Source organism: Budorcas taxicolor, chromosome 4 (genome assembly GCF_023091745.1).
Source record: "Budorcas taxicolor isolate Tak-1 chromosome 4, Takin1.1, whole genome shotgun sequence".
In the NCBI taxonomy this organism is placed as follows: Eukaryota; Metazoa; Chordata; class Mammalia; order Artiodactyla; family Bovidae; genus Budorcas; species Budorcas taxicolor.
The window spans coordinates 95949751-96021839 of NC_068913.1; the positions used below are offsets into that span (position 1 = coordinate 95949751).

The 72089-nt window shown below is 39.6% G+C and overlaps 1 protein-coding gene across 1 annotated transcript; it reads right to left on the bottom strand.

Annotated features, from left to right (window-relative positions):
* Positions 1 to 8457: 8457 nt before the first annotated feature.
* On the bottom strand, positions 8458 to 54235 carry CEP41 (centrosomal protein 41). Its single transcript, XM_052638996.1, has 11 exons — positions 54144 to 54235; positions 38862 to 38925; positions 24543 to 24590; positions 20267 to 20328; positions 18974 to 19043; positions 13645 to 13789; positions 11811 to 11962; positions 11358 to 11425; positions 10210 to 10324; positions 9542 to 9757; positions 8458 to 8606 (listed from the first exon to the last, which is right to left on the bottom strand). Exons 1-11 carry the CDS (start codon positions 54174 to 54176, stop codon positions 8458 to 8460), a joined length of 1122 nt encoding a protein of 373 aa, XP_052494956.1. The 5' UTR covers positions 54177 to 54235.
* Between the last annotated feature and the right edge of the window lie 17854 nt (positions 54236 to 72089).

A 72089-nucleotide genomic window follows, 5' to 3' on the forward strand; every position in this document is an offset into this window, starting at 1 on the left:
CTCCTTTGGCTTGGTGATTCTAGTGTCTGTGATATCACCCTAGTGGCTAGCACCACAAACATGTAGCATATATCTCAACATTTTTTTCAAAGCAAGAATCTATATTCATTTCTTCCAGATCTCTTAAGGTGTGACTGTTGAGTAGGTAGTCAGTCCGAAGAAGTTACTGGGAAGTTGGGGTAGGGAGATGGCTCGGTAGCTCCCCAAACAGGGGAGCTGGGGTAAGGATGGCAGCCTTTCCCTGTATGAGCCAGACAAAGTACCACAATGCTTCCAACTCCAGTGACTTAAAAATTTGTGTCTTTTTCACATACAGTAGCCTGAAGTTCAAATGCTTTTTTTAAGGGCCCATTAGGGAATTTTCATCTTGGAGTTTTTAAAATAATCTTTGATATCCTAACATTGAGGTATAGTTGATTTACAATATATATATGTTTCAGGTATGCAAAATAGGGATTAAAAATTTTTATATATTATACACCATTCATTTTTTATTTTAATATGTTTTTGCTACCAAACATGCTGAGAAATAAAAAGGATGAGGCTGACTACACATATAGTACACATAAACTTACACATATATAAGTTTATGAGGCAAGGTGAAAGTGTAAATCAGCCTTTACAGAAAGATGATCTAAAGATTTTATAACCTTTCCTTCAGGTTATCTTTTGGGAAGCATTTCCCTTCAATTTATGTAGATAAGCTGAAACCCACTGTGATGGCTCAACAACAACAAAAAAAATTGGACAAGAAAAAAAAAAACCTGATCTTACTGCTTAATACAGACTGATAAATGAATAAAAATATTAAGTTAGCAAGATAGTGTATCCTCTTATTAAAACTGGATTACTTAGGGATCAATGGTGGAATTGCTTAATCTAAAATAAACTGTATTCCCTGATAGCAGAGGCCACTTGGTTTGGTATTCAATCTGCAAAACCCTCAGAAGTACTTGACATACAGATACCCAATAAATATTTGTTGAACAAATGTTCTCCACATTTACTAGAAAACTTTTCATTTTTATAGTCTGTATTGTGTAGGCTTGCAAGTTATTTTGAATTTCCCTGAGCTGCAGTTTAGAAAGTAATGCTCTGAACAAGTAAAAGTATTAAGAAAGCTGAAAAGACAAGAAGCGCAGCACCAGAATGAAAATGCCACGAGGCCAGGAACTGTGCTGTTTTGCTCAACACTGGTTTCTAATGACTGGCCAAGTACACGACACGCATCATGCACTTAATGCTTCTCAAATGGAGACATGGAAATTAATTTAAAAAAATTTTAACTTTATACTTTGCAGATACATATTTTTATAAATCTATGGATTAAAAGTTTTTATTTTCTAAATTAAACAATGCTAAAAGAGAAATGATAAATTTAGAAACTAATACCACATATATGAAAAATTATTAATAACCCTGAGAAGAAAAGAGCCTTTATAAGTAAAAGGAGCTAAAAAAAAAAAAGACAACATTTCAAAAGAAAAATAGAAGATTCCTTCCCCAAAGAAGAAATACAAAAAGTTGATAAATGAAAGATACTGATTCTCTGGGCAAATTTTTTTGTACATTAAAGAAAAATATATTATTTTTTCCCCATCAGATAAAGAATAAAAACAGTGACAATTCAGTATTATCAAGAGTATGAAGAAATAAGACCTGTCATATACTGCTGGTGGGAGGATAGATTTATACCACCTACCCAGGGGGAACTTGGTGATATAAATAAAACATTTCAGCATATTGCTGCTTTGACTCAGTAAGTCCACTTGGAGGAATTCATTTTATAAAAATTATCTGAGAAGTTCAAATAAACACAGGTATACATTGCAATAATAAAAACTTAAATAAAATAGAAAAGAACCTAGATAGATACCAGTATTAATATGGATATTACATGTTTACAAAATGGAATATTGGGAAGCCGTTATAGTCTGTGATTGATATGGAAAAATGGTCACAATATACTGAGTGAAAGAAGCTGGTCACATGATGGAAATATTCTAAAACAGGATTGTGGTAATGCTTGCTCAACCCTGTAAATTTACTAAACTCCACTGAACTGTATCCTTCAAATGGGTGAATTTTATGGCATATGATTTGTATTTCCACAAAGTTTTTTAAAAATCAGGCTATAATATAGTATATGGAGTATGAATCTCATTTTTGTTTGGAAAAACATATACCCACTATGCCTGGAAGGAGATATTCTCCAATAATAATAATTGTGGTTACCCTGGTTGATAGTTTTTCCTCTTTACACTTTTCTGAGTTTCTTGCAATGAAAGAAGCTACTACAAACACACCAGATCACCTGTGGGTAACGTTATCTAATATCAACTTATTATCAAATTAAACTCTAAATGATCGTCTTAATTTGTGCCCAGATTCTTTTTCATAATTTGTCTAAACTCATTTCTTCTGCTGTCGCCCTGAACAAGGTAATTGTCTTACTTCTGGAAAAGTTTATATTCCAGATAGAGCTGGAAGTAAGTGCCCTACGAAGGGCAGGGTACCAACATCTCCTTGTTGGGGCCAGGGGTAGTGCAGATGACAAATCCCAGGAGCACTTGCTGCTCACATTCAGTTCCTGCAGCAATCTGGGGAATTGATTAGGCTAATGCCTATTCTCCAGGACTTTTCAAAAATCTTTATTTTAAAATGAACTCATTTATTCCATTCTTCGATCCTTATCTATGGTTCTCAGTGTGGCCTGTGAAGCCATTGGTGGTCCATAAGAATCCTTTGGGTGGTCTTTTGAATTAACACTAAGATATGTATGTCTAGCTTTGGCCTGAAGTTAAAATTGAAATGTCACTGAAAACAATCCAGATATGACCTCACCAGTTCCTCATCCAGTGCAGGGCTGTTCATCATCTCAGCGATTGTTTTGCAAGGACATGTGGGACTAGGTGGATTTGAAGATGCAGACGGATCCTTGCTCTAAGGACTCTAGGGTCAGAAACATCATTCTGTGAACACACTGAGACCCAGATGCTCCTTACAGGAAACTGATATGACCAACCAAAACATTCAAACTGGCCAGATGAAGGAAGAGCACTGAGAAAGAAGCACAGAACACCCGTCAAATCTGAAAAAACAAAACAAAACTGTCAAAGGGTAATGAATTCTCTCCAAAGCTTTCAGGATCCATTTGGCAACTCAAACTGTGAGCATCATCTACCAACCCCAGAGACAAAGTGGCCAAATGTTTACTGCCAAACTAAAAGAAGAAAGTTAAGTCTTCTGTTTAACCACAGTGGTGTGTTCAGCTACATTTTTAGAGGAGTGCAGTGGAATGAGAGCTCTGCTCACACACGGACAGAGGCGCAGAGGTTTGCTGCTTTTTCCTCCCATGAAGCCTAGGCCTGTGACCATGAGCCAATTCACACAATTTATGTTTCAGCCTACATCAGAAACATAGCCACAAAGGAAAGAGAAGATCGGACACAAATCATATCAATATAGTTTTATTGGAGAGTTCAACCATCAGGAAAACGGCCTACTTTCCCCCTACAATCTGTTGAGAAGCTTGTAACTCCCCTTCCCTAAGTGATACCTCATTAGGGACACGCTGAGAACCAAAACAAATCTCAGAAACCCTGGGGCACCTGTCTTCAAGATAGGTCACCAGACACAGACAACGGTGGAATGGGGAAATTCATGGTCCCAGAAGCAGATGCTTCTGTCCCTGAACTCCCATTGCCCTTCGTGTAGGTAGAGGAGGAAGGCTTTCAGTGGAATCTCGGGTAACGGGGAAGGAAGGGAGGCCGACAGCCAAGGGGATGTTACATTTTTGTTGGTGAACCGGAGGTATGGCCAGAGAGAGCGTGCTGGGCCCACCCAGAGGGGGAAGCCCAGAGCAGAGCGGTTTTCTCAACCTTCCAGCTCAGTGACTCAAGGGCAAGTTGCTTAATTTCCACTCGACCCTCAGTCTCTTCACCTAAAAATGGGGGCGCCTACCTTGTAGGGATGTTGGGATGGTCAAATGAGTCAAAACATAAAATGAAGACTCTAAGAATACTACCTAACACATAGTAGGCACCCCATAAATGTTTACAAGCATTAATACCTGGAAATCTTTAAGATTTGAAACAAAAGAGAAAGTAAAACCTGTTCTCAGATGGGGAGATAATGTATAACCCACAGCTGATGAATTCTGAAGGCTATGCTGAGCCTGAGGGGACCATGGAAACAGGCAGACTGTAGACAGCCAGGGTAACAATAAAGGTCCTCACAGCTTCCCGGGCACCTCCTGCAGAGGGTAATCTAAAATTCTCAGGGCTATGAATGCCTTGCCTACGAAAGTAGGACGTCCAAGGGAACAAGGGATAACAAACTTTCCAGGTCTCCAGAATGGCAGACCAGGGCTGAGTGGCTGAAACAGTGGGCTTTACATCTCAGACTTCAGTCTGGATGGATTTCTTTAGGTCATTTATTCACATACTCTTATTAAGGGTCACTGTCACGTAGTTGGTGATTTTTACCTTCTAGGAGCTTATAGTCAAAATAATTTTTAAAAATGTAGTCAATCAGTCCGTAGTGAAGTGACCTCTGTTGCCATACATTTCACCAGGTGCCTCAGGATGTTATGCATGTGAAGAGAATCTGAGTCTGCATTCGGAACAAAGAGGATCAGCATCAGAGAGTGAGACTGTAAGGGGATGGGGTGGCGGGGGAAGGAGGCAGTAGAGTTCTGTAAACACATAAAATCATGCACTGAATCCCGTTCTGTCAGGATCCAGTGCTGACAAATTGCCACCATTACACATTTCATGCTATAACTGACCTGCATGCCAGTTTAAGGACATGGCAATAGCAATTTCAATAATTACTGCAATTTTAGGAAAGTACTACTACCCAAATGTATTTTGAACACTTGGGAAGCACAATGTGTCCTATTTATTGTTTTTATAGGAAAAACATATTAATTTTAATCAAAAAAATAATTGAATAGAAGATAAGCATAGCATCATGTTCACATAAGCTGATGTAAAATACACATTTCTGATGTTTCTTGAAAAAAGAAAAAGGAGAGTATTATGGGAGTTACAACTTTGAAAGAACTGTGAAAAAATAAAAGCACATTATAGATCCTGGGAGCATTTTAGAACTGGAGGAAGAAAGGTTCTTAATGATTATCTTCAGGATAGAACAGGAAGGGAGTCATGGATTTAAATCCAGGTGGACAGAAATTAATTATCCCCCCTAAAAAAGTCAGAGAACATAAAAGACAGAATCTACAGCGAATATATAACATGACAGAAACCAAAACCAACACAAGAAAAATTGCCTACATATTTCTTTCTAGCCCAGGACTCTGATTTCACTTATATTCCACAAGGGAATTAGAGAAAAGAAGGTTTTGTTTTCTTCTGTGTTCTTGGTGAGTAGCCTAAAGTCTTATGAATTTTTGTATAATCTCAATAGCGCCACGGGAAAAATCCCTCAGCAACTAATGAACACTATTTGTTCTCTCTTAACTCTGACTCACACCCTCGTCCAATATGATTGTGCTAGTTCTGACTTTCTACTAAAGGCGAAAAATAAAACTACTTTTAGGCCATTTAAATCATTCTGTGTCTTTCAGTAGACTAACCCTGACATGACAGCCCGCGATGTTCTTTTTGTTCTCCAATGAGTAATGTTGCCTTTTCCTCCCTCTCCACTTCTTGCTTTCATGCTTCCCTCCTTCCTCCCCTCCTTTCTTTCTTAAATACACATCCGTTTAGAGTACTGAACGTATTAGTTAGACTTTGACCATCACTGTCGTTCAGAGAGAGGAGTAGTTGTACCTCGAGGAAGCATTTTCCATCCAGGGGGTCCTAAGTTTCCAGGCAAGAGCAGCTCGCCAGCCTCTGCAACACTGACGAGAGTCCCATGGTATTGTGTTTAAGGTGGCCATCAGTCCCTGCCGGGCATGGAGAGAAACCCAGACCTTCTGACTAGAGAGCTAAGGTCTCCTGCCCTAACTGGAATGACTTCCTGATTCATTTATACAAAGAAAATCTGCGTTCCTGGGAGATACAGCAAAAAGAAGTACACTTTCCAATCACCCCAGTCTCATGTGACACCCCGCAGATCATCTCAACAGAGAGGGACAGCGAAGTTGGCAGCCTTCAGCATATTAATAGCAACAACAAATTAGCAACTATGTATTTTAATCGTCAACATTCATAATTGCACAGAGTATCACAGATCACTTAAATAATACATGTCAGTTAATCTAATGAAGAAACTAGTAATGTAGAACATTCAGAGCAATACCGTGAGCATGTAAAAACTGTCTGCGAGTGACATTTCACACACAGAGTACAGAATGAGAACAGGTCTTTGAGGAGTAGTTATTTAAAACCCTTACCAACAGGCAAAGCACTATGGAGAAACACACATCAATATAGCCAACCTGCCAGATCCCTCCAGTAAATGCACAGCAATTCTAATAGATTTGGCTACGCTGGCTGTGCGCACATACACAGTCATTTCAAACACTCTGGTGTTGTGTGGTGATGGGAATGCAGAACAGGAGCAAAAGGGGCTACCACTTACTGGTAAAACTGAATCCAGTGGGGGAAATCTAGACTCCTGGCTAGTCAACTTGAAAATGGAATAAACAGAACTCTGTCACAGGGAAAAAAAAATTTTTTTCTTAAAAATGTATATGTGTCCAAAATGGCTGAAAATCTTGTCCACGCTAGGGGAAAGTTGAATGTGGAAAAATCTGCATTTAAAAAAATCTATGCTGTAAAGAAAATAAAAAGCCAGAGCATTTTGGCATTAGCAAAAGGCTGCACTTAGTTCTCAGGCAATAAATTTATGGGGAAACATGACAGGCTCCTCATTAAAGCTTTGTGTACGTTGGCTGAATTTTATACAAGATTCTTGAATCTTATGGAAAATTGGGCACGGCTTGACATCTGAACAATGTTCCTGGTTTGTTTGATTTCTAAAGCATCGGAAAATGTTGCACTTTGGAAATCAAGTAGAGAAGAATAAACACATTAAAATAGAACTGGGCTGAATCTGAAAGTTATTTTTCCATATGTCTCTATAAGATATTTATTACCTTTATTTTCCTACAAATACAGCTTTCCATGCTGGAAATACTGTGATACCTTTTTTTTGGTGGTGAGAAAAATAGTCCTGTTAAGACAAATCTTACCCAGCAGCAATAACCACCTAAGGATAGGCAATTTTCAGCTGGCTTTTCAGAGGCTGGTTGCCATGACAAAGAGCACAATTTATTCCTCAGTCCCTTATCACAACTACAGATCACAAACCATAAAAATTAACAAGCCTCTTTTTCCTTTTCCTGATGATTTCAGAGTTCCTCATCCTTACCTGAGGTCTTTTGTTCCCCCAATTAAATGGAATGAATGTCAGTCATCTAGCAATTCAATTAATGCCGATTCAAAATTCTGGCCAAACAAGAATCTATAATCACAACCTCCTAATCACAGCTCAGTCATGAGAATGAAAAGTAAGCAGGAAATTGCACTAATTACTCAATTAGACTAATACTGTATTTTTAAGCAAGGATTTAAGGGGTTGCCAGCTCTGACAAAGGGCTGTGGAGGCGTCCTCACCTTGTGTGCTGGTAGTGACCCAACCAAAGCCAGTGTTTTCAAGGGGCCATGATTTCTACCCATCTAATATGGATATGCCTGAGCTGGATAATGGAAATTTACAACTAATACGCCAACCAAAAATGAGGGGCGACTCCAGGGGGCTTCAATGAATGGCTTTCAACCCAGCCCTGTACTGTGGATAGGGCTTTCCCATGAGGGTGGCTGAGCACACAGCATCACCTGTGCTGGCCCCAGAACATCTTGTGAGGGGGAGCTTTGCACACACATGAGAGCGGCTACTAAATCTTAACTGAGTCATGCTTATAGGTATCGGCTTCCAAACTCAAGACAGAACCTGTATCGGGTGGGTGCTGGGCAAAAAGCTCCTCAGCCAAGCGGGTCCACACCTGATGGGGACCCTGGTGGCGGCTATGAATCATCCGCACCCCCAGGGGCAGCTTCTCAGGCTGCAAAGCCTACCTAGAGAACCTTCGTGAAACCAAGAACACTGAGTGAAAAAGAACTGGCTGGGAAGGACACACAGATGTGCCTGAAGTAGTTACAAAACAATGCAGGATACAGACCAAAACAAACTCGACCTTATTTTTTAAAAAATGAAAGCCTAAAAAAATTAAGACTGTTTTTTGCTACTCAGTTTCAGAGACTTAAATATCCTGTAAACAACAGGGAGGACACTAGAGCCTGTCATGCCTCTGGTTTTTGTAAAAATTCTTCCCAAGTTGGATGTGGGAAAGGAGCTGGAGACAGGAAAAGGGCCTGACACACATGCTGAGGTCTTTGCAGCAGTTTCTGAAATGACCAACTTGGGGGCTGCTCGGGGCTCCAAAAGGAGAGAAAACATTTATTTGACTAAGGCAGACAAAGTCTTTTACTTCCAGGGTTTGCCTTGCAGGTGGCCACTGCCCAGTGAGCGGGGATTCTGGTGGCTGGCAGGGCCCCCGGCAGGCAGGTTCTGACCGCTGCGGGTGCCTGGAACCTTGGCATCTCTTCCAGAAGTGTTAGGTTGGCTCAGCCGGCCTGGAGGAAGCAAGAAAGCAGGGAGCAGAGCTGCAAAAATGATTGCAGAGACAATCTGCCAAGTATACTTTTAAACTAATGAAGTCTTACGCTACAAACCACTTTCAAGCTAATGAAGTTCTATTCAGCATCTACTTTAGGTTAAAACCTACTCTTGAGCCTTGAGATCAATTAGAAGGTGGGGAAGAGGGTAGGGATGAAAGGAAACCCAGATTGTTCTTCTTTCCTTTCTCTCCATCATCCCAACCAACCTCGCCTTTCGTCAGTAGAGAAGGGAACAGGAACGACTACAGGAGAAAGAGAAAGCACTGGGCCAAACGAAAGGCTGGAAGTGTAAGAAGCAGCAGCAGAAGGAAGCAAAGTTTTCCAAGAAGGAATCGAGGGCTTCCCTGGTGGCTCAGTGGTAAAGAATCCACTGGCCAATGTGGAGACCTGGGTTCAATCCCTGGGTTGGAAAGACCTTCTTGGAGAAGGGAATGGCAACCCACTCCAGTATTCTTGCTTGGAAAATCCCATGGACAGAGGAGCCTGTCAGGCTACAGTCCCTGGGAAGGCAAAAGAGTCAGACACGACTTAGCGACTAAACAACAATGGTAATAATGAGGGGAAAGATGGAATGCTTTGTATTCCAAGAAGGAATCTGAATGCTTTAGGTTTGCCTCTCAACTCCGCCTAAGATACCCACTTTATTTGACTGAAAACTTCTCTTTCAGTTGTCTGTGTGCAATGCCTAATTCTTGCCATCACCTGGGAACACCTCCACTCACTCATTTTCCCTCTCCTCACAGAGCACCTGCATATTTCCCTCCCCCCCTGCAAATATTTTAAGAATCTGAATATAAGAGATCAAGCTTCTCATATAATGAGGTTGATGTTCAAAGCTGTAAATCTCAAGTTCTACAGAAACATTATTTCCAAAGGTCAAAATATCTTACTAGGATTGTCTGCAGGACCCTGGTCCTCTTCCAGGTAATATTCTATCTTCTTTAGGTCTTCCGGGGTAAATCTCCATTTATTCTCAGCTGGTAGGGGCGGCACTTTGGGACTGGATCGTTTCCGGGCAGAACCAGGAGGAAGGGCCTGCTGGCAAGATGCTGGCAGGGAACCTGTAATCAGTCCTTCTGGGAATTTCTGAGCTAAGACTTTTAGACCTAGGTATGGAAGATCATCAGAAAAAGCACTGTTAGCATGGTGAGGCCAAGGCAAACCTGGAAAGGAGCCCACGTGTCTCCTCAACACAAGGACGGGAAATCTTTCTTAATTGCTTCACCATTAAGTAAATTACACCAGAAAATGTCCGTTGTTATGTGGGATTCTGAGAATTCCACCATAAATTGCTTTGCTCAAGTCTTCAGCACTAAGGCTTTCTTACAGAACCATAAAGCAACATCATTCTTTCAGGAATTAGAAACATGTGCTGATTGAGCTAAGGGAAGTTTCACATATCCTGACTCCCTTCCGCCAGCATGTTTTTTTCTCTTTCCAAAATACTGAATTCTGAGCTCTGCAGGGGAGGGGAGGGGGGAAGCTCTAGGAGTGAAGCTGAAGGAGTGTGAGTCCAAGTATCTGCCTTTTAAGTCCTAAGCAGAACATAGCCCCTCACCTCCGGAAAGCATGAAGAGGTTCTCAAATCCCCTCTCACACATGGTGGTGGCCGCCTGGCTGGCCAGCCTCTCGTCGTCGTCATACAGGATGATGATCTTGCCATGGGCATTTTTCTAACAGTCACATGAGTTAAGGTTTGACCACACTGAGCTAATGCTCCTAGACTATACAGAAATGCCGAAGGAAGGAAAGCAGTCAAGGTTTGCCTATCTTGAGTTCAGGGAGCACGGGATGACCCCTCTTCAGGGCATCCTGGATTTTTTTTCCTGTGCTGAAAACCAGCACAAGCTGGTATCCTTTCCTTGTGTGTGTGTATATATATATATATCTCTCCAAGACGGCACTAGTTACATACTGTATACTCTTTGGCCCTTTCAGCTGTACAGTCCTGGAGAGCAATTATTATAACCTCCATTTATAGATGAGGAAACATAAAAACTTTTGTGCCCAATGTGTCCACTGCAGCCTTAGTTAGAACAGTAAAAAAGCGGGAATCACCTAAAAGTCCAGTCCTCCAGAGAGGAATGATTTAGTAAACTATAGTAAATCTAAAGATGAGATATTTTACTGCATCAAAAACAGAGTTTATAAAGAGCTTGTGTTAGTGTGGGGAAATTCACTATAATAGGAAGTGGGGGAAGCAACTAAACACTAAATTATATATGTAAGTATGACTTTCACTTTGTTAAAGACTACATAGAAGACCGCCTGGAATAAAATACACAAAAGATACCGTAAGAGTTTGTTATTCAGTTGTGTGGTTATCGGGGACTTCAATTTTCTTTTTTATATATTTCAGTATTTAAATTTTCTATTTGTACAATTTTTATGAGCAAAGTAAATGAAAATTTTAAGAAGAAAAAAATTAAAATAGAAGGAAAAAATTCACTCCTTATATTTTACTTGGGGAAAATGGAAGAAAAAAAAAAAGCTTTCTGGGGGAAAAAATGTCTTAGGACTAAGTGTCAATAGATCCTAATGTTAATCTAACGTTTCTTGTCCAACTGCAGGACGGACTAGAAAGCAGCCTCAGCAGTAGCTAAGGATCCAAATTCTAAAATATGCTAAGTTAGCTAATTAATATCAGTCAATTTGATTCTTACAATCCTTATACCACCCAACTCCTTAAAGTGCAACAAAGGATACATACTCAAGAATATCATTTGAGTAAGGGTTCATTGTTCTAGACAGAGTTGCAATTGGGTAACTGTAAGCTGCAAAGAGAAGAAAAAGCTTAGGAAGTTTGTAGTTCTCAGTACAACTTGGCCCCAATCCCTAGCTGGTTTAACATCTAAGAGTTAAACATATTTTCAAACTCACTAGTGATAAACCTAAATACTTCTGTGAAAGAGAAGAGAACAGGACACAGTGAACGACAGGAAGCACTGCTTCACTGTTTCTGACATTTAGCCCTGGGCCCCTGATCCCTCTGAGAATTTCCCCAGCCTCTCTTAGAACATGCAGTGGAGCCAACTCACAGGTTCCCAGAACCCATCTGGCTAGCACTGTGCTGACCACGGGGTGTGGGTCGAGCCTGCCTGGGCTCAGGACCGGGCTCTGTTCTTGGGAGTGAGACACTGAACAGCCTTTCTCTCTTACCTCCAACAATGTGGCACTGCTGGTAAGAGTCTCTATCTCGTACATCTAGCAGCAGGAAAGGGCAGTCGGGATAAGGTTTGTCTTTGGTATTGGGCTCTGTTTTCTTCACAAGCCCTTTGTCTAGATCCAGTTCCCCAACACCACTGATGACGCTGCAAGTGCAAAAGTAGGTCGGCAGACACTAGTCAGGGGTGGGTGGCTTAAAGGTCAAATGCGTTTCTTCAGAATGGCGACAAGAGTGCTCAATGTCTTTTCAAAAAACACTTCAAAGAAAAAGGAAAATGGATATGGTGTCTCAGTTCTGTCTCTGAATGCAAGGTACTATGGATGGATCCTTATTCTATCACCCTGGACACCAAGGAAGGGATCCACTGTCCATACTCACCTTCAGAGAGTTCATGTTAGGTCATTAGCATGGCAGAGGGGGTAGAAACTGTAGGGCACATGCTGCCTCCAGCAACAAGGGCAGCATTCAGAGAAAGAAAGAGGTGAACAGTTAATCCAATGGAATCTTGATGAGTGTAAGAAAGCAGAGCAAAAGGAAAGAATAAGGTTGACAGGACAGGAAAACTGAAGACGTTTCTATGTATATTATATATAACATAAAGTAACAATGGTGTTTTAATATATTTCATAGACTGTGACTTATCCAGTATGTCTTATACTCAATGTCTTTAATAGTTATCTGTAGTCACTTAAATTTTTGTAGCTTACGACGTTGAGGTTGAAGAGGCTTTTAGATTCTGTGGCATATGATAAGATGGTGGGAAAACTGCGATTAAAATGAGAAGGTCTGTTTCTGACCCGTTTCTGAAGTCACAGAATTACCAAAACTGCTTGCCAGGTTAATATGGGCAAAATGTGGCATAAACATGAGTCGGAGAAAACATGTGTTATGAGCAAAATGGCAAGCAGTGAAATATCTGCATTGGGATAAGAAGATGATCACTTTTCTGGTAATATGAAGGCACACATGCCAAACCACAGGTTGGTTAGTCTGTAGCAATAGTTCCTCTCCCATCACAGCAAGTCAAATTCTGCCTTTAAATCCAAAGAAAAGCTACAACTATATGCCATATGGTGCATATTTTATTGAACCAAAGAAGAAAAAAACTATGTCATATGAAACTACATCCTCATGGAAGCCTTGTTCGTCTATCTTGTTTTGAATGCGATTTTAGAGTTCCTGGAACAGAAGTAGTTATGAAAATAATAGTAGTGCAATTGACAATAGCAATACTGTCTCCAGTAGAACTAGCCTGTCTGGTTGAACTGTTTTACCAGTAGAAGGGATGGATATGTGCAGAAAATTAGTACCATCTTATAACCAACAGTGAATATAGGTGAGGAAGTACTGCATCGTGAAACTGCCACGTGCATTTGAGAGTTGACATCAAGGCTGCTTTCACTCTCCTTTGCACCTATTTAATATCAGAGCACTATGTGTGGCACTCTATTTTTCTTCTGATTCTAGACAGGGTAATTATAAGCTGCAGCAGACAGAAAAGGAGAGGGGGGGAAATCATACTCTCTGAGTCAAAAGACAGTGGTTGTAAAACTGAGTCCTAATAGCAAACTTGCATATATGAAAGCTCAGAAGAAAGGGGTTGAGGAGTGAAAATTAATGCTCTCCTATCAATATATGCTTGCATTAACTAAGAATGCTGTGAAAAGATTCAGGAGGTGGCATTTATATATAGAGAAAATCAAATGGCTGGGATGAAAATGTGGGATTTCACGACACCAACCTGTTTCTAAGGTAATTAAGTCACTGACATGGTACATAGATTAATGAAGGTAAAATGCAGTGAAAACATGAATCTGATAAGAGCACCTCTGAAGAGTCGAGCGGCTAAAGTCCCCGGCTCCCTCGCTGTTGATGAACTGTACGGGGCTTGGCGACTGCTCCCCAGGGCTCCCATTTCCGTTGGTCTTGGCAGTGATTTCAGCATCAGGCTCTGAAGTTGCAGAATCATTGTCTAAAATTTGCAAATGAAAAAATAAATAAATTTAACCTCAGAATTTGTATTTACTTGTTAGGTAGTTCCACTGAAAGTAGGTGGAGAAAAGGAACTCATATGATCATTATTAAATTGTTCTCTAAGTTCTAACATACAGATTCTCAAACTGTAGTCTGTGGACCCAGGAGTCCCAAAGACCCTTTTTCAGGGGATCTGAAAGGTGAAAACTATTTTCATAATACTACGATGTTCAGTTCAGTTCAGTTCAGTAGCTCAGTCGTGTCTGACTCTTTGCGACCCCATGAATCTATTTGTCTTTTTTATCATGCTGATATTTGCACTGAGGGTAAACATGGCAGTAACATTTTTTTAAAAGTCCCTGATAAAGTAGTAATCATAATTTTTATTAAATGTCCTCCTTAAATAACACACCTTTAAAATATTCTGTGTGATGAAATGGGGGAATCCACACACAACAAATTTGCTACATACCAACATCCCATTGGTGTTTCAAGGGAAAGTATGCGTGGGATTTGTGCTGCTTTTGCCTTGAACTCCACTTTTATGTGGAAGAAAAACTGACACGAAAACTATAGCTATTTAGGCTTGTGCATTTGGCATATATTTTCTAAAAGATGATCTACATGAATTTCTCATTTCAAGGAAAACAACCAATGGTATTTGTTGCAATGATTAAATTTTAAACAAAAATAGAATTTTGGAAACTATTTGCCACCAAGAGCTTGACTTCTTTACCATCTTAATGACTTTTCTGATAAGATGGGTGTTGAGGTCAATAAATGTGACTTTTTGATATTGTGTAGTGAAATTTGCCAACATTTGGAAGATAACTCTTAACTCAGTGAAAGTAGTGAAAATGAAAGTTGCTCAGTCGTGTCCAACTCTTTGCGACCTCATGGACTATACAGTCCATGGAATTCTCCAGGCTAGAATACTAGAGTGGGTAGCCTTTCCCTTACCAGGGGATCTTCCCAACCCAGGGATTGAACCCAGGTCTCCTGCATTGCAGGTGGATTTTTTACCAGCTGAGCCACAAGGGAAGCCCAAGAATACTGGAGTGGGTAGCCTATCCCTTCTCCAGGGGATCTTCCTGACCCAAGAATCGAACAGGGGTCTCCTGCATTGCAGGCGAATTCTTTACCAACTGAGATATCAGGGAAGCCCTCATCACTATTTTCCAAATGACCAATGAATGATGTTATAAAATTATGTATGAGTAAAAAATACATTCAGAGTTCAAAACAGACTGATGGGTTCAATGTAACAGAGTATGAAAAGTTCATTGATATGGTTTCAGATTCCACACTACAACCAACCTTTAAGAAGGTACCAGCTATCAAGTTTTGATGTAGTGTCAAAAAAAAAAAATCCATATTATATGAAAGGGCTATTAAAATGTTCTTCCTTTTTTCAATTACAGATCTGGGTGAGGCCAGAGTTTCTTCAGGTTACTTCAGCCCAAAGAGCATATTGCAACACACTGAATGCAGAAGGTATGAGATATTAGCTGTCTTCTGTTAAATCAGACATTAACAAGACTTACAAGGAGTGTGAAACAATGTTATGCTTCATATTATTTTGTTTTGGTGACACAGCTATTTTGCATAAAAATATATTATTTAGGTTTGCAATGGGTTTAGTATTATTATTTTTAAGGTAAATAGCAAATAAATATTCTTAAAATTCTATTTAAAGTTTTAATATCTCAAGTATTAATAGATATAATTCACAAAAACCAAAACTCTTTGAGGTCGTCAAAAATTAAGTGTAGAGGAAGACTAGTACCAAAAGGTGTGAGAATTTGCTGTTCTAACCAGTATGATGAGAGAATAAATAGAAATAAGAAGTGTAGTTATTAAAGAGAATATCAAATTTTGAGTATGATATACCTAGAAGCTTTAAGAGAATCCTATGAAAATAAGGAAAATATTCATAAATATGTTAGATTTTAAAATTAATCTAGATTGTAAGGTTAATTAAAAAATAAGCTATTTATAAAATAAATAAATACTGACAATCAAAATATTTTTTCTATATACCAATAAGAAAATAACATGAAGAACATCTCATTTATGATAACAGCTAGTTACAAAATATACTCTCCTAGAAAATTAACCTATTAAAGAATGTAAAGGCCCTATGAAAACTGATAAGTGCTTTACAGGTCTTATAAAAATTTTACTTAGGGACATTAAAGAAGACCTGGATGAAGAGAGAGTGACATATTGTGCATATTCCTGACTTAGTGATTAAAGTGAAATGATGTTAATCCTTTCCTATTTAATTTTCAGCCTTAAAACAAATCCCAATGGACTTTAAAAAAAAAAAAAGCTTAAAAGGATTTTAAAGATGAGAAGAAAAAAGATATATGTATACGTAATTTGGAGAACCTGCCTTTTCAAGTAAGTCACATATATTGAAAAGGTAAAGGATCAAAACAGTGCAGTAGAACAATGGAAAATTACAAAGAACACAGAAACAATCCTAGAAGATATATATATAAATAAATCTAATGTATATTAAAGGCACAAAAACCAGTAGGTAAAGGGAGAACTATTAAATAAATAGTGCTGGGACAATCTGTCAACTATTTTAAAAAAAGCAAACTTAGATAACCTCTTCTTATTTTGGATTTTATGACTCTAAAGCACTAAAATGAAAATACAACAGGCTAATAGATTTAATCATGAAAAAATGCAAACCTCAAATATGTCAAAAGTCAACACAAAATTAAAAATCACAAATTAGGGGAAAAAATCCATGACATACGTAAGTGAGAAAAGGTTAATATACTTAGTTCATTAATATTTTAAAACTAGTTCTTTAGTAGAAAAAAGAGTGTATGCACAAAATAAAAATGCAATCAAGATAAAACTGTTAACATGGAAAGGAAGCCTTCTTTGCACTCCAGAACTGCAGGCCATCAGGCCCCTTCCCCCAAGCGAACTACCTTTAAATATTTGTCTCCTTCCAAAAATGAAACAACTACATATTTTATATATACTTATTTCCCCCCTTCTTACATATCCAGAAAGATGTTATTCATACTGCTCTACACTATGGTTTGTTGTTTACTTTTTTCTTTTAACTTAATAACATCAAGTAAAGGTTTTTCTCATTTATTTTCAAGGCTATATTGGTTTCCAATGAATAAAGAGCTCATAATCATTTAAAGATTTTACAAATCAGTAAGTAAAAGATGAACATTCTATTAGAAAAAGCAAGAAAAGACATGCCCTCAAAAGAAGGAATATCTATGACTAACAAACACAGATATGTATGCCAAGGCTCAATCTCGTTTTCAGATAAATTAAAAATAAAACTGCTATATACCATTTTTCATCTATCAAACTGGGAAACATTCACAAAAGTGAGAACTGTTCAGCACTGGCTGGTATGGGGAGAAATGGGTCTTCTTATTTGTTTGGTGGGAATATATTATCTTTCTGGAGATAATGTGGAATCAGCACTGAGCATCTTACAATGGTTCCACCCTTTGACCATCTGCAGCAGTTTATCTTCAGGAAATAAGTCAGAACCATACAAAAATTTATGTATTTACATTACAACATTCTCTCATAAAAATGAAAAATCAGAAAAACATTAATGGCCAACAATAGGAGAATAATTAAATAAATCATGGCATATCTAAAGGCTGGACATTATATGACAACACAGCCTTTACAAATTGAGCTTTTGAAATCTACTTAATGACTTAGCAAAGTTTTCATGATAAAATGTTCAATGAAAACAGCATAATACAAAACTATATAGAAGAGTACGGATTTGGGTGGGGAAAACAGACCAAAATGTTAATAGGGTCTACAGTTATTTTAATTTTCTTTTTTATATATTTTTAAACAGGCTTCTGATTTTCTAGAAATATATGTTAAAGCAGGGAAAAAGAAATATTATAAAAGGAGTTTTTTTTTTATCCCTTCAAAAACAGCCAATGTGTATACAGATACAATCTGTTCTACAGGCATTCCTGAGTGAGTTATTATTCTGTATAGAGCACTTAAAACCACTAATATTACTCACACATTATGGTGTCCTACTTTACAAGAGCCTATTTTGCTCTGCAAATTTATCTCAGAAGAGAAAATTGCATGTGCCCATATGTCCTGGTGTTGCAATCTCGACAATGAATTAAAGGACAAAATCCAGGTACTTTATAATAACCAGGTTAAAACTGGGAGTACTCGAATGAGGAGACTCAATTATCTCTATTACAAAGAGCCCTTATTTCTCTGCAGTGTGAGAGGCATCCGTCAAAAGATAAATTCCTGTCTTTTTTAGATTCTCTTTATCCTCCCTAACAAAAACAAGCCCAGGGAAATGACAGTTGAGTTGTACAAACCCGGTGTTCAGACTTCCTGAGAAACTTGTCTTGAAATCAGAAGTCAAATTCCTGGCCTCCATCAACCTTAACAAAACACATCCCCCTTCAACAAGCAGCCGCACATTGACAGCTGAGGACTTCAGGATGAATAAAGACCTTTGCTCTGTGGATTCTTTTCATGATAGTACACCTAAGAGGCTTTCTTTTCAACTTGGTATTTAAGAAGGGAGATCTGGTGCCTATCTTGCTAGCTTTATCTCATAACCCTCACTCAGACCCCAGCCAGACTGGGCCATGTGTGACTCCCCGAACACGCTTGGACTTCTCCGTGCCTTCGCTCAGGCTGCTCCTCAGCCTGAGACAGTCTCACCCTTAACTTGCATCTGTTGAGATTCCACGCCCTGAAGGCCATGGTGTGCACGTGCACACATGTATTGGGGAGGAAAATAACAACAGAAAGACAGGTTACTCATACGACAGAAATTCATATGACTCCATGTAAGAAGAGCTGTGTCTTTTTCATCTTTGTACTCTCATAGCACCTAACTCTGTGGCCTGTACCTATACAGAGAGCAGTAAAAATATTTGTTTAAAAAATTAATTAGTATATTAAACACATTTAAAACATTTAAGGCTAAAAATGTTACAACCAGTAAACCAGACAGCTTTTTTTTTTTTTTTAAAGAAATAAGAATTAGCAAAGCACCAGATAGCATTTCTCAGAGAGTCACAATCTAATTACAGACAGATACATCAAAGTCCCTGTGAACACAATAGCACAGGATCCCACAGTCAAATGGTCAATTTGTCATTTTCCCCAAATCCTCAATTCTCATTACCTTCTAGCCTTTGAATCTCCTCAGCTGTCACTTCCAGTGTTTGATCAGATAGGGACGCAACTTGGATGGCCTGATAGGAAACAGAATGAAATGTGTAGATGTGTGTATGTTTGTCTTTAAACAGAGGCAATTCTGTTTTTAACAGAAGACGAGGAAATATCAGACATCAAAGATCTCCTGTTTTAAGAAACTGTCAGTGTCCCAGGTTGAAGACTAAATCTCAGGTCTTCTTACTTTGACGGCAGTAATTACATTTTCATTATTCCAGAAGAAAAAATTTGTTTAAAACATTACATGATAAACTTAAAAGACCAAAAGGATAATTTTGGACAAGAAACATAAATAAGAGTTTACAACTGCCTTCATGTATATTCTAGTTTCAATATAACATGCTATTTCTTAAAAAATGGATAACAGCATTGTATTAGCAATTATTCAATGAAGAAATAAATGTAATTATGGCTATATTGATTATAATGTTGTACACCCAATTCATAGTTTCTAAAGTACTTTTCTGTTGTAGGAAGTGATAAAGTAGGAGATTGTGATTAATATGCACACACTACTATATATAAAATAGATAATTAACAAGGACCTACTGTATAGCACAGGGAACTCAATATTCTATAATAACTTATATGAGAAAAGAATCTGAAAAAGAATATATATACATATAATAACTGATTCACTGTGCTGTACACCTGAAACTAACAGAACATTATAAATCAACTATACTCCAATAAACATTTAAAAAATAGTACATAGAATTCAAATTAAAAAATAAATAAATCACTTTTCACAACTTAGCTCATTAGACTAACATCCACCTTGAGTTGCACATCACTGGAACCCTTGTTTGGGGGCCACAGAGACATTTTGTCCATAATTTTCAAATGAAAGAAGAAAGTGACTTTACTAAAGTAACAAAATAGCCCATGGCAGAAAGACTTGTAAAAAGAGTACAGTCATAGATGGGATATTACCTGCTTTCCACAGAGAAATATGTCCAAGCAATAAAGAACCCAGAATTCTAGGTTCTTATTATTAAGATAAATTGACAAGGAAAAGTAAAACTTAAACTACAAATTTGATGATTAAAAAGTAGAATTTATATTTTACTGTATAAAATTCTTTTCAAAGAAAAAAGTTTCATACCAATTAGCCCTCTCATAGGTGAAATATAAAGAAGCAGAAGAAAACCCTCAGCAAACATTACTCAGAGGTGAATTTAGAAATATAGAAAGTAGCACAAATTAGATAGTCTTTATTCCAATGGAAGATCATTAAACTTACCAGCTGGGCAAAAGTTGTTACTTTCAGTCTCTTGAAAAGCTCATCTTTTTTGTATCTATAATCTGCAAAGCAGAACAGGACAAATATTTTTCCAGGTTTATTTTGCTTTCTTGGAGGTATTAATTCTTTCTAGTCATCAAGAAACTTCATCAAGAAATGTACCAAAAAATGGTATATTTTTCCAGTTATTTGCATGTATTTCCTTGCATTACCTCATTTGATCCTCATGATAGCTTCAGAATTAAATGTGGCAGGTGTTGTATCATTTTTGTCTGGCCAGGAGACGCCTCCAGCTGAAACTCTAAGCTACCTTTTTGGGTCCAGCGATTTGACCTCTTCCCTTTATTTTTATTGGTCTACAGTTATCCTTACTATGCTGTCTCTACTTTGACCCCATTGTATTGCCTACATTTTTGTAAGTCCTTCTCAGAACAAGCAGGGGATAAATATCTTAATTTTACAAATGAGGACAGAGACCCAGAGAAGCTGAAGTGCCCTAGGTCAAGAGCTGGTAAGACATTTATACCCTACTATTTTATCTCTGTCCTAGAAAGAGAATAATTATTCCTGAGGAATAATTATGCTAGAAACGGAGGATGACCTTTTTTTCCTGGAGTACAATACTGGGCACAAACTTATGATTGGTCCTGATAATCTCTTATATCAATTTTCCTTCAACTTTACTTCAGTAAAAATCAACTTATTGCAGTTTTGCAATAGGAAAAAGTTATGGAGATCTACTGTACAACAAAGTAAATATACTTAGCAGTCGTGAACTGTACACTGAAAAATTTATAATGAAAGATTTATAATGGTAAATCTTGTATTGTGGGTTTTTTTAAAAGCAAAATTAGAAAAAAAAGCAAAATCAACTGAAAACATCAATATTTACTCAGTGCTATCTTTACAATTCTGAGACATAACTCAAACTTTTTCATTTGTTTGTGTTAATAATTCTTCACATATTAAACAGTTTTAAGAAATACAGCCAATCTCACTTTATTATTTGTCCCATAGAGGCATGTTAAAAGCTGGCCTCCCTAAACTTTTCTGAAGACTTGCCAATTCTGAAGAGTTTCCAGCATTGAACTCCTGCCCACCCCTACTCTTCACTCTTCTTCTAGTTTATATATTGACATCCTTGACTCCTTAAATACTTACCTCATTATTTCAGAATTACTGAAGGTTAGCTGGATAATTACTTTAGTCTCATAAACAAAGAATCCTAGCAAGGAAAGCATTAAAGGTACTTAATATTATTTACTTGGTTATACTAATCATTCCCATGAATTTTTCAAAAAACCAGCACAGACCAGAGAGCTACTTTGGAGGATAATGTGAGCATGATTTACCAAACACCTTGAAGCTCAGAGTTGGGAAATGATACTATCTTAAAAACATGCCTTCTCTAAGTACCTCAAGACTCTTTCTGATGAGGAACTAAAGCTTCTCTGTTCTAAAATGTCCTAAAGATAGCAATTTGGCTAAAAATTGATCTTTCTTCCAGGAAATTCTTAAAACAGTTTCTTCTAGATACAAGATAACAAACCTAGATGCAAAGTAGCTTCTAAAACACATCAGGATGCAGACCCGAATAAGCTGAGCAGAAGCTTTAGAAAGTGCAACTCAACTACAGTATTTCACTCAGTTGCCACCAACTTGCCCACCCAAAGTCATTTATGTAAATCAAAATGGCAATAAGTCAGCCAAAGAAAATAGTCAATAGCTTTCAAAGTAGTTTGCACTGTGGCATTTATCCATTGCTATTCTTTTGGTATAGTTAACATAGTTGGAAATACTACTCTAGTTCTTCACATTCTATGTACAAAATACACACATTAAAATCCTCTTTAAATAGAAATCACCTTAAATAAGAAAACAGGCACTGCTGTTTTCTAATGATCGGCATTTCCAGCATCCTCTCATAAGCACTAGAAATTGCACTGCACACTTGAACCTGAACTCTACATACCTGGTTCTGGTTTAGAAGGACAGCCATCATGAGGACTTTCTGACATTATTACTCAGATAAAAGATTAAGCTAGACGTTTTACAGCAAGTCTTAAATTTTATAAAAAGGATAACTTGGAAAGCTCTGTCAGTCTGTCCTTGCAAGGGCGAACAGAGCTTTAAGAATGGAGCTTCTGCTACTGTAGCTTCTCCCGGACTCGATAATGGAGACAAACAATCCTAGTTTCAGAAATGTCATCAAGTTTTGCTTCTCCGGTAAGTCTGGAGTCTAAGTGTGTCTCTCTCGAGTTACTGGAAGGACAGAGACCTAACTATCTAGGACGCTTCACACCGGGTCCAACCAGTGTCATCTAACCACCAGAAGCCAAGAATGGGCTTTGTGAATGGTCAATAGACACAGGGTGTCTATTTTCCCCAGGCAGAGTTGAAAGAATATTCAGATCACAAAGGAATTCTGCGTTTTCAGGGTTCTGTTAAATCGCGTTATTAGCAAAGGGAAGTGGGCTCACAGTGGAAGACAAATCAAAGGAAGTAACAGGACAAGGTTTGTGATTTCACAGAAAGACATGGCATCTAAGGTAATCTGAGGAAAGAGATGGGTTTAGGGTGTCACAGAACAAGGCAACATTCTCCTCCTGACCCAAAAGAACACCTACAACAGAAGATGGGAAAAGAAAAGGGAATATTTTCCAAGATGTAGATCCCAAACCAGAACCTGAAGTAATTCTAGCTGGAGTATCAGCACAAAGTGTGTGAAACAAGGTGAGTGGAACCTCCTGTCTTACTAAAAGGAAGCCCACAACCTCTGAAGAGGGAAGGTGAAGTACGCATTTTCAAGGACTCTAACCCACAGGTATTTCTTTTGGGAGATAAGTTCCATTTAAAGTTTATATATCCCAGAAACCACATTGTGCTTTTATGAGGAATATTTTAAACAGGGTGTCAGCAAGCTGGGTGGAATGGGACAGTTTTTATATGGGACAAATTTTGGTGTGGATGGGTGAGTTTACACTCGGCTACCTATGCTTAGGAGGTGAAAAAGGCTACAAATCAGAACAGAAGCAGGCCAGTTGAATTTTGCTCACAGTGAATGAATTAAGGATGACAACAATAAAGTTTAGGTGAGTAAACAAGATTTTTTTCATAGTTTAAAAATTTAATATACACATATGTATGTATGTAAAGTGGAATATTTTACAGATACATAACATTTTAAATATATTGCATAAATGTATAAAGTATAAAATATATAAGAAAAAAAGGATACTGTGACATTACACATTAAAAAAACAAATGTCTATAGCATCAGTCGTTATAGCCGAATGTAGCGAAAAAGAGATTCAGCACGGAGCTGCTCCTGAGTCCACGTCTATTGTCTGGGGTTTCTCAATACTGCAGCAATTCAAAAGGAACAGGTACATTATCATTTAAATTAAAATGATATGTAAAAACAAAAGTTCTGGTGAATTCTGGATTTGTAATATTTTCTTCCCAGAAGGTATATTCTACCAGAGCCAGGTCTTGAACTGCTACCAGTCAGAGCACCTCTCTGCCGCCATTAGCTCAATACTGCCCTAGCACTGGGTTCTCCTACTGAAGCTATGAGCAAATCCATCTTAGAAAACAGATGTCCCTGCTTCTCTGATTCTGGCCATGATGTGTACATTTTACATCTGTTTTGGACACAGATTGAAAAATTATGATTTTGTGCAAGCGCAGTGCACTCAGTGACTAGAAGCATATCTTTGCCGAAGATTAGTTTTTTAAAAGGATGTGCATGAAATATGATTTTTAATTAAAAGAAAGCTGACTGCAATGAATTTATAATGCATAACACCACTTTAAGAATAAGCTCTTTCTCACACCTCTAAGTCTTTCATGAATACTGTCGAATTTATACTAAAAAGAATGCTATGAAATAAGATATTATTACTCCTATCTCAGGTACAGAGAAAATAAGAAAATAGGAAAGATTAAGTACCTTGAATACAGATCATAAAGACTGCAGTACAATGAAACTAGAAGCTGGGGTTCTCACTGCTTAACTAGAGATTATTTCATAGTCCAACGTTATTATCTCCCATGGGATTTAAGGCGGGCAGAACTCAGACCCAAAGACCACAACCTCAGCAGCTGACCCGATGGTACAGTGTTTCCCACATCCTTCAAGGCATCTGCCATGCTCACCTGACTCCCATAGCTTTGTATGCAAGTCACCTGTAGAGTATGGTTAGGATTGTTAATAACCAACTTACAGAGCCACTATAGGGTTCCATTACCCCACACCATAAATAGTGTTACTCACTTTTTTTGATCTCTTCTAGCTTCTCAATGTACTTAGTCATACTGTTACCTAAAAAGAGAAGGATTTTAAATATGCTTTTAATGGAAGAAAATGACGTCTGAGCCTTCCCATCCTGTTTTTACAGAACTGCAGTAGACAAATGGATCAGACATAGTAAATAGTCTTTAGGATTATACGGCATTATTAAAAGATAAGGAATCCAGGGAAATGTTTTGGTCAAGTGTGTTAAGCTGAGGTGCACACCCAATAAACATTAAGAAGTCCCCACAGGCACTACAAATGATCACTTTATGTAATTTCTTTTCTTTCCGAGTTACAGCCTTTCATCCTCCATTTATTTGCCCCATAAGCTTTTTTCGTGGGGAAGGTGTGCAGAGGAAGAGAAAGAAACAACCACCTCTGAATGTCTAAAATGAGCTGCTGTGCCCAGCCAAGTAACCCTTTCCTCTTCGCTGAATCTTTGTGGTTTCCTTCTCTTCCCTGAACTTGGTCTTCCACTATTCACGCTGATACTGCAGTCTGAACTAGACCACACAGTCTGTACACCAGTATTCACCATGGATTTGATTTGCTGAGAAATCACAGCAGATCCTCAGCACTGTGGGGAGTCCTCCACCCTCATGTTTTATGGCCTGGTTCTATAACACTAGGTTCTAGCCAAGGTGGTTTGGAGAGTTTTCATGCATTAAAACTGGGCCAGGATCCTTATGGTTTCCGAATGAACTAAAGTCTGGTTCTCAAGCCAGGGGCTATTATTTTTTTACCGAGCATGCTTCAATTTGATTCAATTCAGCACAGCAAGCTCTATCTGGCACCTCACATGTATAGCAAAAAAAAAAAAAGGAAAACATTAAAAATAATTTTTCATTTCTAAAACTGTGCTCCTAACTTTTAAGCCTTGAGAGCAACTAGTCAGTTTCAGTCACAAACTTTGGGTAAAAGAAATGCTTCCGATTAATGGTATAAGCACTGTTCTGAACTTTTCTTCATGTGTAGGTGACAAGCAGAGAAAGAAAATTATTTCTCTGAAACCCAAAGCACATTTTCAAAAAACAACTTACATCACTTGTTATTACTAAATCTATACCATCATGGAATAAAATTTCACTGAGTTAGAATATTCTTTTTTCATCTGACAACACACAGTCCCCAGATCAGAACCGAAGAGCAGGACTGATTCAGTGTAGTCCTGAACCCAGACTGTATCCTTCCAAAAGCTCAGAGAGACGTGACAGTAGTAGGGCTGCTCAGAAGGCCTGAGGCTTCTCAAGACAGACACTGAGAACACCTCAGAAGAAATCCAGAAAGGACCAAAGACCGAGGCTGGAATCAAATATAATCTTTTCTAGGTTCTTCAGGCTGGAATGAACCTGAGATGTTGACCGGATCTCCACAGTGGAAACCGTGAATCCTTCCCAGACTCACAGCCTCTCCTGTGCAAGTCTGCACTTGGGCAGGAACCCAACTGGTCAGTACTTAGGTTAGAAGACAGGGCAAATGGCATGCTCTTCACTGTCCCACAGTCTTATTCTTAAACGACTTTATAGGAGCACGTTCCTGGGCCCATTACAGTGCCAGGCTGTTGACGTGGCAGTTAGTTTCTTTTCGCTGGAGAAGCTTCAGGTCTCCTTCCAGAATTGTCGAAAAATTGAGGTACAAAAGGTCCACTGACTTGTCCGGAGAGAGCAAGTTAGTAACTAAGTCAAGATTAGTATTCCCAACCTCCTGGTTTCTAACATGGCTCATAGAGACACACTGATTCTCTAGCTGTGCTGTTTTAAAAACATGATTTCACTGTGAGGTAAATATGTAGGAAGTGTTACTTTCTTCATAGTAGCAGGTGGGAACCATTTCATGCTCTCAAATTCCCTGAGGCATGCTATGCATGGGAAACAATAGCCAACCTTATCATATAGTCTTTATTATTAAAACACTGCATTTCCAGTCTATAGCAGTTTCTACTAACAATGTGTCTAAAATCCATTTCTCAGTCAGTTAACAACATTTTCAGAATATTTACACAGCACTTCATCTTTGTACCAGCAGAGCCTCACAATGACCCTGTGAGGTATGTTTTCATTCCTACTGATTATTTTTTCCACTAAAGGAGAAGACAGAGAAGCAAAGTCTTTTGCAGAGGTGTACAAATACTTGGCAAAATTAGGAATAAATCTAAGAGTGCTATTGATAAGAAGCTTTTTTCATTATGGCTATTCATTCTCTCCTGTAGGGGGGAAATAAAAGAAAATGGAAGATTTCTGCATTGCTTCAATTGGAGAAATGACTAATCAATACAAAAGAAATCCCTAAAAATGATTTTAGAAAGTATGAAAAGTAGTATTTTTACCCCACTTCATGTACTGCTTGTATCTTAACTAAGCAGCTCACCTTACTGGATCTGATTTCATCTGAAAACAGCTTTTTGACTACCTTTTAAACAGAATACAAATGAATCAATTCTATAATTGACTTATTTATAAACACATTTTTATTTTATACAAAAGTAAGGAGGCCAAAGACTATCAACAGAATAATTTTTTTAATTGAAATTACACATTACTGCCAGATAAATTTTCCTAGACAAGACTTTGATTAAAAAAGAAAGTTAGTGGCTCCCCACTGCTTACTGACTGAAGTTTAAACTCCTTGCTCTACTACTGAAGGCGCCAACATCTTACCTACCTCTTCAATCTTGCCTTAATTACTAAACTTGACAAACTCTCTGTGGGTCTTTGGCTCTCTAACATGTCACCTTGCCCACATAATCATAATAGCTCACCCAGCTGGAAGTGACCTTTCCCTCCTCTGAACTTCTACAGCACTCAGCTTACCACTCACAAGGCATTTATCATTGTACTGCCTTATTTGTGTGTAAGTCTTATCTATCTTATTATACTGAAAGCCCCAAATAACTATTTACACACACACACAGACAGACGCACACACGCACAGAATATCTTCATCCTTTCCACTGTCTAGGGTTGGAGGCACTCAAAAATACTCGCTAAATGAGAAATACTATGAAGATCTACTAGCTGAAGAATCCTTATAATGGATCATATTATAATGTAAATAATAATACCCCAATTTGCTTTGAGTTTTTGGATGCCTGATTTTCTCTAAGCTATACACAACTTTATTTATATACAGTACATATATGTTACACACTACTTAAATGACCTATATTGTTTCAGGACTCAGGTAATAGAAATGTATACGGTGATATTTAGCCTCTACTTAGTTAATAATTTAAGTTGCAAAAAAAAGATATATAAAAAGGTTTTACAAGTGGAATCAAGAGAAAGAGACAACTCAACTATATTGATATTGCTAAGCAAAGATACAGCATAATCAACGAACTGAGGGGTTCATTCATTAGAGTTTTTCCTTTGTTTTCCTATAATGTAATAACCTTATTTGTACTGAGCCAGTAAGAAAAGCAAGTGATTTTGAGCAGCAGTAATCTAAAGTGGTTAAGATTTATAAGGCAGGAACTCAGTTGCTAAGAGACAATTCCACTGCTTTATTTTTCTTCAATATTTCCCTCCTCTATGGAGAAGTTCTTTTGGCTCGGAAGGAGCAGAAAGCGTGAAAAGAGGCACAGAGGTCCTTTGTTAATCTCAATAAGTTACACGAGCGCATAGTGCTTTCTGGTTTGTAAAAGGCTTTCACATACATTTCTTCCTTTGGCATAAGAAACAGAATTAAATACCAAGTAGAGATGAAGAGTACCTAGTCTGTAATGAGTTTCAGTGCTTAGGATCAAGGCTATTAGCAGATATTCAGGAAAAGTAAAGACTAAGAAGAAAAAAAGAAAATGACTAGTTTGTATGGAGATAAGAAAAGTAAGATGAATTTTTAAAAAATTAAAAATAGCTAGAAAAGACTGAGTGGAGATAGTCTATGGACTTTTAGAGAGCTAAAGAAATTTGAAATTAGATTGAATATAGATTGAAATGAGAGAATAATGCCAGAAATGAAAGCGTTTAGGAGGCTAACAAAGGAAGAGCCCTGTGGTTTGGAAATTGTCCCTTAATCAGCCTGCAGGGCTACAGAGCAGGAAGCCAGAGAGGGTGCTTGAGAATACACAAGGACCCTGCGGTGGTGACCGAACAAAGTGCCGGCAGGGATTTCATCGCAAGCATAATCCATTCCGGGCACAGTCTGGCAGTGCTGGGGAGCTGGGAAGATACACTCAGGCACCTATGGAACAAAAGAAATATTTGAAGTTCAAAATAATTCTGATATTTCTAGCCATGGCTATACAATGGTGTTTGAATTTATAAGAGAAGTAGTGTCAGAAGGACAGAAATAAAATATTATCTTTACCCAGGAAGAAGATATCTGGCTTTGAAGAACTCAGTAGAAGGCAATTTGGGTGAAGATTGGAGATGCCACAAAATTCTTGATTTCTCGGGATTAACTCTGAGTTGCTCACTGTTTGGTAAGAAAAGATTAAAGACCCACCTATTTAGCCTAGAAATAAGAAATGCTCATTTGTTCCTGTGCCTATTTCTACTGCTCTGACTGCAGAGCTTAAAATCATACCTCAGACAGGAATTCCTTACTCTTACTTGACCTTTAAAGTCAGTCTGGTGTTTTCACAGCCAGGATTCCTCACACTTTTCACCTTATGGCAGACACACATAAGTGATAACATTTGGACACAACACCGAGGTTTGGGCTGTCTCAGGCCCTGACGGCTAGCCAGAGGGCTAAAGAGATCCGTATCCTGGCTCATAACCCACAGGCTGCTGTACTGAATATACAGAGAGGTAAGTCACACACACACAAAAATGAATAGAATAAATGAAAATCTTTCCCTTAAACTGACTTTAACATAATTTTTAAAATCTGAAACAAAAAATCGAACACTAGAATTACATTTCTTCCATACTGACTTTAAAATACACTGGGTTTCCGGCAATGAAGCATACTTTGGTCCTTCCAAAGGTATTATAAAACTAGACTTCTGCTTCCAGGAAGATGAGGTAGGATGTACTTTTCTCTACTCCTCCAGCTAAGTACAAGAAAATCCCCAGATGACCCACAAAATAGGAGGAAATATCTGAAATTATCCTTCAGATAAGGGTCTACTATCCAGGGTATATAACAGAATTCTTGTAACTCAACAATAAAAAGAAAAACAACCCAACTAAAAAAAGAAAACAGGCCAAGGATATGAATAGCCATCTCTCCACAGGAGATGTATAATTGCCAATAAGCACATTAAAAGGTGCTCAACATCATTACTCATTAGGAAAATGCAAATCAAAACCACAATGAAAATACCACTTCACACCCACAAAGATGACTATAATCAAAACGATGGACAACAACAAGTATTGTTGAGGATGTGGAGAAAAAAGAGCCCTCCTACACTGCTGATGGGAATGCAAAGTGCAGCTGCTTTGGAACACAGTTTGGCAGTTCCTCAAAAAATTAACATCTGACCACAGACTTAACATCTGACCAAGAATTCAACTTCTAGATATATAACCAAGAGAACTGAAAACAAGTTCACACAAAAACATGTATGCTAATGTTTTAGCAGCATTATGGTCAAAAAACATAAATAAACCAAATATCTATCAAATGATGAGAAGATACACCAACTGTGGTGCTGTGCTTAGTCGCTCAGTTGTGTCCAACTCTTTGTGATCCCATGGACTGTAGCGCACCAGGCTCCTCTGTCCATGGGGATTCCCCAGGCAAAAATACTAGAGTGGGCTGCCATGCCCTCCTCCAGGGAATCTTCCCAACTCAGGGGTCAAACCCAGGTCTCCCGCACAGCAGGTGGATTCTTTACCATCTGAGACATCAGGAATAGCTATATAAAAGAATATTGTTTAGCATTAAAATAAAGTATTGACACATGCTAGAACAATGATGAACCTTGAAAACATTATGCTAAGTGAAAGAAGTCTCACACAAAGGTCACATGTTGTATGATTGCATTTTTACGAAATATTCAGAAGAGGCAAAGTCATAGATACAAAACACAGATTAGTGATTCCCAGGAACTGGTAAAAATAAGGCATAGGAAATTACTGCTTTGGGTATGGGGTTTCTTTATGGGATGACAGAAATATCCAGGGGACACTAGTGGTAAAGAATCCACCTGCAAATGCAGGAGATGCAACAGATATGGGTTTGATCCCTGAGTTGGGAAGATTCTCCTGGAGAAGGAAACAGAAACCCACTCCAGTATTCCTGCCTGGAAAATCTCATGAACAGAGGAGCCTGGCAGGCTACAGTTGCAGGCTCCATGGGGCTGTGAAGAGTCGGACACGACTGAGCGTGCATGCACACACACACACAGAAATATTCTACAGTTAGATAGTATTGATGGTTTGACAACCTTGTGAATGTTCTAAAAATGTCTGAATTGTACATTTGTAAAGGTTGAATTTTATGGTATGTAAATTATGTCTGAATTTAAGAAAACATACCCAGTTAGAAAAAAAGACTGAATAGAAAAAGAAAATCCTGGATGGGGTAAATTAAGAGTTTGGGATTAGAAGCTACATATTACTATATATAAAATAGATAAACAAGGTCCTACTGTATAGCACAGGCAACTATATTCAATAGCTTATAATAACCTATAATGGAAAAGAATCTGAAAAAGAAAATATGTTTTATGTATACATACATATATGTATAAAACTGAGTCATTGCTATACACTAGAAACTAACATGACATTATAAATCAACTATACTTAAAATTAAAAAAAATACTGGACATTATATATAAAACAGACATAAAAAGACTGATATGTGGAGCAAGGAAGGCAGATTGGCTAGGGACTTTGGGACCTGAGCAATGACATAATGGTTGAGCTACCTGGGTGTGTGTGTGTTTAGTTTTTGTCTCATTACCCTCAACTTGGAGCTGAAGAAGCCAGAAATCCAAAAACACCAACAGATGAAAAAATTCCTAAAAGGACAGCAAGACAGAAAACTATCAGATAATAACTGCCTTATTCCAGTTGCATTCCACAAAAAAAGCTGTGTCTTACCCTTACCTGCCCACAAAGGCCAGATGGGGAATCTTGATTTTCATCTTTGTTGGGCTGTGATGAGATGCTATCAGAGTACCAAAATGGAGGAGAAAGAGGCTGAAAATGCACTCAAAGATATAACTGCTGAAACCTTTTCAAATTTGTTTTCAGTCCCTGGTGGCTCAGACGGTAAAGAATCTGCCTGCAATTTGGGAGACCCAGGTTTGATGCCTGGGTTGGGAAGATCTGGAGAAGGGAATGGCAATCTACTGCAGTATTCTTGCCTGGAGAATTCCATGGACAGAGGCTACAGTCCATGGGGTTGCAGAGTCAGACACGACTGAGAGACTAACACTTTCAACACCATCAAATTTGGCAAGTAACATAAACTTCAGATTTATAATAAAAGGAAATACTGTTTGGCGTTTACTCCAAAGAAATTCACAGCAAGATGTTATCATAGTCAAACTTCTGAAAACTAAAGAAAGAAATCTCAAAAGCAGCAACAGAAAAATGACACCTGACCTATATGGGAAAAACAGTTTGAATAACAGGAGATTTCTCATCAAAAATCAGGTGTCCAGAAGAAAGTGGCACAATATTTTTCAAGTGCTGGAAGAAAAGAACTGTCAACTGGAATAGAAGAGAAGATACCCTTTAGGAAAATAAAGAAGAGAAGATACCCTTTAGGAAAGAAGAGAAGATAGCCTTTAGGAAAATATAGAAGAGTAGATACCCTTTAGGAAAGAAAAGAAATTAAGACATTCTCATTAAGGAAAACTAAGAGACTTTGTTATCAGTAGACCTATCCTAGAGAATGGTTAAAGGAAGCTCTCTACTTAGAAAGGAAAAGATAAAAGAAGATATCTCACAATATCATGAAAAAAAGAATTCACTAAGCAAAACTATGCCTCTTTTCAAGTACCCATGGAACATATACCCTTGGTATATGTTTCAATACATTAAAAAAAATAATATATACAGAGTACATTCTCTAACCACAGTGGTATTAAACTAGAAGTCATTAACAGAAAGATAACAGGAAAATCTCCAAATACTTGTAACTAAATAACATACTTCTAAATAATCCATGGATCAAAGAAGTCTTAAGAGAGGTAAAAAGATACACTGAAGTGAATGAAAATGAAAATTCAACACATAAAAATTTTTGAGACACAGCTATTAATCAGTGCTGAGAGAAATTTGTATTACTAACTATATGCATGAAAAAGAGAAAAAATCTTTAATCAATAATCTGAATGCTTACCTCAAGAATCTAGAAACAAGAGCAAAATAAACCCAAAGCAAGCAGAAGAAAAGAAATCATAAAGAGAAAAAACAATAAAATTTAAAACAGAAAACACAGAGAAAATTGATGAAACCAAAAGCTGGTTCTTTGAAAAGATCAATAAAATGGATAAATCTGTAGTGAAGAAAAAAAAGACACAAATTACCAATGTCAGTAATAAAAGAGAGGCTTCACTTCAGACATTACAGATATCAGAAGGATAACAAGGAAACGCTACAAACAACTCTATGCACATAAATTTGAAACCTTGGATGAAATGTACTAATTCCTCAAAAAACACAAACCCACAACTCATCTACTATGAAACAAACAATTTGAATATCCCCTTACCTATTAAAACATTAAATTCAAAATTTAAAAACTCTCAAAAAAGTCTCCAGGCGTAACAGTTTTATTGGAGAAGTCTACCAAATATTTAAGAAAGAATTGACACTAATAATACACAATCTCTTCCAGAAGAACAGAACAGGAGGGAATACTTCCCAACTCATTTTATGAGACCAGTATTACAACAATACTAAAAACAGACAAAGACAATCCAAAAAACAAGCCAAAACTACAAACCAATGTCCCTCATGAATACAGACACAAAAATCTTTAATGAAATAATAAATAGAATTCAGTAATATATAATAAGATTTATTATACCATGATTAAGTGAGGTTTACTCAATGAATGCAAAACTAGTACAATATTTAAAAATCAGTAAAAGTAATCCACTATATTATCAAGATAAAGCAAAAATACATATGATTATATCAATTGAGGTAGTAAAAAAGTATTCAATAAAATTCAATTGTCATTCGGGATTAAAACTCTTAGAAAAATAGGAACAGGAGGAAACTCCCTCAACCTGATACAGCTAACATTATCCTTAATGATGAAAGACAATGATTTCCCTCTAAGTCTGGGGTAAAGATAAGGATGTTTGCTCCGATCACTCATTTAACATAGTTCTGCCAATTCTGACGTGTGTGTGTGTGTGTGTGTGTGTGTGTGTGTGTGTGTGTGTGTGTGGCTAAGTCGCTTCAGTCGTGTCCGACCCTGTGCGACCCCATAGACAGCAGCTCACCAGGCTCCCCCATCCCTGGGATTCTCTAAGCAAGAACACTGGAGTGGGTTGCCATTTCAGTGCAATAAGGTAATAAAAGGAAATAAACACATGTAGACTGGAAAGGAAGAAATAAAACTTTCTTTTTTTAGATGACATGATTGTCTATATAGAAAAGCCCAAGGAATCTACCAAAAACTCCTCCCTTACCTAATAAGTACTTTTAGCAACATCTCTGGATACAAGTTAAATACACAAAATTAAGCTGTATTTCTATATGATAGCAATGAAAACGTGGACATGGAAATTTAAAAATATAATACTATTTAAAATTGCTCAGAAAAAGAGAAATACTTATCTGTCAATCCAACAAAACATGTATAGGATTTATATGCAGAAAACTGTACAATGCTGATGAAAGAAACAAAGAGTCAAGTCTATGGAGAGAAAGAGCATATTAATGGAATGTAAGACTCAACATAGGAACATGTCAATTTTCCCCAAATTGATAAGACAGGTTGAATGAAATTCCTATCAAATGTATATCAATATTTTTAAAGTGTAAATAAGATTATTCTACAGTTTACATGGAAAAAGGCAAAGGAATTAGAGTAGTAAAGTAATTTCGTAAAGAAAAGTAAAGTGGGGATAATCCATCTAACCAATATCCAATTTACTATATACAGCTATGGTAATGAAGACTGTTATCGGCAAAGGGATAGACACACAAATCAATGGGACATGGAAACAACCTAGATGTCCATCAGCAGATGAATGGATAAGACAGCTGTGGTACATACACACAATGGAGTATTACTCAGCCATTAGAAAGAATACATTTGAATCAGTTCTAGTGAGGTGGATGAAACTGGAGCCTATTATACAGAGTGAAGTAAGCCAGAAAGAAAAACACCAATACAGTATACAACGCATATATATGGAATTTAGAAAGATGTAACAATAACCCTGTATGCAAGACAGCAAAAGAGACACAGATGTATTAAGTCTTTTGGACTCTGTGGGAGAGGGCAAGGGCGGGATGATATGGGAGAATGGCATTGAACCATGTGAATTATCATATGTGAAACGAATCGCCAGTCCAGGTTCGATGCGTGATACAGGTGCTTGGGGCTGGTGCACTGGGATGACCCAGAGGGATGGGATGGATGGGGAAGGAGGTGGGAGCGGGGTTCAGGATGGGGAACACACGTACACCATGGCGGATTCAAGTCATTGTATAGCAAAACCAATATAATATTGTAAAGTAAAATAAATAACTTAATTTTTTAAAAAAATCAATGGAACAGAATACAGAAACAAGAAATAGATCCACATAAATATGCCCACTGGTTTTTGACAAAGGTGAACATACAATCCAATGGAGGAAATGCAACCTTTTAAACAAATGGTGTAGAGTAATTGGACATCTGCAAGCAAAAGTTAATCTCAATCTAAGTTGCACATCTTATACAGAAATTACCTCAAAATGTATCAGGGACTTACATATAAACCTAAAATACATAACTTTTAGAAAAAATTATGATAGAAAATCCTTGGGCTCTAGGTTAGGCAAAGCATTCTTAGGCCTGACAACAAAAGTAGGATCCATAAAAGGAAATACTGATATCCTGGACTTTACCCAGATTAAAAACTTTTGCTGTTTGAAAGACCCTGTAGGAGGATAAAAACAACAGGCTACAGACTGGCAGAAACTATTCGCAAACCATGTATCCAACAAAGGACTAGTAGCTAGGATATATAAAGAACACTCAAAACTCAACAACTAAAAAGCAAGCAATCCAATCAGAACACAGGCAAAAAAGACAAACATTTCAGTGAAGATGAAATACAGATATGTAGACGGCAAATAAGCACACAAAGAGATATTCAACATAAGTCATTAGAGAAATGCAAAACACAAGGGCAATGATATGCTGCTACACATCTATCAGAATGGCTAAAATTAAAAATGGCAACACCACCAAATGCTAAGGATATGGAGAAACTGGATCACACTGCTCATGGGAGTGTAAAATGGCCCAGTCACTCTGGAAAACAGTTTGGCAGTTTCTTAAAACGCTACAAATGCAACTGCCAAACAACCTAGTAACTGCACTTCTGGGCACTAATCCCAGAGAAATGAAGGCTTATTTTCACACAAAAATCTGTATTCAAATGTTTATAGCACATTTACTTGTAACAATCAAAAAGGGGAAACAATTCAAATGTCCTTCACTAGGAAAATGATTAAACTCACGACTCTGCAATCCCATGGATAGTAGCCCACCAGGCTCCTCTGTCCATGGAACTTCCCAGGCAAGAATACTGGAGAGGGTTGCCATTTCCTCCTCCAGGAGATTGAACCCGAGTCTCCTGCATCGCCTGCACTGGCAGGCGGATTCTGTAGCACTCTGCCACCTGTGAAGCCCATGGTGCATCCATACTATGGACTATTCCTAAGAAGTGAAGTCGCTTAGTTGTGCCCAACTCTTTGCAACCCCACGGACTGTAACCTGCCAGGCTCCTCCATCCATGGGATTTTCCAGGCAAGAATACTGGAGTGGGTTGCCATTTCCTTCTCCAGGGAATCTTCCCAACCCAGGGATAGAACCTGGGTCTCCTGCACTGCAGAGAAGCTCTTTAGCATCTGAGCCACCACTCAGGAATAAAAAGGGATGAACTACTAATACATGCAATAACCTGGTTAAATCTCCAGAGAACTTCCTGAGGAAAAAAATCCAGTCAAAGTTATATACTGTATGATTCCATCTATATAGAAGTTGTGAAATGACAAAATTATAGAAGTGAAGAACAGATCGGTGGGAGCCAGGGGTTAAGCAGCAGGTGAGGGTGGAAAGTGGATATGAAGCATCCTTGTGGTCATGGAAGAAAAGTTCTGTATCCAGACTCTATCTATCAATGTCAATATCATGGTTGGGGTAGTGCAGTATCGTTTTGCAAGATGTTACTATAGGAAACTAGGTAAAGTATATGGAATCTCTGTTTTATTTCTTACCATTCCATGTGACTCTACAATGACCTCAAAAGCCCAGACGGTGAAGAATCTACCTGCAATGCAAGAGACCTGGGTTCGACCCCTGGGTTGGGAAGATCCCCTGGAGAAGGGAAGGGCAACCCACTCTAGTATTCTTGCTGGAGAATTCCAGGCAAGAATGGACAGAGGAGCCTGGTGGGCTACTGTCCATGGGGTCACAAAGAGTTGGATACAACTTAGTGACTAACACTATGTACAGACACTAAGAAGTTTAATTAACAAAAACACCAGATTAAAAAATCTCAGAATATAAAAGGATACAGGCAATTACTTTGTATTGTAAAAAGAAGATACAAATATCTCAATTTCCAAAAAACTGAATTATTTTCAGATATCATAACTGAGTCAAACTTTGGTTATGAGTTGAGGAACTGAAGAGAAAGAAATGGGTTTTCATTCAGAAAACACAATTCAATTTCCTGGAGGAAAAAAAAAAAGATGTTATAAATAAATCTATATAGCTGAAAAACATCTCAGCTCTTACAAATTTTAATTTTAAGAAGGCTCCAAAAGAAAGCATTAAGCAGTCTTTAAAACATTATCTGTACTTCTCAGAGAAAATATGGTATTTTTAATAAAAAGTACTTGCCTCTCAGAATAACTTTTTCCAGAAGGGTGGGTCACAGTTGCAATTATGGGGAGAAAGGTAGAGATGCAGGAGCTGAGGGCATTGGTGGTAGAAGAAATGAGGCTGGAGGAAATGACTGGGACAGCGTGGCCAAAGACACAGTACACAGGAACTCAGGCCAGGTTTCCAAAGTTGACTTCTATTATCCTGCACACAAATCCTAGTTCTGTCTCCTTTATTGAACTCTAAGTAAATCACGTAATCTCTGGACTAAGATTTCCTCTTCCTCAAAGACAGAGATAACATTTTTTACCTCCTCCCATAAAACAGGATATTTGCAAGGACAGATATCTGAACAGCACAAAAATGTTTGAAAGAATGGTCCCAAGAAAGTATCTGCAAAGCAGGCTCATTTAAAACATTTAAGTCCATTTTATATGGGGAAAAATGCATAACAGAAGACAATAATTTTGAAGAAGACTAGGAGAAAGAGAAAGAAAATGAATGAGATTTAAACAGTCAACATCTCAGTTTATTTTCTTAGTTGTCTTGAGTGGTAGAAAATTCAGTATTGCTAAAGGCATGTGGCACTCCAATCTACTAGCAAAACCATCTTAATAGGATGGATTTTCCACAGCAGACTTTAACAGGTTGAAAAAAACTAAACAAACAATCAAAATCTCACAAGACTGCAAATCCACCAGGGGCTTGGGGAGTGGTTTTCATCCTGACACTGAAAAATGTCAACAGCATGGAAATAAGCAGTAATACACTCTTAAATTTCATTTTACCTGAATTGCAGCACTAATTTAATTTTGTCTGGTATTTTAGTTACTCATTCAAGTCTGTCTGCCTCCACTTGAATCTAAGCTCTTTGATTGCAATAATCAACAGTTCACACTCATCTTTACATGTCCCATAGCCCAGAACCTTGCATGTAGCTACACTCTGCAAATAGGGAGTTGAACAAACATTCACAAAGTATAATCGATTACTACCAGTTTTAAGCAATATACTTAAATTGCTTAATATACTTAAAGGTCTTCCAAGATAGAGATGACGTCCTGATATTTTTATTAGCCTCAGTCCTGTAACTTATTAAACAATTTTTTAAAATCAGTTTTGCAATTTATAGTGAGCTCAATAATGTGAATGGAGTTTTTAAAGATAATCTGAAAAATAGCTTGCATAAGTCCTGAACTCAGAAAGACATTAGACAAGACAGTGAGAAACTTTTAGCTATGATTTGTATCAGGCATGACATACTGCTTTTTGTCAGTAATCAGCTATTAAGATTTTTTTTAAAGTTGTAATTTGCTAATCTTTACTCACCAGTGTCTAGTCTTGACTTGACATGCTGATACCTTGGGTTTTGTGGTATCCTTCTGGTCAGATACTAAAAAATAAGAAAATTCACAAATAATTGGGTTAATGTTGGGAAAGGGACAATATACTTTAACAATTAGAACAAATTCTAAAATTTAATTGAATTTAAAGATGGAAGGAGCTCTAGAGGTCCAACAGGGCTCCTCACTACAGCTTCTCCACAGGTGAAGATGGTTATCATGTTCTGTCAAAACATTTCCATATTTTGTCAAAATAATCTCATAGCACTATGCAATTAGCAAAAAAGCTCTTGAAAATGATTTCCGACATTGAGCCAAAATTGATCTAATTTCCACCCAGTCCACTGATACAACCTAGAATGAACCATTCCACCCTGCCTCAAGCAAGCCATTAAAATAACTAAAGGCAGCTCTTTTCTCCTTTTTAATTTTCTCCTTTACATGATGATTTGAAGGCTGTCTTCTCTGGATGCCCTCTAGATTTTATCTATGCAATCCCTAAAAAACGGCACGCAGACCTGAGCACACTGCCCAGATGTTGCCAGGTCAGGACCTGGTTTGGCAGGTCTTTCCTGCAACTCCCCTTGAGTTGAAGCTTCACAGATGTCACCGTAATGGCATCTGCTCTCACGGCAGCTGGGGTGTATCACGGGCTCAGGGAAAGTTTATGGTCAGTAAAAACCTGTCAGGTCTCCCCTGTCCTGTGCTTTGGTAGTAAATCTGAATCCAAGTACAAGGCATTTACCCATATTAAATTTCAGTGGCATTTTCAAAAGCCATTAAGAGAGGGAAGGCTAATGAATAAAGACATTACAAAATACAACTTTCTTGCTCGGGCTTTTTTTCTGGCCTACAAGTATGAAAAGCAGATGTTCAGTGACAGGTAGCAGTGGAATCTGAGATTAGAACTGGGTAATATCTCTCCAGCCTCATTTTCTGTTCTCTCCCACATGTTCTTGGGTTGAAGTTGCCCAAATGTTCTCCAAATGAACCAGGTTCACTCAGGTTTCCAGTCTTAGCAAATTGTCAACTGTCCATGTGTAAAACTTCACTTCCTCTATAAAGGTGTCCAGGGTGAAATTAGCTACTTTCTCTCTGGCTCCTAGAGGATTGAACCCTGCACTATTGTTTATACCTTGACCTTCTTTTCTAGTCTAGGATTTCCTTGAGAGTAGGAATGATAACTTCCTCAAATTTGTTTTCACCCAGGACCTCGCACATGGAGGACACATTTACTGATATTCAACCAGTAAATAAATATCTAGAATGAGGATTTTGTGGTTTGCTGTTCGTCACTCAGTTGTGTCTGATTCTTTCTGACCCCATGGACTGCAGCACGCCAGGCTTCCCTATCCTTCACCATCTCCTGGAGCTTGCTCAAACTCATGTCCATCGAGTTGGTGATGCCATCCAACCATCTCATCCTCTTATCATTCCCCTCTCCCCCTACCTTCAATCTTCCCCAGCATCAGGGTCTTTTCTAATGAGTCGGCTCTTTGAATCAGGTGGCCAAAGTATTGGTGCTTCAGCTCCAGCATCAGTCCTTTCAATGAATATTCAGGACTGATTTCCTTTAGGTTTGACTGGTTGAACTCCTTGCAGTCTAAGAGACTCTCAAGAGTCTTCTACAACACCACAGTTCAAAAATATCAATTCTTTAGTGCTTGGCCTTCTTTATGGTCCAAATTTCATATCCACACATAACTACTGGAAAAACCATAGCTTTGACTGGATGAACCTTTGTTGGCAAAGTAATGTCTCTGCTTTTAATACACTGTCTAGGTTGGTCATAGCTTTTCTTCCAAGGAGGAAGTATCTTTTAATTTCATGGCTGCAATCACCATCTGCACTGATTTTGAAGCCCAAGAAAATGAAGTCTGCCACTGTTTCCATTGTTTCCCCATCTGTTTGCCATGAAGGGATGAGACTGGATGCCATGGTCTTCATTTTTTGAATGCTGACTTTTAAGCCAGCTTTTTCATTCTCCTCTTTTACTTTCATCAAGAGGCTCTTTAGTTCCTCTTCACCTTCTGCCATATGGGTGGTGTCATCTCCATATGTGAGGTTGTTGATATTTCTCCCAGCAATCTTGATTCCAGCTTGTGCTTCATCCAGCCTGATGTTTCTCATAATGTACTCTGCATATAAATTAAATGAGCAGGGTGACAATATATAGCCTTGATGTACTCTTTTCCCAATTTGGAACCAGTGTGTTGTTCCATATCCAGTTCTAACTGTTGCTTCTTGACCTGCATACAGGTTTCACAGGAGGCAGGTCAGGTGGTCTGGTATTCCCATCTCTTTCAGAATTTTCCAGTTTGTTGTGATCCACATAGTCAGTGGCTTTAGCATAGTCAATGAAGCAGAAGTAGATGTTTTTCTGGTATTCTCTTGCTTTTTCAGTGATCCAATGGATGTTGGCAATTTGATCTCTGGTTCCTCTGCCTTTTCTAAATCCAGCTTGAACATCTGGAAGTTCACAGTTCATGTACTATTAAAGCCTAGCTTGGAGAATTTTGAGCATTGCTTTGCTAGCATGTGAGATGAGTGCAACTATGCGATAGTTTGAACATTCTTTGGCATTGCCCTTCTTTGAGATTGGAATGAAAACTGACCTTTTCCAGTCTTGTGGCTGGCCACTGCTGACTTTTCCAAATTTGCTGGCATATTGAATGAAGCACTTTCACAGCATCATCTTTTAGCTCAGTTGGAATTCCATCACCTCCACTAGCTTTGTTTGTAGTGATGCCTCCTAAGGCACACTTGACTTTGCACTCCAAGATGACTGCCTCTAGGTGAGTGATCACACTGTTGTGGTTATCTGGATCATTAAGCTCTTTTTTGTATAGTTCTTCTGTGTATTCATGCCACCTTTTCTTAATATCTTCTGCTTCTGTTATGTCCATACAGTTTTTGTCTTTTATTGTGAGGATTATATTACAGCAACTATTTAGTTTCTTAGAAGAGAACATTAGATTTTAAAACCTGTATCATTTGCCCTTGAAAACACAGTTAAATTACAGCATGCCCTGTTGAGAGGCCTGAAAAACAAATCTACATATTAAAATACTTTTTCAAATGACTCACAAAGCATAAAAAAAATAGGGTATATATATACGTCTTACAGAATATCTATTAGTCAGAGTTTTTGATTTTGGAAACCAGAAAGAAGTTTTTAAAATTGGGATACCTACAGAAAATTATCGACATTTAATTTTGACAAGGACATAAACAAAAAGTAAAACCTCACGATTTCCATCTGCTATTTTAATATTAAAAAGAAAGAAGAAATCCTAGAATAAAAAGATCAGCTCTATAGTGTTATTAAAACACTCATGGATATTTCTGTGTTTTTCATTTCACCCCAGGCAAATAAAACCTTTGTCATGGACACTTGGCATGGGTACTCAGAGGTGGAACCCCTGAGCTTCTTTATCCTGAGACAGGTTGGTAAGCTCCATCTGATCAGTAACCCCACTGTCGGTAAGAAAAAGTGACTCTAAGATGAAGACAGAGAAGATTCTTCAGTGAGAGATGGAAAATATTCAGAGACTGAAAAGAGGGACTATAGGATGAGTTCCCCAGAGGGAGACGATACTGTGGCAAAACAAAACAAACAACAAAAAAAACCCAGGGAAAATATGTGCCTGTTAAATTAAGGAAAGCTAAAACTCCAATTTAGTTATCTCAGGCTAAGGGGTTTTCTTTTTTCTGTCTTTCCCTTTCTTTCTCTCCTTCACACTCTGTATTTTTATAGTTTCTATATACTGTTTCCTGTTTTTACTTTTGTTTTTCCCACTAGTTTCCTAGCAAAGCTTCTTTTGAAAGATTCCAGGCTAGTCTCTGCTGAACCAGGGGGATTTGTCCATACCTCAGCCAACATAGCTAAGAAGTGAGGGTGTCTCTGGGGACCAGGTGCGGTGGCGGCAGAATGATGGGGGGCGAGAGTGTGGACAGCTGCAACGGCTGAGCCCTTCCCGCCCCCGGTTTTCCCTTACATAGACTAATGAGAAATCCATATGCGACAGGACAAAAATGTAGTGTTTCTTGCCCATTTTCCCATTTTGGTCCAAATTCTTGTTCCTGACTTTCTGGTACCAACCATAACGTAAAACTCTTGTGTTCTAGCATACACAGAATACAGTTTATGGAACTGCCAGACTTTTTTTTCCTTAAAATCCTTGCTTTCAGGGTGACTGTTTCTTGACCTACTGACCAACTAGCTTCTTTTTTTCAATTACATAAACAGGATGGAATGGTGGAAAGTGAAAGAGCTGAGAGAAGCAGCTGTTTCAAGGAGGACTATTCATTCGTTCGACAAAGGCTTATTGAGCACCGACCATTCATTCAGTCGACATTTACTGGGTGCCTACTAGGAGTAAGCCATCATGCTGAGGACACAGAGGTAACAAAACACAGTCCTTGCCATCCAACTCTCACTGATGCTGGAACGTGAGACAAGCGACCAGATGTCACACCGCACGATGAACAAGCAGAGGGAAGCAGGGTGTGTGTGTTAAGATTGGAACTACTTCCTGAGGAGTGACTTCTGAGCTGAAACCTGAGGGCTGAGGAAGTTAGTCAAGCTGAACTAGTAGTGGGTGGGAGCTGCAGGGTTCCTGGTAACTGTCAGATCTGTAGGAATCTGGGCAGTATGGGGTCAAGTGGGGCTAGAGGAGCAGGCGGGAGCAGAGCACAAAGGGCCTTGTACTCATGCTGAGAAACCTAGAGTTTATTCTGTAGATCACTGTGGATCCTGTAGACCAAAAGGGGCCATTTTGCTCCCCCAACTCACAGGGATATTTGTCAATGTATGGACTGGGTGGTGGGTAAGTTACCAACATCTAGTAAGTAGAGGCCAGGGATGCTATTAAATATCCTATAATGACAGGAGGAGCCTCCCAACCCCCAGAAAGAATGAGCTGGCTCCAAATGTTGATCGTGCTTAAATTGAGGAACCCTGGTGTTGATGATGGGAATAACTGAAGAAGGTTTAGGGAGAAGGCATGGGATCCTATTTCCATTTTAGGAAGATCACTCTGGCAGCACCCTGGAAAACTAATAGGATCATAGTCAAGAGCGGAGGCACAAAGATCAGGTAAGAGGTCATGCTCAGAGAATCTGTGGTCTTAAGAAAGTGGCAGTAAAGGTGAGAGGCAGACAGTTTTAAAAAGTCTTTAAGATATAAAATCTTTAAAACTGACCGGTATAACAGGGGAAGGGCAGTGATTGTCGTTGTCATTCAGTTGCTCAGTCGTGTCTGACTCCTCGTGACCCATGGATGGTAGCCCACCAGGCTCCTTTGTCCATGGAATTTTCCAGGCAAGAATATTGGAATGGGTTGTCTTGGACTACAAGGTGATCCAACCAATCCACCCTAAAGGAGATCAGTCCTGGGTGTTCATTGGAAGGACTGATGTTGAAGCTGAAACTCCAACACTTTGGCCACCTGATGCGAAGAGCTGACTCATTTGAAAAGCCCCTGATGCTGGGAAAGACTGAGGGCAGGATGAGAAGGGCCAACAGAGGATGAGATGGTTGAATGGCATCACCAACTTGATGGACATGCGTTTGGGTAGACTCTGGGAGTTGGTGATGGACAGGGAGGCCTGGCATGCTGCGGTTCATGGGGTTGCAAAGAATTGGGCATGACTGAGTGACTGAACTGAACTGAAAGGACCTTCCCGACTCAGGGATTGAACCTGTGTCTCTTGCATCTCCTGCAATGGCAGGCAGATTCCTTTCCACTGCACCATCTGGCAAGCCCAAAGGACAGTGATACCATTCCCAAAAAAAGAACTTAAGGAGGAAGCATATATTGGAAAACATCATGTATTCTGTTTGGGGCAGTTTGAAAATGAGTTATCTGTGGGTTATCCAAAATGGAAGTGGTAAGCTGGATTATCTAGGGAGTCTGCAGATCAAGAGAGATTTCTGAACTAGAAAAAAACAAGATTTGGGGGTTGTCGGCATGCAGGCAGCAGGGGAAGCCATGGGAATGACAGAATCACCACTGGAGAATGTACAGGCTGAGGGAAAAAATCTCCAACATTTATGGTCAGGTGGAGAAAAGCACTGTGGGTGAAACTCGCAAGAGGCCACAAGAAAGTGGGTCATGAGAATTAAAGAAGAGTTTCAGGAAGAAGGGAATGGTCAACAGTGACTGATGCTGTCAAGTCAGAGAATAGGAAATCAAATATGAACAAGTGAACAAGAATGCAGGTCAAGAAAGAGAAAACAGAAAAGTGAATTTGGACTGAACAAACCGACAGTGGTTGATGACCCTGGCGGATGCCATTACGGTAAACTGACACCAAGAAAAGCAAAAAAACAAGTTAAGTGTATGAGAAGGGAGGATAGTAGCCAGCTGGGTCCTGTTTTTTTTTTTTCCTTCAGAGTTGCTAAAGAGCAGTTTTTGTTGTTTGAAGAAAGGAGAGGTTCGAGGATGTTTATAAGCAAACGGGCTGAATAAAAGGCTGAAAATGAGGCGAGCAGTTATGAAAACGAGGGAGTAGGAGAAGATGAGGCCCAGAGCCCAGGCAGAACGAGCAGCTTTGGAAATATGTTTAAGATAATGAAATAAGGGGACTTGCCTGGTGGTCCAGTGGTTGAGACTCCATGCTTTCAATGCAGGGAGGTGGGTCTGCTCCCTGGTTGGGGGAAAAAGGATCCCACAGGCTGTGTGGTACAGCCAATAAATACTGAAATAAGATAGGTGGTCATGATGAAGGTTCAACGGGAGGGAGGAGGGAGAAAGTTGAGAAAGTTCATGTTTGTGGTATTAGTACAGGCTCTTTGAAAGCAACCCAAAGTGTCAGAGGCCCTTTGAGGGCTTCCAGCTTTAGGGAGGGCTGAAAGAAAACACCCTCCCCATCTACCTGCCTACTGTGCTCTTTAACTTCTAGTCAGCTTTCAAGACCCAGCAAAGGCACGTCTTCCAGGAAGATTCCTCCTCCGGGGAGAGCAGCCAGATAGCAATCTCTTCCCTGCCTAGACTGTCATAGCACTTTGTACCATTTACACCCCTCACTGCCTGCACTTGGGACAGAGGCTCTACCTCGGTACCCAGTACAGGGCCTTGCACCAGCGTGAGAGTAAAAAGTACTGCCAGATGCATGGAGATGGTCCTGAGACCTGAGCCACACGCAGTGTGAGTGCTAATGCCCTGTGGGCAGCACTGACATCAAGGGCTGGAGGAACCTGGAACAGAGAGAGCTCTCACACTGGGGGTGACAGGGGAGACTGCATGGAAGAAATGGCCCTGGAGCTGGGTTTCAAGGGCTGAAGTTCTGTGCATAACAAGATGGGGAAAAGGGATGGAAAAAGTATTCTAAGTGGAAGAAATTATAATAGCAAGGACACTTTTAAAAGCATGTTTGCATGAGTGCTAAGTCACTTCAGTCGTGTCTGATTCTTTGCAACCCTATGGACTGCAGCACACCAGGCACCTCTGTCTGTGGGATTCTCCAGGCAAGAATACTGGAGTGGGTTGCAATGCCCTCCTCCAGGGGATCTTCCTGACACAGGGATCAAACCCGAGTCTCTTATGTCTCCTGCACTGGCAGGTGGGTTCTTTACCACTAGCACCACCTGGGAAGCCCCAAAAGCATGTTGAAAGAACAGCAAACTGTTCTATTTGCTGGAGAAGACCCAACAACAATAAAGGTAATCGCTGCTAACATTTACTGAGCACTTAACTGTGTTGTCAGGCACTCAGCTAAGCATTTCTCTGCATTATCTCCTTTAATCCTCACAACCACCAATAAAATGGATACTAGTGTTAGCCTTATTCTACATATTAGGAAATGGGAGTAAAGAGGTGGAGTGACTTTCTGAGGTTAGCTGGTAAGAGTGATAGAACCTGGAATTAAACTGGACAGTCTGGCTCTAGAACTTGAACTCTTACTCGACTGCACAGCCTCATTCAGGCAGCGGTTCTGAATATGGGGTCCATGGATGGAACTTAGGAGGTCCATGAGTCCCATGAATCTGTATGCAAAAACTTTGAGTGTATGTACATTTTTCTAGGAGAAGCGTCCTTGATTTTCACCAAATTTTCAAAGGGGTCTATCACCAAATGGTTAAGAGTCACAGGTATATAGAATCCTATGCTGTAAGGTTGGACATGGATACAGAAGCACCAGGTGGAAACCTCTGAATTTATAATAGCAAGGTCTGAGGGTCTGGACTAGCCCTGAAGCTGATGGAAGATACCAGAAACACTGATATATGAGCCACACAATCAAAGGAGTATTTTGGCAGATCACTATTACATGCAAGGTAAGACCATGTATTTGGGAATACATGGATGTTGGAGAAGAAGGGAGAATAATGAGATGTCAACAGTGGGGTTTTTCTGCAGGAAAATCACTAAAAAAAATGAGGGAGATGGTCTGAATCACAGGTCACTCAAAAACGAATAAGCTTTTCTGACTTCCCACTTCTTTTCAAATGAAATTCACAAGGTTGTTCACATTAAAATGACAATGTATGATTTACAATTAAGGACTAAAACAACATTCCATTACATATTTTGTTCAGAATTTCTCTACTTATTTACATAAAGAGAAAGTCAATAAAATGAAGGTACTAGGTATCAATTTTAAAAGATTTTTTTTTTAATGGGAGTTTTAATCTGGTCCAATTCTGCTGATCTTAAACACCAGCCTTGACCCATGTTGCATGTGCAGCAGCCCTTACTCTGGCAGCAGCTACCACATGTGGCAGACTGTATTTTTCAAGATGGCCACAACAGGATTTCCCAACCCACTTACACTGTGATGTTGACACTCCTCCCAATGAGGGGTGGGGGTCTATGCTCTTTCCCCTTGAATCTGAATGGGCATGTGACTGATGGAGGTGATATCACAGGACTTCTGAGGCAGGATCATAAAAGACAATACAGCTTCAACCTGGTTCTTTTGAGACACTTGTTCTTGGGACCCAGCTCACACTACAGGGAAGGCCAAGTCACGTGGAAAAGGTCATTTGTAGGTGGCGTGGCTGACAGCACCAGCTGAGGTCTACATCAGCAATCTGATGTGAAAAAAGCCTTCAAGATAACTTTAGACCCAGTTTCTATCTGTCTGCAAAACCACATTAGAGAGAGCCCAAGTACCAAGTTAAGCCTAGTCAACCTCCAGAACTTGACCAATAATAATGTCAATTTATCACATCTCCTACACACTCCCTCTCTTTTGGGGGCTTTATATCCTTAAAATAGTACCCTTTTAATGAGGCTTTTACTGAGGTTTTGGAAGGAAGTACATTTGTTCACTATGCTGTCTTCACCCAGTAGGTCATGATCCTACCTTCTTCAGTTTGTTGTTGTTCTAAGCCACTGAATATTGAGAAAACTCATGACAAACCAACATATAATTGGAACTCCATCTCACCCTTTTTACTTTCTAGCTAACCTCCTTGTTTTATTTATTTATTTTGGCTGTGCCATGCAGCATGTGGGATCTTAATTCCCTGCCAGGGATTGAACCTGTGCAGAACGCAGGAATGAACCTTTCAGTTGAAGTGCAGAATCTTAACCACTGGCCTGCCAGGGAAGTCCCTCTAGCTATGTTACTTGTGGGTGGCAGGGGAGGGGGAACCACTACACTAAGCAACTGCATCTTACTCTTCCATCCGTTGCAACGTGGCCACTGTCTGCATCATTCTACTATGGTTCCTGGAGGAGCCAGCCAATCTCAGAGATCCCCTAACTGCTAAATATAACAGTTACTTCTCAGTCTCTAACTGACATGACCTTTCTGCACAGTGTTATATAGTCCTACCTTCTTCAGTTTTCACTTGACTTCAATAATAGCTCTCTCTCCTGATTCTCCAATGACTCATGGACCCTTCTCTTAGCCATTTAAACACTGTCTTCCCTAGGATTCCATCTTCTTAATCTATAAGTTCTCTGTGGGCCATTTAGCCTTAATTCTATTTACATGCTTCTAATTCCCAAATAGTGACCACTAGCCTTGACTTCTCAGAGAAGGAAATGGCAACCCACTCCAGTACTCTTGCCTGGAAAATCCCATGGATGGAGGAGCCTGGTAGGCTGCAGTCCATGGGGTGGCTAAAAGTCGGGCATGACTGAGCGGCTTCACTTTCACTTTTCACTTTCATGTACTGGAGAAGGAAATGGCAACCCACTCCAGTGTTCTTGCCTGGAGAATCCCAGGGAAGGAGGAGCCTAGTGGGCTGCCATCAATGGGGTTGCACAGAGTCGGACACGATTGAAGCGACTTAGCAGCAGCAGCAGCAGCAGCAGCAGCAGCCTTGACTTCTTCTAGCTGAGATATATTCACTCATTTAACAAATATTTAAAGAACAATTGTGTGCCAGGCAGTGGCACAGTACAGACAAGATCCCTATCTTTTCTTGTAGATGTGCCAGAAATAGACAAGCAAATAAAATAATTACAGATCATGACCTACTGGGTGAAGATAGCATATTGAACAAATGCACTTCCTTCCAAAACCTCAGTAAAAACCTCATTAAAAGGATACTATTTTAAGGACATAAAGCCCCCAAAAGAGAGAGCGAGTATAGGAGAATTGATAACATGTATTTTCAGAAGTCTAGGAAGCCCATCAGCAAGTGAAAATTACTTGATATACTCAAGCAAACTGAAGGGAAAGCCAAGAAAAATTCTTAAAAGGCCCAGGAATTGACAGCTCCAGGCACCTCCAGAAGTAAAAGGGCTGAAATAAGCAAAACTGGTTGAAATCTGAATGAGAAGCTACTGGATCAACAAAACCTTCTCCCTCTGTGTCACTGGGTGACTGCCCTTCCCCCACCACAGCAGCTATCCATAGAGTTATTTCTTGAAAAGGGTTTCTGGACTTGGGGCGGGATAGTTTCCAGACACAGGGAAAAGCTATCATTACTGAAAATAGGGATATTAAGTGACTGGTGCATACTCATGTTGAAATTTAGCTCCTAACTTTAATGTCTCCAGCAACTCAACTAGGCTTCTACTCTCAGGCTTCCCTGGTGGCTCAGATGATAAAGAAACCGTCTGCAATGGAGGAAAACCGGGTTCAATCCCTGGGTTGGGAAGATCTCCTGGAAAAGAGAATGGCTACCCACTCTAGCAATCTTGCCTGTAGAATTACATGGACAGAGGAGCCTGGAGGGCTACAGTCCATGGGGTTGCAAAGAGTTGGACACAACTGAACAACAACATTAAGTGTACAAAAGAATTATGTCTTTAAAAATGTATATATCTTAATTAAAAAATACTTTTTTGCTGAAATATGCTAACTATCATCTGAGCTTTAAGCAAGTTGTAGTAGTAACTCAAAGATCACAGATCATCATAACAAACATTAATAGTTTGAAATAATTGTGATAATTACCAAAATGTGACACAGAGACATGAAGTGAGCAAATGCTGTTGGGAAAATGATGCCAAAAGACTTGCTTGATACAGAATTTCACAAACCTTCAATTTCTGAAAATGCAGTATCTGCTAAATGCAATAAAACAAAATATGCCTGTATGAATACACATAGTAGCAGCATTCATAAGAGCCTGAAAATGGAAACAACGAAAATGTCCATCAATAAAAGAATGCATGAAAAAAATGTGGCAGATCCATGCAAAGGAATATTACTCAGTAATAAAAAGGAATGAAATATCAAAGCATAATACAACATTCATGAACTTTTAAAACATTATGAAAGATGCCAGTCACATAAGACATTTTGCATAATTCAATTTACATGAAATGTAGGCAACAGGCAAATCCACAGAGACAGAAACAGACAGGAGAGGATTAAGGAGTGATAGCTAGAGGTTACAGAATTTCTTTGGGGGGTGATGAAAATGCTCTGAAGTTGGTTTCGGTGATGACTGCAGAACTCTGTGAAGATACTGTTGTTGTTTAGATGCTAACTTGTGTCCAACTTTTTCCGACCCTATGGACTATAGCCTGCCGGGCTCCTCTGTCCATGGGATTTCCCAAGCAAGAATACTGGAGAGGGTTGCCAATTCCTAATTCAGGGTATCTTCCCCATCCAGGGATTAAACCTGCATCTCCTGCATTGGCAGGTGACTTCTTTACCACTCAGCCATCTGGAAAGCCCCAGTATCAGTTAGGAAAATGCAAATTAAGACCATGAGGAGGTATCACTACACACCTATTAAAATAACTAAAATAAAAAATGCTTGTACTATTCAATGTTGCCAAGAATGTAAAAACACTGGATTTCTCATACACTAGGGCTGGGAATGCAAAATGCTACACCCGCTCTGGAAAACTGGTTTGGCAGTTTCTTAAAAAACTTACTATATGGGAATTTCCGGTGCTTCAGTGGCTAAGATTCCGTGCTCCCAATGCAGGGTTTGATCCTAGTTTCCGCATACTGCAACTAGGAGTTTGAATGCCGAAACTAAAAGATCCTGCATTCCACATGCTGTGAAGACCTTGCACAGCCACATATTTTAAAAAGAAGCACACCTAAATATAAGCTTACCATACCACCCAGCAACTGCACTCTTGAGCATCTATCCCAGAGAAATGAAAATTAACATCCACACAAAGAACTGTACCCCAAAGATCATATCTCTGTTTGTTGCCCAAACAGAAAGCAACCAAAATATCCTACAATAGTTTAATGGTTAAACAAACTGCTTTACATCCATACCACAGAATACTAATCAGCAATAAAAACGAATGAACTATTGCTATAGGCAACAACGTGAATGTGTCTTAATAATACTATTTTGAGTGAAAAAAGCCAGTCTTAAAAGGTCACAAACTATACGATTTCCATTTATGTAACATTTTCAAAATTACGGAAATAAGAGGCCACATTAATGGTTGCCAGGGGTTAGGATGGTGAGGAGGAAAGTGGGTATGACTAGCAACGAGTAGCTTGAGGGAGAGATTTGTGGCATGGAATAGTTCTCTATCTTGATTGTAAATCAACACTCATGCATATCTTGATTATATTAAATCTACACATGTGATAAGATAGCTCCAAACCACACACATGTTGTACAAATGTCAAATTTCTGCTTTTCATATTGTACTATATTTACATAAAATATAATCATTGAGGGAAACTGGGTAAAGGGTACATGGGGTCACTTTGTACTATTTTGGAAACTTCCTGTGAATTTATTTTAAAATAAAGGTTTTTTAAAAAGGACATTAGAGCCCAAATCAGAGTTCTTTAAGAATTAACAACATGATGGCAGAAATTAAAAACTCAATAGAAAGACTGGAGGATAAAGTTACATCTTCCGAAGACAAAAAAAAAAAAAAAAGATGTAGAAAACAGGAGATAAAATTTAAGAAAATTAGGGAACCAGTCATATAGAAGCAACATAAGAATAATGAATTCAAGAAAGAGAGGATGGAGAAAAATGGGGGATGTGAGTCAATAACAATTTTTAAAAATGTTTACAGAATAGAAAGTCATGAGTTTCTGGTGCCTCTCCCCCAAAAAAGTGAGAACAAACATCTATCAAGAAATATCTTTGTAAACATCATAACGCTGGTGACAAAGAGAAGATTCTATGAGCTCCCAGAAAGGAACACTCAAGTGGCATACAAAGGAACAGAATGGTTTTGAACGTCTCCACAACAAAAAGTGAGTGCTATTAGACCACAATGCAATGTTTCCAATAGATTGATGATTTCTAACCAAGAATTCCATACCTAACTAAGCTCTCAAGCATATAAACATGAAGGTAAAATAAAATTTTTAGATATGCCTAATGTTGTAGACATAAATTTAAAATATTTATTTCTTATGCAGTTGTGCTCCATGGAAACAAGAGAGTAAGCTGAACATCTTTATCCAGGGCACAAATATGCAACCATAAAGGGCATCCCTGCTCCTCTACCCCTACACTCCTAAGACTATTCATTCTCTTTCTCCCATATTTCTGAGTTCATTATGGCATCAGCACCAGTGAGTAGCCCAAGCTCAAAGTCATCCATCACACTCTCATTTCTCAAGTTAATCATTAAGTCATGATTATTTTATCCCCTAAGTATTTCTTTCTGACCCTAGTTCCACAGCCTTACTGGAGGTCTGTATCATAATAACCACCTAACCCCAATCTCCCTAGCCCCAGTCCTGGCCCCCTCAAATCCATTGTCTGCAATGTGGTTACAACCATCACCTAAAATGCGCAACTGATCATGGCACTGGGCTGCTTAAAACCCCAAAGCTTCTCAAATTCTGACCAGCAGTCAAAAGGCCTTGGTCAAAGTGTTACTCTTCACACCTACCTCCCCTACATCCATGGTAGACATTACAATGGATCATGGCACTCCCCTGCAGAGCCGATATCCAACCTTACTCAACAAAGGTACAGCTTTCTCAACAAAGCTCATAGACATCCATCATGAGATGAAACAAGCTGCAACTCCAGTTTATTACACTGGCAAGGCACAGAGGCCCCGCCTCTCTAGGAGGCGCTGTCTACCTGCGTGTTTCACATCTCCTTAACTTGGCTCCAGCTGTCCTCTCTAGCTCCGGCTGTCCTGTCTGCCTGGGATGTTTCTTCATCTGCCTAGTAATTTGAGACTTCAGATCATCTCCAGACCCCTTCTCTCATTCCCTAGCTTTCTTCTCTGCTCTCCTAACATCTTATTCTCCAACCACATTGAACTCAAATTGTTTATAAGTCTTCCTCACTAGATTTAATAAACAGGCCTTGTCTGATTCTCTTTGCATTTCTAGCACCCCCTGCACAGTAGGAATCCAGTAAACATTTGTCGGTGAAATGACCCCATATGTAGAGGGCAACTGGTTGTGAAACTGCCAAGTAAGTAAAAGGTCTTAATCGAGGAGGGGGTAAAATTTATGTCATATTTTGCATCCTTTCCAATTGGCTTCGTCTGCTTATTCCTGCTCTTTCTGTATCCCCATAATCAGAAATGATGGCTCCTTTGATTTGGTTCCTTTAGTGTTTCGGGCTTCATCCTGATGTTACTTATTTTTTTAGCTGCCATTCTTAGACTGTAAGCCCTCTGAGGGAAGGGATTGTGTCTTCATGCATTTTGCTTCTTTTGGCGACAAACATAATGAGCCTGTGCGGGATGGTGGCCTGTGGCCGAAAGATAAGGGTCAGGCATATCATCCCCCCCCTGACCCGCCCCGCCTCCCTCCCCCTCCAGACCCCTCCTCACACCGCCGCTTCCCGCCTTCCGGACGGCGGAAGTCGCTGGCTACTCTTCCCCGCCCATGTGGAGCCTTTTCCGGTGCGCCCTCCCCCTCCGATTCTCCGATCCGGACCTGGCCCTCACCTCAGGATTCCCAATGTGCCTCCGGACAGACATATTTGCTCCAACCGACCACGCTCGGCTTTCTAGCCTCACCGGTAGCCTCTAACCCTAGCTTCCTACCCCCACAACCCCCGCTCAGCCGCCTCCCTACAACCTCTTCTCCGATTGGCCTGCTTTCCCCTACCAGCCAATGGATGCCCTGTTTACTCTCTCATTGCAGGGTCAAGGGAGAATGAGACGCTGCTCAATGGTTGCCAAGGGCAACGCGGGACGCCGGCTGGCGAGGCTCTTTGTGCTCTCGGCGGGGCCTGCAGACTCCAGCCTCCGCGCGGGATGAGGGCCGCGGGGGGAGGGGAAGCTGCAGACAGCGCGTGGGCGGCTGCGGAGAGCTCGAGGGGGGAGGGGCTCGAAAGCGTGGAAAAACCAAGTGTTTCTAGCTAAGGTGGAAGCACAAACACCGCGCAGGGTCGCCCCTCTTTAAGGCTCTTTTAGCCAAAGATCTGGATACTTCTTCCACAATAGAGGATAGTTATGGGACATGGTTGTTCACAGGGATGAGAATCTGTAGTTTATTTTCAGGTTAAGTTAATATGCAAATTGTGCAAAATACCACGTGGAAATACAGGCATTATTGTTGCTTTAAAAGCTTTTAACTAGCAACAGAACAGCAGCCTTAATTGCAAAGCACACACATCATTCTGTGATTCTTCATTCATTTAACAAATATTTAATAAGCACCTTATGAGAAAAGCTGCAGAAGGTTTTGTGGAGGATGGGAGGATGACTAAGACCCAGTCCCGTTGTCATGGAAACCATTGTGACTCCTGCCATCAGCCACCACCTGTTCTTATTCCAGATCTGAAAATTAAGTCCTAGCACCTTTACAAAACAATCACACACACAGTTTGACTTGGCTCCAAAATGTCCCAACAAATCCATCAAAATTATTATTTCCTTTTACATGGGGGGAACAACACAGTAACCCTTTGTCCTTTGCTTTAAGTTGTTTTTCCAGGAATGGAGAAAGGTTACCCTGAACTGTTCATACTGGCTAGCTCTTTGCTTGTGAATAATAGCATACATCTGAGCTGTTTCAGGGTCTGGGCAGATGACCCATTCAACAACATGGCAGTGACACGCCCTTGTCCTTTCAGACTCCTCAGCAACCCACCCTTCCCGTCAAATCTTGAGTCGTATTGTCACTCAGAGCTGCTTGATCTCCAGGATATTAAACTGGCTGTCTTCTTGCACGTTCATGCCTCCTGAGTTTTAACTTCCTTGTTATCTCCAATCCTTCCACTCTTTGCAATTACCAGTTTTTCTCCCCTCCACTAAAATAAGGAAGAGTTTAGAGACTGCATTGGAAGTGGGAGGATATTTAGAATCTTTTGCATAGCAAGCAGAGGCTTCTGGACACATTACAACTTAGAAAGATGTTTACGGTGCAGAGTGGGGGTGGTGTGGTGATAGAGATTATGGGTAGAATAAACAGGAGAAAGGAAAGCAGAGAGGGAGATAATAAGGGACTAAACTAAGGGATTGTGAGAAAGAGGAAAAGAGATTTAAAGACAGGAGAAGAGGTAAGGAGTGCAAGAGATAGGAAGGACTCAAAGATGGTTATCATTTTTATACCTCAGAGACTGAATAGATAATAGTGATAATGCAGTAATCAAGTTAAAGTACAACGGATGTCAAGAAATCAAAAGAACAGAAAGTACAAGACCCAGTAGGTCGTCCAAGTTGGAAGCTCAGCTTCCATTTATCAGTGTTTGGACTGTCTGTATGGTTGGCTCCCCTTTGTTGCAGAGGGAATGGGAATATCAGGTTTCTTTGCCTCAGCAGTCATTGTGGTTGTCAAATTTGGGCTGCATATAAAGCAGTCAGAGATATTACAGAACTGTGGCTTCTCAGGTCCAATTGTCAGAGATGCTGACTCTTTGTGTCTGGTGTAGAAATGTAGGAATCTGTAATTTAAATGAGTCTTCCCCAACTCCCACCCCTGAGTTTGATGCACAGGGTCCAAGGGCCACACCTTGAGAAACTAGAAGAGCCTTCTATTAATATTTCCTTCCATTTTGCCTCAGTGGAATTTTTGGAAAGCTTAAAGCTATAAATCAAAAGTTTTTAACATCATGAGTTTCTCTTTAGGATTTCTTTTGGGTTCTGCTATAGCAAAACTGCTTCAAAATTAAAGCAAGGTGCTTATCTGCAATATAGAAAGTAGGTAAATCACACAACATAGTAATTCATAAAAGAAAAGCATTTGATAAACTGTGAAGAAATATCCAACTAGTAGGGAAAGAAGAAATAAAACAATTAGATCCCGTTTTTTGACTAACAAATAGAAAAAGTTTTGTTTTCTCTTTTTTTTAATGATAACTGCTAAGTGTTGGCTAACGATTTGTGAAACAAGCATGCTCGTACATTGTGAGTGCAAATACAAAGAAGTGAAAAGTAATTCAAGAATGGGTATCAAAAAAGCCCTCTAATTTTGATATGGGGAGAAGTCTTCCTGAGGAAGTAATCAGGGAGTTGCACAAACATTACACCCACAAATGTTTACTGGAATCTTATTTTAAATGATGAAAAACTGAAACAACCTAATTGATCATTAGTTTAAAAATGATTAAAATAAATAATGGCATATCCATAATGAGTAATATTATGGAACCATTAAAAAATATGTTTCAGAGAATAATGAAGGCAATGGAGAGCTAACTGTTCCTGATAGAGTAAATGGAAAGAGCTGGAAACAATTTTTTAGTTACTAGACTCCTGATTTGTGTGGAGAAAAACATAGGTATTCACATACACAAAAAAATCTGAGCAAAAAATATTTAAAATGTAAACCATCTCTAGATTATGGGATACAGTTATTTATTTTATTCTTTACACTTTGTGCATTTTGCAAATCTGCTTCAGGGACTGTGAATTAATTTTATATCTTAATAAAAATCATTCTGTCCATAAGAAACAAAAAACTTGATTCTGACTTCGGCCTGAAAATTGTCTCTGGTCTTTGTCTGGGCCAATTTAGAGCTAAACTGAATTCTACGCAATTCTGCTCTCTGAAGAGCTACATCTCTCCCGTTCTTGGCAGTAAAAAACTCTCTAGGCACTTGAGTAAGATCCTTGCAATCAGAGTCATGATTGCTAAGAGGTTCAAGCTTTGTTTGTAAGAGAAGAAGTTCTGATTCTTTTCTTTAAAAGTTCCTACTTTCACTGATTAACTTATTTTTCATGAAGTTAGAAGTGCTCTTGTGAACTTCCATTTGTTGGACGTCTTCTTTTTAACCCTGTATATGTTCCAGAAAGCTTCTGGTCTCTACAGAGTCGATGTGAGCCCCAGGTAGGTAAGTGTTGCTGGTTTAGGGCTATTTAATGTCTTAGGTACTCCTGTGCTTGGTCAGTTCCCTCTACCCAGCCTCCTCTCCCCAACAACTAGATGGATGTTTGGGTATCAGGTAGACTGGCCCTCTCTGAGCTAAAACCTTCTGGACCCCTTTATGCCAAATCCATCCTCTCCTCCAGTCTCATGCCAACTTGCTCTCCATCTCCAGCTCTCAGCCCAGTTTCCTGCTCAGAGCCCAGCATCCTCCCCTCAGACTTGTCTCATGACAATGTTTCTGGGATCTGGGCCTTGCCTCCCTTCCTTGGCTTCATTTACCTTCATTTCCTAAATGATGTGCACTTTCAGATGTTAAGGAACTAATTCTGTCCAATCCAGTCCAGTCCTGGGTTCCTTCCCTGAGCCCCCAGAAATGAAACTGCCCCTGAGGCAGTGAACCACCAATCCATAGGCTGCCCCCAAACCCACCCCCCTCCTCCGGGATGAGGTCTCTACAGTTCTGGTAACAATTTGATGTCGTTCTACCTGGTGGTGGAATGTGCCAAGGAAAGAACACATTAACCACTGATTGGAGAGCTGACCCTTGCCCTTCTCCAGCTTAGGTAGGACACAGTTGAATTGCTTTATCTGGGCCCAAAGACCTCCAGCATCCATGCAGCCCCTTCCAGGGGAGTAATACCTACCTCCCAGAATTTCTTTGGCTATACTGCTCACTGGTGAAACAAAAAAAATTGGCATGCTGGTTCCTTACCTGATTGGATTGGCATTCCCACATATACAGTTTTGCAGCCACTTCTGAGAGCCACATGAGTCTCTTACACTATATACTACACTATAGCGTTTCCTCCCAGAGAGTTACAAGACCTTCTTTACCACTTGTGAACCTAGGACATTTAGTTGTCATATGTCAAGTTTTGCTTCTGGGATTTGCATAGAACAATGCTTTGCCATGGACCCAGTTCCAAGTGGACTCAGCAGCCAACATGGGTCCCAGAATGGTCTGCCCCAAGGTGATAGAGGAGAAGTCAGTGTTGGGAGTTAACTGTGTCACTCTGGGCACAGTGGTCAGCTGGAGAGCTTGTGCCCAATAAAAGTCCAGTAAAAGTGGCTCAAGTGTGTCATATGGTCCCATTTCTCAAAATAATCTAGAAACCTGGATTCTCATTTGAAATCTACAGGCCACTAATTTACAACCCCTGTGCTAGACTCTGTAAATATAATTCCTGTGCTTCTTGGTTTTTAAATAATCAAGATCATACCCAAGGTAAAAACAAACATTGGTGGAAGTCCTGCTTCTATTTAGGATGGAGGAAGCAGCAAAGGACATCACTCACATCTTAACAATAAGAAAAAAATGAATAATCGACAAAATCATGTTTTCTTAAATCCTTCAGAGAGCTGAGATCACAAGGTAGCCAAATAACCAAATTTCAAGAAGTGACAAGTTCTACTGTGGAGAGGAAGGACACACAGACTGCTTTGTGTTTAGCAGACCACTGGAGAAAAGGTGATGGCCGTAGAAGTGAGTAAAAAAAAGTATCAGCTACAATCTTCACTAATTCCTAAAGGCTGAGTTTAGCCTAGCAGATCAGTTTAGAATAACTGGGAGCCTGTGTTTGTTAATTTTATGCATCAATTTGACTAGGCATGATACCCAGATATTTGGCCAAACACTATTCTGGATGTTTCTGAAGAGGTTTGGTTTTGTTTTTTAACGAACATAGCAATTTAAATCAATAGGCTTTGAATAAAGCAGATTGCCCTTGATATGTGGGTGGGCCATAACCAATCACTTGAAGATCTTAAAAGACTGAGGTCCCTGAAGGAAATGGGAATTTTGTCAGCAGATGGCCTTTAGATTTGAGGTATAGAATCAGCTCTCCTCTGGGGCTTTTGCCTGCCAGCCTACCCAACAGATTTTGGACTTGCCAGCCTCCATAATTGTGACAGCCTCCATGTATATCTGAGAGAGAGAAAATAAATCTTATTTATATTTAAATATATAAATATACATTTGTATCTGTATGTATTTATACTGATTTTGTTTCTCTGGAGAACCCTGACTAGCACAGAGTCCCAGACACAAGGAGAGTTTCTGTTCACTTGCAAAATCTTCTCTGTAGGTGGTTAATAGGTGCTCCTAAGGAAGACTGGGGGCAGGACAGGAGATCTGAGGGAGCCCTCTTGGGGGTATAGGTTTGTAGAGGTAACTGGCTGCTGCTGGGAATAGGCACAAACCACCACCAGGGTCTGTATCATCTGACCCTTCTTTATTAAAGCAAAAAAGCTTTAAGCCACAAGAGGAGAGGCAGTAGACCCTCCTGCCCCCAGAGTCATCAGGAGAGGGGTTGAAGCAAAGACCATCTGCAGATGGGGGATGGCAGGAAATCATTTCTCATTCACAGGAGCTGAGCGGCCATCTGTTGCTTCAGGAGGAAGTATAGAAGCAGAAGCTGTTTGTTCCTGGGGCAGTGCAGGGAGGGTGGGAGAAATCATGGAAACCTCAGGTCCAAGAACCTACACCAATATAAAACAGAGGTATACACCCACTGGGAGAGAAACACATGCCTCTCTCCTGCTCAAACCCCACCAGACACAAGGCAGAGCTTGGCTATCATGGGAGGTATGGGGAAGGAGGGTAGGAACATTAAGAAGGTCCCACTCCCCAGGCGCAGATGCACAGGCCTTATCTGAGACTGGACCAGGAGAATCAGGGACCACCACCTGCTTCCAACACGGTCTGGTAACAAGCAGCCTGTTGCTGAGGTGGAGACAAGACTGTGAGAGAAAATCCTCCAGCAATCCATACTCCACACTAAGCACAAGGTAATGGCACTTGCTGCTACACCAAGGGTAATGATAGTGACAACTAAATTCAAACCAGCTCAACTACTGCCTCAGAGAGGGCATGGGCGACCCACTCCAGTACTCTTGCCTAGAAAATCCCATGGACAGAAGAGCCTGGTAGACTGCAGTCCATGGGGTCGCTAAGAGTCGGACACCACTGACATGACTTAGCAGCAGCAGCAGCAACTACTGCCTACATCAACTCAGTTTAGTTCAGTCTCTCATTAGTGTCCGACTCTTTGCAACCCCATGAACCACAGCATGCCAGGCCTCACCAACTCCCGGAGTCCACCCAAACCCATGTCCGTTGAGTTGGTGATGCCATCTAACCTCTGTCATCCCCTTCTCCTCCTGCCCTCAATCTTTCCCAGCTCAACTCAAGCCCCATAATAAATGCCTAACAGAAGAAACATGACTCTTTTCAGGCATAAACACTATTTGCCTCCATCTCCGTTGGCTTCTGCACATAATGTCCAGCGTTTGATAACAAATTATGACAATACAAAAAGGAAAAAATGAGAGCGAGAAAGAGCGGAAGGTTTATCATCAAGAGATAAAGCTATCAACAGAACCAGATCTCAGCAATAAGGGCCTATCAGATAGAAACTTCTAAATGTCTATGACTAATACATTAAAGATCTAGTGAAGAAGGCAGAAAACATGAATGAACATATGGGAAATTTTGTAGCTAGATGGAAACTCTAAAAAGTAAATGTGAGAGATAAAAAATACAATAGCAAAGATCAAGAATTCTTGTAATAGAATCATCAGCAGACTAGATAACTAGAAGACAGTACATTAGAAATTATCCAAAATGAAACACAAGGAGAAGAAAGTGGGGGAAAAGGGTACAAAAGTGAGAATTTTAAACCTGTAGGACAGGAAATTCCCTGGCAGTCCAGTGATTAGGACTTCATGCTCTCACTGCCGGTGCCTGGGTTCAGTCCCTGGTTAGGAAACTAATCCCACAAAAAAATGGCCAAAATGGCGAAAAAAAAAAAGAAAAGGAAAAAACTATGAAACTGTGGGACAATATCAAGGAGAAGGTAGAGAAGGGGGCAATAGAAATATTTAAAGATATAATGGCCAAGACTTTTCCAAAATTAATGAAATACAACAAACCACAGATCCAAGAGGCCCATAAACACAACCAAACCAAAGCAAAGTCAAATCTACCGATGCAATCATATGTCATTTTGTATGTGCTTTACTAATACTGCAATTTTTACAAACGAAAGTTTTGTGGCAGCCTTACATTGAACAAGTGTATTTTCAATTTTTCCAACAGCATTTATTTACTTCATGTTTCTATGTCACATTTTGTTAATTCTTACAATATTTCAAACTTATTTCAAACAAATTATATTTGTTAATGATGATCTGTGATCATTGATCTTCGATATTACTACTACAACTTGTGAAAAGCTCAGATGATGGTTAGCCTTTTTTTGCAATACAGGATTTTAAAATTAAGGTACATATATATATATATATATAGGCTTTAGACATACTGCTATTGTACAGTTAGCAGTCTACAGTATAGTGTAAGCATAACTTTTATATGCACTGGGAAACCAGAAAATGCATGTGACTAGTTGATTGTGGTGGTCTGGAATCGAAACCATGATATCTCTGAAAAATGCCTATATGCTCACAGTCAATTTGCTAAAAACTAAAAATTTCTCTTTTTTGGAAGAAAATCTCAAAGGCAACCAAGGGGGGAAAATTATACACAGAAGAAGAAAGATAGTACAGCAAACTCCTTGTCAGTAACTATACAGAACAGAAGACATTTTTAAGCACAGAAAGGAAAAAGTCAACCTAGAATTCTATGCTCAGTGTAAATATCTGCTGAAAATGAAGATGATAAAGACTTTTGCAGACACCAAAAATTGAACGAACCTATTGCTAATAAACCTGTATTACACAAAAAGTTAAAGAAAGTTCTTTGGCAGAAAGAGTATGATACTAGTGGAAATTTGGACGTACATAAGTGAAGAGTAATGGAAATGACAAAATGAGGATAAATATAAAAGATGTTTTTAAATATTTATTCTATTTGAAAGAAAATTTACGAAGTAGAAATAGTAACAAGGTATTATGGGAATTATAACATACGGAATTAAAATATGTAATAACAATGGCACAAAAGTTAGGAGAGGAAATTGAGATGTACTGTTGTAATGATCTTAAACTAAACATGGAGTGGTATGTTATTTCAAGGTAGACTATAATAAGTTTAGGATGTATATTGCAAGCACTTAAAAAGTCATAAATAACAAGCCAATAATGGAGATTAAACGGATTAATAAAAATACTGCTACTCCAAAGAAGGCAGAAAAAAAAGAACAAATAATAAATGGAACAAATAGGATACAAAGAGCAAGATATTAGGTTTCAATCCAAGCATGTGTGTGTGCATGCATGTTAAGTTGCTTCAGTCATGGCCAACTCTCTGTGACCCTATGGACTGAAGCCCACCATGCTCCTCTGTCCATGGGCTTCCCTAGGCAAGAATACTGGAATGTGTTGACATTTCCTTATCGAGGGGATCTTCCCGATCCAGGGATCCAACCTGTGTCTCCTGCGACTCCTGCATTGCAGGTGTACTATTTTACCACTGAGCCATCCAGGAAGCCCAATCCAAGCATACCAATAGTTAAAACAAATATAAATAATTCTACACCAGAAGTCAGTAAATATGGCCCTCTGCTCAAGCCTAGCCTGCTGCCTGTTTTTGTAAAAGAAGTTTCATTGGAACACAGTCATGCCCATGAATTTATGCATTACCTCTGGCTTCCTTCTCACTATAATGGCAGAGTCAAGCATTTGCAACAGACTGGATCGCTTTCAAACCTAAAATACTTACTATCTGGCCCTTTGCCAAAAACATTTGCAAACAAACCCCTGCTATAAACACCCCAATTATCAATAAATGGTAAAGACTGTTATATTGACTAAAGAAAACCATCTATTTGTTATCTACAGGAAATATACTTTAAATATAAAACTACTCATTGGTTAAATGTAAACGGATAGAAAAAACTACCATGTCAACACTGATCAAAGGAAAGCTGGACTAGGGAAAGGAAAGTCTGTTCAACAAATGGTGCCGTAGTGGGGAGGGATAAATTAGGAGGATGGGGTTAACATACACATTACTGTATAGAAAGAAGAGATATATATAATATATATGTATAGTAGATATATGTAATCAATAAGGATCTACTTTGTAGCGCAGGGAACTCTACTCAATACTCTGTAATAACCTGTACTGGAAAAGAATCTGAAAAGGAATAGATAAGTGTATATTTATAACTGAATCACTTTGCTGCACACCTAAAATTAACCCAACATTGTAAATCAACTATATTCTAATATAATATTTTTAAATGGTGCTGGGAAAACTGGATATTCGCATGTAAAATAACAGAGTTAAACCTTATACCATATACAAAAATTATCTCAAAATGTATCAAAGATTTAAATACAAGAGCCATAACTATAAAACTGTTAGAAAACATAGGGAGAAATCTTTATAACATTGGACTTGGCGATGACTTCTGAGCCAAGAGCTCAGGCAACAAAAGAAAAAATACTTAATTGATCTTCATCAAGAATAAAACATTTATACTTTAAAGGACACTGTAGACGGAATGAAAAGATAACCTACAGAAAGGAAGAAAATATTCGCAGGAAAAAAATTATTGCATAATCAGAATGATGAATCTGATAACAGATTAATATCTGGAATATATGAGGAACTCTTAAAAATCAACACCAGCAACAATGAAAGAAAGAAACACCCAAAATTTAGAAAGGGCAAAGACTTAAATAAACATTTCTGCAAAGAAAATACTCAAATGACCAGTAAGAATATGAAAAGATATTCAACATCATTAGTCATTAGAGAAAAGTAAATTAAAACTAAAATAAGGTACCGCTTGATAACCAGTAGGATGGCTGCTGCTGCTGCTAAGTCGCTTCAGTCATGTCTGACTCTGCAGCCTACCAGGCTCCCCCGTCCCTGGGATTCTCCAGGCAAGAACACTGGAGTGGGTTGCCATTTCCTTCTCCAATGCATGAAAGTGAAAAGTGAAAGTGAAGTCGCTGAGTCGTGTCCGACCCTCAGCGACTCCATGGACTGCAGCCTTCCAGGCTAAGATTATTTAAAAAATGGAAAACAGGTGTTGGTGAGGATGTGGATTGGAATGCTTATGCATTGCTAGTGGGAAGATAAAATGATGCATCTCCTATGTAAAAATACTTTGTGTGGATTCAGTGGTTCAGTCGTGTCCAGCTCTTTGCGACCCTATAGATTGTAACACTCCAGAATCCTGTCCATGGAATCTTCCCTGGCAAGAATAATGGAATGGGATGCCATTTCCTCCTCCAGGGGAATCTTCCCAACCCCAGAGATCAAACCCACGTCTCCTGTTTCTCCTGCATTGCAGATGGATTCTTTACCACCAAGCCACTGGGGAAGTCTATGAAAAAATAGTTGATTGTTCTTCAAAAACATAGACATAGAATTACCATAGGACTCAGCAATTCCACTCCTAGGCATATACCTGAAAGAGTTGAAAACAGGACCTAAACAGATACTTGTATACCAATGTTCATATTGGCATTATTCACTTTAGCCAAAAGGTAGAAACAACCCAAGTCTCTATCAACTGATGAATAAACAAAATATGCTAAATATATATATATATAATATATATACTTTAAAAAGTTTAAAATGGTAAGCTTTCTGTTATATATACTTTATCACAATGAAAATAAAATAACAGGTTGGACTGGCTCTATTAATTTTACACCAAGTAGACTTCAGTGATTTTCCAGAGTCTTACGACCAGATCTTATTCTTTAGATGACACATAAGACCTTTGAAATTCTGTTCTCTGCCTACCATTTCAGCCCAGTCTCTTACCATAGAATGGCTTCAAGTGGGCCATGTTGCCTCTTGCCCCTGAGTCTTTGTGCTGGCTATTCTTTCTGTTTGGAAAATCCTATTTTCACTCTTCACTCTCCCTTTAGGATAAAATTCATCTCTTCCTGGCAGCCTTCCCTGACTAACTTCTACCCTCATCTCAGACACTGGGAAATGCTTTTGTAATTTATTTGTTTGGCTGTGCCAGGTCTTAGTTGTGACATGCAGGATCTTTGTGGCAGCATGTGGGATAATTTTTCTTTTTTTAAGTTGTAACATGGGAACTCTTAGTTGTAGCATGTAGGATCTAGTTCCCTGACCTGGGATTGAACCTGGGCACCCTGCTTTGGAAGCGTGGAGTCTTAACCACTAGACCACCAGGAAATCCCTGGAAAGTGGTTTTTCAAAATGCTTCCATGGAACTCTTCCATGGTAGACACAGTGTGTCTACCATGCTGTGCTGTGATGGGTGATTCCATGCCTGCCTCCTTCACTACCTTATCAGCTCCTTGAAGGCAGGAATATAGTTCTTTATATTTCCAGTGCCTGATACGGTGCCTGGCATATAGTAGGCACACAATAAATATTTGTCAAAGGAATGAAGTTCTCTGACAGTGCTCATGAAGGCACATGGGAGATCAAACCATAGGAAAATTTCCCCTTTATCACACTGGTCATTTCTAACCTTTTTTTCTGCTGTCTAATATATCCGTATATAGGGCACAGTTGTAAAGTATCGTCCAAAATGGTAACTAATATTAGCATTTGATTGTTGAACTAGTGAAATCCACGCAAAATGAATGTGAATAAATGTCTGCAAATGTCATCCTAAGAAACAGGACGCAGCAGGTCCTGGAAATTTAATCAAGGCGTGATGGGATGTGGAGCAAAGCTGCAACCTCACCAACGGCCTCAACAGCTGAAAAAGGAATATGTGAGCAGAAGGGGGGTCTGTAGGGAGTGCTGAAAAGTGGAGCCAAGGAACAAACATTTGTCATGATGTCTCCAGCCCTGTCAAGGGAAAGAGTTGTTTTTTGACCATTTGACACAAATATGCAGTCCACTCTATATCCCTATGGATGCCACAGAGCTCGTCCAATTCCCTCCCTTTGTTCTGATTTCATGCTCACAAACAACCTCTTGATTATAATTTGGCTTTCCATGTAGATTTTCCAACAGGAGAGAATGCGCTGACCAGTCAGCATGAACATCTGGTCTCTTTGGCAAGGAGCGTCCTCTTTGTATATGAACGCATTGCATTGGTGTTCTGGTTTATACATCAGTCAGTTCATACACCCTGGGGGCTGCAGAGGTTCTCATTCTCCAAGCTCTTGTGAGACTGCCTGCGAGGTCCTGTTCCCCTTTGCTTGCATCCTGCCTTGGCATGAGCTGAGGACAAAGTATCACAAGTCAGCCACTGCTTCTCCAGGTTTGAGCCCTTCTTGTTCAGACTTACAACTTCCCTGTAGAAGAAAGGGGCTTTTGGAACCACAGCTTAAGCTGCTGCTCAGGGTCTTTCATCAGGACTTTCTCTCCTCTTCAAACGTTTGGCCTCTGCTGATGATACAGTTCTCATCTTTCCATACCATGATTCCTTGCCAGTGTGTTTATTTATCTTAATAATCATTTCCAAAGGCCTGAGATTAGGCAAAATAATTTCAACAGAACATGGTTAGAATTGCTATGAGTCTGGCGAGGACTTACCCTGTAAAACTCAGGCACAATTAGCATGGAAGATACAAATGGATTCCAGCTTCTATCTGGTTATTATTCTTGTTGAAATGAATGCTTGGACAATTTCTATAGGCCTAAGGCCACAACTAATGGGTGTTCCGTGGGGTGTTTTGAGTTCTAGAAAGTTAAGGGCGAAATTAATGGAGTTGCTGAGAGGAAATGCCAAATGGATCTACACTAGGCTGGAGAGAGACCTTGAATACATATTCAGGCTGAAAAGAAGCTGTATAGAAAGTAGAGGAAAGGAAGATGGGGTTGGTGAACTCTAAGGGAAAATTTGTAACTAAGGGCTTCCCTGGTGGCTCAAATGGTAAAGAATTCGCATGTAATGCAGAAGACTTAGGTTCGATCCCTGGGTCAGGAAGATCCCCTAGAGGAGGAAATGACAACCCACTCCAGTATTCTTGCCTGGGGAATTCCATGGACAGAGGAGCCTGGTGGGCTACAGTCCACGGGGTCACAGAGTCAGACATAACGGAGCAACTAACACTTTCACTTTCAAACGTTTATCCTTCCTTTTCAGCAGGAACTGTTTCAGGGTAAGCAAAGAGCCCTAGCCGATGAGGCAAAGCGATAACAGAAGAGTGCCAGCAAATAAATGCGGAAGGAATTACACAATAAGGAAAGCAATAGTTGGGAAATTCGAATGAAAATACTCTTTCAGGCAAGGTGCGTCAATTGATTTTAAAAGACTGGTGAATCATGCTGAAGAGCTGATACCTGTATAGCGCCAAAGCAACACACTACAAGGAGATTTCCAGTGGTAAGGTGCAAAACGGGTACAGCAAAGGTGTTAGAGTGTCATCACTCTCATCCTGGCCTCAGACCTGGTGTTACTAAGAGATGGTCATCCACGTGCTATGTGTCCTATGATATGACTTAATATTGAGTACACAGTATAACCGATGATGCATTCTATTCAAATATACCTCACTTGAGTAAATACTTTAGATATAAGTTTTATTTTGCATGGAAAACAGGAGATGGAGGCACAAGTTGAACAATACCATGAGGGAGTAACCAAACAAATCCTGATGGTAGGATGTTCCACAAGACAACTGATTTGGCCTCTTCAGTAGTCAGTGTCATGGAAAAAGCATTGTGTTCAAAGACACTTAAGAGACATAAAAACAAGACATACTCTAGGGTCCTGGATTGGATACTGATTCAGATGAACCAATTGTAAAGAACATTTTTTAAACAAATGGGGAAATTGGAATTTGTATTGGGTACTAGATTAAATGAAACTTACACAAAGGTCAAGACAACTGGAAAAAAAAGACTTCAAAAAAGTGTATCTAGTAATATGTCATTTTGGTTAAAACATTCAGTTCAGTTCAGTCGCTTAGTCATGTATGACTCTTTGCAACTCCATGGACTGCAGCATGCCAGGCCTCCCTGTCCATCACAACTCCAGGAGCTTACTCAAACTCAACTCCATTGAATTGGTGATGCCATCCAAACATCTCATCCTCTGTCATCCCCTTCTCCTCCTGCCCTCAATCTTTCCCAGCATCAGGGTCTTTTCCAATGAGTCAGCTCTTCGCATCAGGTGGCCAAAGTATTGGAGTTTCAGCTTCAGCATCAGTTCTTCCAATGAACACCCAGGACTGATTTCCTATAGGATGGACTGGTTGGATCTCCTTGTAGTCCAAGGGACTCTCAAGAGTCTTCTTCAACACCACAATTTTTCAGTGTTCAGCTTTTTTTATATTCTCACATCCATACATGTCTACTGGAAAAACCATAGCTTTGACTAGACGGACATTTGTTGGCAAAGTAATGTCTCTGCTTTTTAATATGCTGTCTAGGTTGGTCATAACTTTCCTTCCAAGGAGCAAGTGTCTTTTAATTTCATGGCTGCACTCACCATCTCCAGGGATTTTGGAGCCCCCTCCCAAAATGAAGTCTGTCACTGTTTCCCCATCTATTTCCCATGAAGTGATGGGACCAGATGCCATGATCTTAGTTTTCTGAATGTTGAGCTTTAAGCCAACTTTTTCACTCTCCTCTTTCAATTTCATCAACAGGCTCTTTAGTTCTTCACTTTTGCAATAAGGGTGCTGTCATCTGCATATCTGGGGATATTGATATTTCTCCCAGATATCTTGATTCCAGCTTGTGCTTCATCCAGCCCAGCGTTACTCATGATGTACTCTGCATAGAAGTTAAATAAGTAGGGTGATAATATACAGACTTGGCATACTCCTTTTCCTATTTGGAACCAGTCTGTTGTTCCATGTCCAGTTCTAACTGTTGCGTCCTGATGTGCACACAGATTTCTCAGGAGGCAGGTCAGGTGGTCTGGTATTCCCACCTCTCTCAGAATTTTCCACAGCTTGTTGTGATCCACGTAGTCAAAGGCTTTGGCATAGTCAATAAAGCGGACGTAGATTTTTTTTGGAACTCTCTCACTTTTTTATGATCCAGCGGATGTTGGTAATTTGATCTCTGGTTCCTCTGCCTTTTCTAAAACCAACTTGAACATCTGGAAGTTCATGGTTCACGTACTGCTGAAGCCTGCCTTGGAGAATTTTGAGCATTACTTTACTAGCGTGTGAGATGAGTGAAATTGTGCAGCCGTTTGAGCATTCTTTGGCATTGCCTTTCTTTGGGATTGGAATGAAAACGGACCTTTTCCAGTCCTGTGGCCACTGTTGAGTTTTCCAAATTTGCTGGCATATTGAGTGCAGCACTTTCACAACATCATCTTTTAGGATTTGAAAGAGCTCAACTGGAATTCCATCACCTCCACTAGCTTTGTTCGTAGTGATGCTTCCTAAAGCCCACTTGACAGTGATCACACCATCGTGATTATCTGGGTCATGAAGATCTTTTTTGTACAGTTCTTCTGTGTATTCTTGCCACCTCTTCTTAATATCTTCTGCTTCTGTTAGGCCCATACCATTTCTGTCCTTTATTGCGCCCATCATTGCATGAAATGTTCCCTTGGTATCTCTAATTTTCTTGAAGAGATCTCTAGTCTTTCCAATTCTATTATTTTCCCCCATGTCTTTGCACTGAGGAAGGCTTTCTTATCTCTTTTTGCTATTCTTTGGAACTCTGCATTCAGATGCTTATGTCTTTCCTTTTCTCCTTTGCTTTTCACTTCTCTTCTTTTCTCAGCTATTTGTAAGTCCTCCCCAGACAGCCATTTAGCCTTTTTGCATTTCTTTTTCTTGCGGATGGTCTTGATCACTGTCACCTGTACAATGTCATGAACCTCCGTCCATAGTTCTTCAGGCACTCTGTCTATCAGATCTAATCTCTTGAATCTATTTGTCACTTACAGTGTATAATCATAAGGGATTTGATTTAGGTCACACCTGAATGGTCTAGTGATCTTCCATACTTTCTTCAGTTTAAGTCTGAAATCTGGCAATAAGGAGTTCATGATCTGAGGCACAGTCAGCTCCCAGTCTTGTTTTTGCTGACTGTATAGAGTTTCTCCATCTTTGGCTACAAAGAATATATTCAATCTGATTTCGGTATTGACCATCTGGTGATGTCTATGTCTAGAGTCGTCTCTTGCGTTGTTTGAAGAGGGTGTTTGCTATGACCAGTGCGTTCTCTTGCCAAAACTATTAGCCTTTGTCCTGCTTCATTCTGTACTCCAAGGCCAAATTTGCCTGTTACTCCAGGTGTTTCTTGACTTCTTACTTTTGCATTCTAGTCCCCTATAATGAAAATGACATCTTTTTTGGGTGTTAGTTCTAGAAGGTCTTGTAGGTCTTCATAGAACCGTTCAACTTCAGCTTCTTCAGCGTTACTGGTTGGGGCATAGACTTGGATTACTATGATATTGAATGGTTTGCCTTGGAAGTGAACAGAGATCATTCTGTTGTTTTTGAGAATGCATCCAATACTGCATTTCAGACTCTCTTGTTGACCATGATGGCTACTCCATTTCTTCTAAGGGATTCCTGCCCACAGTAGTGGATATAATGGTCATCTGAGTTAAATTCACCCATTCCAGTCCATCTTAGTTTGCTGATTCCTAGAATGTCTACATTTACTCTTGCCATCTCCTATTTGACCACTTCCAATTTGCCTTGATTCATGGACTTAACATTCCAGGTTCCTATTCAATATTGCTGTTTACAGCATCGGACCTTGCTTCTATCACCAGTTACACACACAACGGGGTGTTGTTTTTGCTTTGGCTCCATCACTTCATTCTTTCTGGAGTTATTTCTCCACTGATCTCCAGTAGCATACTGGGCACCTACTGACCTGGGGAGTTTCTCTTTCAGTATCCTATCATTTTGCCTTTTCATACTGTTCATGGGGTTCTCAAGGCAAGAATACTGAAGTGGTTTGCCATTGCCTTCTCCAGTGGACCACATTTTGTCAGACCTCATGGCTTAGTTTCATTGAGTTAGACAAGGCTGTGGTCCGTGTGATCAGATTGGCTAGTTGTCTGTGATTGTGGTTTCAGTCTGTCTGCCCTCTGATGCCCTCTCTCAGTGCCTACCGTCATACTGGGGTTTCTCTTACCTTGGATCGGAGTATCTCTTCCTGGCTGCTCCAGCAAAGCGCAGCTGCTGCTCCTTACCTTGGATGTGGGGGTATCTCCTCATGGCCGCTGCCCCTGACCTTGGACATGGGGTAGCTCCTCTTGGCCACACCTGTGCCGCGCAGCCGCTGCTCCTGCACCTGCAGTGGCCACAGGACTGGAAAAGGTCAGTTTTCATTCCAATCCCAAAGAAAGGCAATGCCAAAGAATGCTCAAACTACCACACAATTGCATTCATCTCACACACTAGCAAAGTAATGCTAAAAATTCTCCAAGCCAGGCTTCAGCAATGTGTGAACCGTGAACTTCCAGATGTTTAAGCTGATTTTAGAAAAGGCAGAAGAACCAGAGATGAATTGCCAACATCCACAATTTGTTGCGGATCATCGAAAAAGCAAGAGAGTTCCAGAAAAACACCTACTTCTGCTTTATTGACTATGCCAAAGCCTTTGACTGTGTGGATCACAATAAACTGTGGAAAATTCTGAGAGAGGTGGGAATACCAGACCGCCTGACCTGCCTCTTGAGAAACCTGTATGCAGGTCAGGAAGCAACAGTTAGAACTGGACATGGAACAACAGACTGGTT

Bases quoted from the DNA above. Each gene is read 5' to 3' on its own strand.
- CEP41 (XM_052638996.1), bottom strand. From the start codon at position 54,176: ATGTCTGTCCGGAGGCACATTGGGAATCCTGAG. The intron at 19,044-20,266 runs GTAAGTTTAATG...GTTTCCTATCAG, and splicing joins TAACAACTTTTGCCCAGCTG to GCCATCCAAGTTGCGTCCCT. The intron at 10,325-11,357 runs GTATCCTTTGTT...TGTGACTGTTAG, and splicing joins CAAATGATATTCTTGAGTAT to AAAAATGCCCATGGCAAGAT.